Genomic DNA, 72,089 nt, shown 5'->3' on the forward strand with positions numbered 1-72,089 from the left:
AAACGCACAGTGTCGCAGTCAAAAGCTACAGCACAGATTTAATATCATTACATCAAGATGGTTTAGGCAGGCTTGTGGAGAAAATAAAAATTAAAAATGACGAGTAAATTTTTTTATTTTTTTTAGTCACTCACTCTTGAACTTCGCAAGCAAGCAGTGGTGAAGTTATAGACGCATGCGCAGTAATCATCAGCTAACAAGCAGGAATGTGATTGAAACCAGAAAGACACACATTCAAAGGAATGGTGTGGGAGAGGTGTACTGTACTGTAGATAAGATAAGAAGTTGAAATACTGCAGTGCAGTAAATTAGCCTGTGTGTGTGCGGGGGCGAGCGAGGGGAGAGTGCTGTATATGCCGAAATGTGTTACAGTACATGCCTATTCATTTCAACAATGTTCAAATGAGACATACAGTACAGCACTGCACATGCATGTATAAATATGCAAATTTACAATTACTGCGCGCGCACACGCTGACTGTGTACTGACGTACTGTAGGTTGAACTGCTAAAGTATTAGACTTTGAAGACAACAGCTCGCGAACGCCCCCCTGAGTTTTTAGACGGTATTGCAGTATTGCAGACAGCGGTAATAAAATGCTAATATTACGAGCGCTAAAATACCGGAACATATTCCGAAAAAAAAAAATACTGCATCTGCCCGCGGTTATCAGAGTTGCGCCAATACGGCCACATTAGGATAAAGGCAGCTGTAATTGTGTGGCAAAAAAAATGTAAACAATGATTTTCTTCATGGCTAAATTTCTTTTGCGCAAGCCTTTATCTGGTGCAAAAATCTGGCGTTCTTTTACAGAACGATTCACTTATCACTGCTTAGTGAATCACGCTGACTGCAAAAAATGGCGTGTTTGCTGTTTTTTGCCTGATCGGACGTATTTTCTTTCCCTGGCTGAAAAAATGCCTTTTACGTGTGATAATGATAAAGCACTGTTATCACTGCTTAGTGAATCGCGCAGCAGGCAGAATCAGTCTTAAAAGGCATTTATCAAACTTAATAGCAGTAATAACAGTCCGGAACAGGTGTGGCTATACTGTACTTTCAAGCCACTTGGGTAGGCGGGATCTCCATAATAGCTGTGCCCATGCATACTTCGGCAAAAGCTGTTTCTTGGTTTTTAAAGCAACTCCCTTAACTCCTGAAAGCCTTTCTTAGTGGGAACATTGGGCCCACTTAGTTCTGCAAAATTCTCTTGGCAGAATAATTTTTAAAATGCAATTCTCAAATCAGGACTTTACAATTTTAGCACCTAGTGCACATTTTTTTTTTAACGTAATCCTTAATGCATTAATCATGTGAAAAACTGTTCCACTGGCAGGAAACGACAACCCCGCTCTCATTTGAAAAAAATCTCGTAACTTGTTTTAGCAACAAAAATCTTGCACATTAGTCCTTATCCCCAGGACATTGCAAACCCAGCTCCAAAAGGGTAGCATATATCTGACATGTAATGGAAACAAAAGAAACAGCGCAAGACGCAAATGGTGAAGTATATCAAAGTGTTAATACATAAAATTAGGGATAAATATTCTGCGTACATCAAGAGATTAAAACATGAGCATTGATTGTGCAAAGCACACAGGTTATCAGTCAGCAAAGTAGAGTGCTGGATCCAGGAACAGGTCCCTCTGGTAAGTAACTCGTATGGCGTCTTAAAAGTTCCTCCTCTGTTAGTTAGGGCAAGTGCAGCCAGACGTGATGAGCTCGTCTCGGCAGAGAATCTCCCTCGATCAGATGGTCTCCAGAGGATCGAGAGTTCCTGATCTCAGGCATACACAGCACTAGTCCTGGGTGTTGGTAATGAAGGAGACAGCCCGACCCTTCAAGTGTGCTCTGAAACTGGCACAGCAGCAGCCGGGAGCAGTCACTTCTACAGTGGTGTCTCAGCTGGCAATGCAGTCGCTCCTCCACAGGGCATCGCACTGTGACGTCACGGGGGCAATTTGGGCGGCCTGGTGTACAGGACTAAAAGCAGTTCATATAGAGCTGAAAGTAGCAAGGATATTAAAACACCCTATTAAGCATTGGCATAAGATCTATCCTACGCGTTTCGTAGCACTACACTGCTTCATCAGGGATAACACATATTATTTCCCAGAGGCACTAAATACCCCACAAGCTTCCCCCATTGGTTGGCTAATTAGCATCTAACTTCCAATCAGGTAAGCAGGGCGGCAGTCATTCCATCTGGAGAAATAATCATAGAGATGCAATTGAACAAACAATTTATTAATATTAGACATAAAAATAATAAAAAAACTAAAATAGAAGATCTGGAATAAAAGAAACACAAATTACAATACATTCAGATCATAGACCATAACAATATCGTCAACCAGAAAGAGAATTGGGAAAAGAAGGGGAATATTTAGTAAAGAGCCCAAACATCCACATCTTCATTTAACCCTTTCGGTGATAAAGTTTTTAACTTATGAATCCAATAGGTTTCTTGGGCTGAAAGGGTTTTAAACCTATCGCCTCCCCTCCGATTCCATTTCTCCAGTGCTTGGGGGTTATGAGCCACCCCCTCATTAACGGCTGCAGACGCCATCACTAGCAATTGGTCACGGTTTTGTATGACTCTAATTACTTTGTCACACTGTGATAATTTGTTGCTCTAACTATTTCGTTTAAACTCAAGGGTTTGTGCAATATGCACCTTATCACTTGATATCATCACTTGTGATTGTTTAGTTGCGCACTTTAATTCTTTATCACATCTGACATGTAATGCCTGAATGATACTGATATTTTTTACGTGCAATACTTACCGTTTGCAATTTAGCACTTAAATTATGTTTGGTACACTATGAGTCGTGCGCTGTCTTTTTTCTTCCATACTAGAACCTACAGTAGATGCTGAGCCATCATTTCAGACTAGCGGCAGACTCCTTGTGTTTATTGTTGCATTTGTATCCTATCACTTCACTGATGTCAATATAAACACTTTAGTCACTACCTGTTTACGTGTACTGTATCTATATTAACCACTACTGAGTGTTTTTACATTATAGAATGTTATAATCATCTGATTTATTCACTGCAATTTATTTATAATCACAATCTAATGTGTGGTACTATATTTTTCACTTCGTTACTCTGGAAACTTGCAAAATAAATTCTGTCCAGCGACAGAACTTGTGAACACAGTCTCTGATAAATAAAAACTTGAAAAATTTGTCTCTGAAGGTGGGAAAACAGTTTCCTGAGTGAAAAACATATACAAAGCCTGTGAACAATCTTCAGAACACTTTCTTTAAAATATAAGGTTTAAAAAAGCAAGCAAAATCAAAAAAACATTTTCTTCGCTCCAAAAGTTCCAAAATGAGCAAAAACACAAAAACTTATTTTTAAATGCTTAGCCCCATGTTGGGCACCAAATGTAACCCTCCTTACTTGGCTCTAAAGGAGGTCACATCAAATTGGTTATATACAATAACAGTGCTCAGTATCTCATGCCTTTGCAGGATGGGCGTGAATAAACAGATAGGAAAAAGATGGGCACCAGGAACTTAAAAAAAAAAAAAAAAAAGAGAAGTATTTTATTGACCTACAGTGCATCTGGACATAACTCGTGACAAACAATAATATTCTGAACTTCATCCTCTGGTAGTTCTCACTCCTGTTCAGGGGAGGTGCATAACTTGAGGGCCCATTGTTAGGAATCGGTTTATTATATTAAAAAGTATGAAGGAGAACTTATATCAAGACAATTGCATGAGAATATGTTTTGAGGTGTAGAATTCATATGTAAGCCAAAAGAGATGAATTCCAGTTAAGGTTTAAAGCATAACAGATGATGGAGGTTGGCTTACTGTAGATATCACATTTCAAGGCCTAGTCTGAATCCTAACATAAAGAGTTCTTTGTTCAGAACAACGAGGAGAAAGGGGGCAGAGTTAGTGATCAATAAATACAGTGGTACGCTGATCAATTGCCTCTCTCTCTACAAGACCTCTTCCCAAGAATTCACTCTGTATGAAACATCTAAGCTGCAATGTGACACAAAGGTTTTTCTATCATTTCCATCTGAGCATGTTATCATCATTGATTTAATTTCCATCAGTAAGTAACAGTGTAAGAATAAACTCGATCTTGTCTGCTGAACAACAATCTTCTAACGTATTGGAATCGTTATGAACAAGGAATAAGTGAATCTTATTCTAACACCCGTCATATAGTGGGACTGCTTGCATGGAGGCTGTGAGGCGATGAGAACCACTGGATGGGCAGATTCTATATGAATATGGGCTGTAGTGACAGCAACCTGATGAGGACAGTGGTGGTAAGGCTGCGGTATGGGCAAAGCTATGCGACCAGGACAAGTGGCATCCCTCTCCCACAACTTAAGGTACCCGTTCCTTTAACAGGCACTATCTTACCGGGGCATGTTACTAACTGAAAACAACAAAAGATGACAGGACACATCTTAATACACATGACTATACACACAAACCTATTTATAGGACTCATGGTGGGTACTCCAGTCAGAACTCTGATTAACCTGCTTCTAGAACATGTGGGGCAGCAATATATATTCTTACATCTATATCATACACTACATAGTGGGAAGGGGAGTAACGTGAGTGAGCCCATACAGTTAGGCCCTTAAGGCATTTAACCCCTTACTGAACTAGTAGTCCCCAAAGATGGGGTTACATAACAATTACTCACTGACCAAAATAATCATAATAAATAACACACACACACACACACACACACACACACACACACACACACACACACACACACACACACACACACACACACACACACACACACACACACACACACACACACACACACACACACACACACACACACATCTGCCAAAATATGCAACAGTACTTTGTTAATCCTCAAAAAAACTACAGTTGAGGTGATATCAAACAAATTCCATTTGAAATAAAACCCTCACTCTCACTGTTTCACTGCCTCACTGTTCCACCGTTCCAGGTATAGGAGGCCACACCCTAGTTGCCAATTTTGCTAGGGTGCTCCAATCAACTACTGATGGAAAAGGGAGTTTAAAAGGCAGTCCGCAATCTCCCTGACAGAGATCATTTTAAGGAATCTGGTATTACTGATAACGATATGCAGAACTAAAATTGTTGATTTTCAATCTTCCTCTGTTATGTTCTATGCTTCGAATGCTGGAAAGTATATGGGTTTTTAGCAGTATAACAGTAGCCCTAATGTAGTCTTTGCAGATATCTAATAAGGGACATTGTTTGGCAAAATATACAGGAACAAGCAAAAGATTAATATCCAATCATGAAGATTTTAAATAGCTTTGAATACATTAATTGTTTGGCAATTCTTCGCAATCCAAATAGCTATGTTTCTACTTTTCTACACCCCCCCCCTCCCCTCCCCGACCACCACCACACTCCTTGGGATGCTGTCACCCAATCCCACCCCTGCAATGTATAAAGACAACTCAGTGTACCTGTACTAATCATGTATCTGATGGTTTACCATTTGATATAAGATTAGAAAAAAGGACCCAACCACAGCTGTATAGTTAGACCATTGGTTCTGGGACCACCAGCAAAACCAGGTATCAGGAATAACCAGTGCACCTAATGTGCAAATTAACAGCATGTTGGGTGGTTGCCTCAGAAACCAGGTTTGGCTCAAGTACATGAGGAGAGGTTTGTGAACTACCTGTATAAACTAAAATAGAAAAAGGGGTGAAGTACAGAACCACACAAATAATGGACTAAGTTACCTACTCAAAATTAGACATTTAATAATATACTTCATTCAGTAAGTGTAATGTAACAATGTTTTGGGTCCATCATGACATACTGAGCTGCCTACCCAAGGTTAGGTCTCCATTCCAATAACTGGATAAGGTTTCATGTTCTCTTCCATCCAGTGCCAATTAAAGATATCCTGCTTCCCCACTGTCTTTTTATTATGAGGAACATTGCTACCACCTGGTGGTCAAGAAAAACAGACAGGCCATTATTGCCATTTTTTAAGCCCCAGTACAGCTGATGAATAATGTTTTCAATTATCAATTAAACTAGCAATTCTTTGTTTTCTTCTTAGTGTGGGTTTGAATAAAAGCGTAATTGTAATGATATGGCAAGAGAAGGTGAAGGTTGTTAAATATAGACTAGCTGATAAAAAAATATTCAGTATTCCTGAATTGAGTAACATTAAGCTTTAATGGAGACTGCCATTACCACTGACATTGCCTTCAAACCCCATAGTTAACATCAGGAATGGTTAAATTGAGTAATTTTCACTGCGGATAATGTGAAACTACCATGGATATGTAATTGCCTTTTACTATAGTTCAGAAATGCATCTATTTCTTGTAAGAACACCATAGGGTCATATTACTTATTATCCAAAGAGGTAACTTTGGCTGTTTTATCACAAAACAAATCATATGTGAAAAACTGCCGAAGCCCTCTTCCCTTAATTTTATAAGGTGAAGAGAATCCAAGCAGCCCTCTAAAAAATGTTCAATTGAGATCAGCCAAAATGGCACATTCTTTCCATCTCTTCACCCTTTATTCTCTTTTACTTGGGCAAGTTACTAACTGAAAACAACAATAGATGACAGCACACATCTTAATACAAATGACAAAACACACAAACCTATTTATAGGACTCATGTTGGCGAACCCAGTCTTAACTCTGATGAATAAACAAAAATAGGAATATGGAGCACAGCCAAGAGAGTGGGTCACGAAATTGATATAAACAGTATTACTTTATTTGGTCCATATTAAAAAACGGAGGTGTAGCAACCCTCTCTGAACATATCAACATTTCCTTGCACATCATGAATGTAATCCAATAGGCCTCAAGGCAAAGGCTATTGAACATGTGAAATTGGGAGTTAGAGGAGGAGACAGGCTCTGTTGCTGTCCAAAAGAGAGACCTTTTGGATTTTTCAGATGGAAAGGCTTGCGCCCCTTGGTCTCAATGAGGAGATTATATTGTATGTCTTTATTTATATAGCGCCAAAAGTGTATTCAGCACTTCAAAGAATACAGTACAGGGAATTATAATAGTACAATTAGTGCAGCAAAATCAGACAATAGGAAAGGAAATCCCTGCCCCGAAGAGCTTACAATCTAAGAGGTTTGATGGGGAACTTACAGAGACAGTAGGTGAGGGAATAAGTGCTGTAGATGGCAGTGCTTGGTCACAACGGGTGGGACGAGTGACTAAGTGTGGGACAGTACCCATGAGTGCAGGATATTGCGTTGCTTGATTTGTGGGGCAAGTTTTAAGGTTAGTCAAATAACTTAAGGGTTAACACACTTTACAGGGGAAGAGATGGTAGGGAGGCATTGGTGAAATCAGGTGTGTATGTCTGGCTTCCGGCTTAGGGGAGATCCCCAGCATCAGGAAGGAGTAGATAGAAGGTGTGAATAGAGGATTTGTGTTGGTGCTTTTTATTAAGGGTTAAAGAAGTTGTTGGGTGAGAGGTATATAAATAATGGTGCTATGGGGAGTGGGGAAGTTGGCTAGGACAGAGACGTTCACCAAGGAGTGAGGAAACAGTTAACAGAAAAAGCAATAGGGCTGGCATAGTCAGATGCAGGAAGAGAAACTCCAAGTTATTGGAGGATAGGAAGAGTACAAAGAAGATATATCTGATCCCCTTCATCCAGGAGTGATGTACTGTACCACACTGCACTAATATTTAGTTGTATAAAGATCTACAAAAGTAGAAATCAGTATCTTAAAAATAACTAAGATTCTACTGTTTGAGTGGAAATAGAAATTTTCCAATTTTAACAACAATTAATTTCTCAAAAGTTATCGATGAGAAATTATGACATCAAAAATAAACTGTTTATTGAATAGATTCTGAAAGGAAGTAGAACAGTAACTAATTCAATACTCTTCTAGTAACTTTGTTTCTCTGTGTAACAAAGGAAATAAGTGGAAAATCCTTTTAAGATCACAGGACCTCTCCAAACATAGAATATATATTGTATATCATAATGTAAAATCTACTAATATATTTCATGCTACCGGAAGCAACACCAGCAAACAACCAATAGCAGGCAATGGCAGCGAAGCGGGAGCGATGAGATCGTCGCTTGCAGCATTATCCAGTATTTTACTTGTATTACTGCCTAAAAGAATGGAATTCTTATGAGTGTGCAGCCTATAGAATTTTATGTTTTATTCTTGAATTTTACATATTTGCACTATGGTGTGATTTTCCTTTCTCCTGAGATTACACACATCCACCACACAGACAGCAAACTTGCCACTGATTGTGACTTGCCCATTTTAACTTACTAGTTTGTGAGTATAACTTTTGGAGGTTATTGCTAAGTCTCAATATTACTGTACAAGAGCCCTTACAATATCACCCTATGGTGTTTCCTTTTTGGCCTCTGTCATTATAATTTAGTCATAATATTTTTGTAAAAAATACACTTTTTTATTACACATTGCATTTAATATAGAGTTCCTACGCCCATTTTGAGTTTTGTTTAACACTCTATATGCGATTGGGTGGCGGAATACATGTTACATTTGGAGGCGCTGCTGAGAGAAGTCCTGGGGTGCCCTACGCAGTAGTTAACGTAGTATCCTATCAGTCAGCATGTCTGAGCTCACGCCCAAACAAGTGGCCGACTGGGCCGAAAAGCTGGGAGAGCTCCTGCGACACGTAGTCGCTGTAGACGGGGTACCTGCCGATGTATCCATGTTTACTGTCTGCAGCGCAGTAAGGACATTACCTGGTCTGGCGGGCACCCGCCTCATCAGCAAGCACTACAACATTGACCGGCAAGAGAACACTCTATTGCTGGCCACCGAACAAGCTATACCCCCTGATAGAGGCCCACGAGTAGTGTATCTACCAGAGACTCTACCGAAAGGGTGCCCTCTAATTTACCCTGGAACTGTTTCCAGTCACGTAGCTTCCCTTACCAGACATGCAGGTTGGGAGGATAAAGAAATGGCCGCCAGTACTCCTATCAGATCAGACATATCTCTACCCCGAGTGACCTTCTCTTCTGATGCTAGGCAAGGGGCCACCAGCTGGGCCGGTAGCCCGCCAACATCACCGGTCCCTAACCGGTTAGTGAACAGCTTCACCCCAACCCCTAACAGTCAGGGAGCGGGGATCACAAGTTCCTCAGACAGTGGCAGCTCCATGCTAGGAGTAACATTCCCGCAGCTTGTGGAAGCGATAACTACGTCCGCCCAAGCCCAAAATTACAGGAAGTTGAAGGCGTTTTTAGGAATGGTTGCTGTCCCCGCCGGTGAGGAAAGCATTGAGTCTTGGAAGGAACACACCATCAAGGTGATCGATGAATGGCCCTGCTCTGAAACGGTCAGACGTCAGAGAATCCTGGAAAGCCTCCGACCCCCAGCAGCCACCATGGTCAGTACACAGCGCTACCAAGACCCTGATACCTCTGCTCATCAGATGGTAGACTTGTTAGTCCGGATCTATGGCAAAGATGAAGAGGAGAGTGAGCTGTGGTTCAAATATTATGGTCTGCGACAGAAGGAGAAGGAAGATCTGTCAGACTTCCTTCAACGAATCCAGCTGGTCCTGTGGAAATTGCGAACTTGCGGCCTCATCCTAGCTTCAGGGATGGATGAATACCGGCGCAAGCAGTTCCTCCGAGGGGCCATTCCCACTCATCACATAGTGATCATGACCAGGTGCTCACTAATGGAGGGGCCTCCCCCTACCTTTATGGACATTTTGGGGATCGTCAAAGGGCATGAAGCCTATACCAAGCTGCATACAGGCACCAAGGTCAAAGATCCCCCTGTGAGTGACATCCCAGGAGTCTCCGCTCGCCAGATCAAGAAACCTGTGAAAGAGGAAGAGGAGCCACCCAAGTCGCCCTCAACGAAAGGCCGGACTTCGGGGAGATCCTCTTCCACTTACCCAAGACGACGGGATCCTACAGATATTGTCTGCTATGGCTGTGGACAGAAAGGCCATTTCTCCAGAGAGTGCCCTGATGGAGTCACCCAAGAAAAGAAACCGCCCAGTAAAGGAAGCCCGGCTAGGTCCATGATCTGTCGGATACAGACCACAGAAGCCAAGACATCCAAGGCCACCCCTGCGCCACCCGAAGCTCCTACTGACCTAAGCCCAGATGATGGAATTCCGTCCGGAGATGGGTACTGTCAGGTAGGCCCCTCTGCAATCGTGCGTGTGGTAGTAGAAGGAGTCTATGCTTCTGCGTTACTGGACACCGGGTCCCAAGTGACCATAATCTACCGACCATTCTACGATCAACACCTTAAACACTGTCCCCTGCGGTCGGCGGAACATATGAAGGTGAGGGGGTTGAGCAATGAAGATTACCCCATCGATGGGGTTGTGAAAATTCAACTGGAGATACTTCAATTGAATACCGGCAAGAAACATCCCATGCATGTGGAGGCAATGGTATGCCCGAAGCCTCAAGGACAGTGTCAGTACCCGGTCATTTTGGGAACAAATACGGATATAGTGCGAGCCGTAATCAGAGCCTACCTGAAAGAGACCAATGAATTGCCAATGGCCAATCCACTCCTTGACCCTGTACTGAGAGAGGAGTGCAACAGAGTATATGTTTTAGAGCGTCACGGGGACCTCTACAATCGTCAACACGGACTGACGACCATTTTACCAGGGGGAGTGCAACGCATGGCCGTCTGGTGCTGTTATCCGAATCGAGATGAGACCGATCATCTGTTCTCTCTGGAGAGTACCCCTGAGGAAGAAACCCAGAGAAACTTCCGGCACGCCGAGAGCCTCGGAACCGGAAGTGATGTATCGGGAGCCTGGGAGGCTCTCGGCGTGCCGGAAGTGAAGGGATGAAAGTTCCGGTGTGGATCTAAGTGTCTCCAGAGAGAGCGGAGGTGACCGAGTACCCCGAGGAATCGTGAGTCCCAGCGATATCCGTCAACCGCTACCTATGAGTGCCCACATCGACCGTATGAAGTGTAAGCCTTGAATCATGTTTTGATATTACAATTGTTTTACCTCTACACTATATGGTCTCTCTTTTTTCTCCTTTGGAGGTTGTGATTGGTGACTGATGTTTACACACAGGGCGCATCCACCCCTTAAGTTGGATGAACGTCTAATTTGATTACTTAAAATGTGAGTAGTCATTTTGGATGTATTTCACTTTTTTCACTGTTTAAAACATTTTTGCACTGTGAGATTGGGTGGGTCAGGCCAGGTCAGAAAATCCGTTACATACAGTATTGAAGCAGAGCTGAACCCCATTAATTTCAAGTCGGGGACCCCCTACTTCCCAGCAGGAAGTGCCGGTATCTTCTGCCAGTTTAAATCTCCCGAGTCACGGCCCATGTGGTCAGGCCTCAGAGATGCTTTGCTTTTCCCCTTTAAGTAAGTGGTTGACTATGTTAAACACAGACACTACAAATGTGCAAACGGTGTGAATAAAGGCGCTAAACACCCTACAAGTGCTTACTCAATCAAATAAATATCAAGTGACTTAATGTGATTTTATAGTGCATAAATCATGAAATTTACAAGTGCAAAATTAATTCTTGTGTTTTTTCCCCCCATGCTCCTCCTGAATCGTGAGAAACAAGTAAACACAGACACTACAACTGGTTTGAGAAGAAGAGATCCAACAACGTATTTCTGATTAACCCAACTCACACTTCAGTGATACTGTACAGGCGGTCCTCGGTTATCCGACGCAATGCATTACTCAAAATGGCGTCGGATAGCGAAGCGTCGTAAAGCGAAACCCGTTTTCCCATAGGAACACTGTTTAAATCAAACGTTCCGTTCCTGAAGGCATTTTTAATGCTAAAATACACAGAAAATGTTACTCAAGCAATAAGATATGCAGCACACACATAGATTATGATGGAAACATTATATTTATTGATTCCAGAACTGTAAAATAAAACTATAAAAATAAAACTATGCTGTATTCTGTACAGAAATGTACATGAGCAAAAAAAAACACATCAATTATTGGAGGACGATGATTGGGGGGGGGATCTTCAACAGACAACGGACTTTTTGGAGGTGATGTAGGTGGAGTTGAAGGTTTCGGCCTCTTGAAGAATCTCTTCATTGAAGTCTGGACAGATCCTTTCCTTTTCTGCGTGTAGATCTCTCTATAGCAGCTGATTTGGTTAGACACCCCACGACTGACTGTTGAACTCCGTTCAATGTTAGGGTCATTGTCCTCAAATATGGCCAGTGCGCTTTCAATGTGCTTGAATGCCGCAGCCAACATTTTGCTTGACAATGATTTACGTGGCTGTGCCACATCAGCAGATTGGTGGGCCTCCTCTTCAGCAATTTTTTGCTCTTCTTATTGCATGAGGTCTTCATTGCTCAACTCGTTAGAATGTGAGGCGAGCAACTCCTCAATATCCTCGGTTTCCACCTCCAAGTTGAGATCTCTGGCCATTTGCACAACAGTTTCTGTAACTTCTGCAACAGTCTATGTAAGGCCTTGGACATCAGACACAAAATCAGGGCACAAATTACGCCAAACTTCATTTAAATTGGATTGTTTAACCTCATTCCATGCCTCTCCAATGTTTCTCACTGCATGGAGAATGTTGTAACCCTTCCAAAATTCTTTTAAGGTTGGACCACCTTCCACATCGGTTGCTCTGATGGCCTGGGCAAATGTTCGCCTAAGATAGTAGGCCTTGAAGGAAGCGATAACCCCCTGGTCCATCGGCTGTATCAATGAGGTGGTGTTGGGGGGCATGAACACCACCATGACGTTTGGATGATGGTCATCCAGGTACACGGGATGGCCAGGAGCATTGTCCAGGAGCAGCAATGCTTTGAAATCGAGGTTCTGGTTCATACAATATAATTGCACAGCTGGAATAAAATAAAATAAAAAATCCTCAAAAAGGCTCCCTGTTACCCATGCCTTACGGTTGGACTTCCAAATCACTGGAAGTGTGCTCTTTGCATAACCCTTGAATGCCCTAGGGTTTACTGCATGATAAACAAGCAAAGGTTTTAACTTGAAATCACCTGCAGCATTTGATCCAAGCAGAAGAGTCAGCCTGTCCTTTGCAACTTTAAACCCGGGCATAGATTTTTTCTCTTTTGCAATGTAGCTTCTACTGGGCATTTTCTTCCAGTAGAGCCCAGTCTCATCAACATTGAACACTTGACGTGCGCAATAGCCACCGTCCTCTATAATTTTGGCCAATGTAACAGGGAAGGTTTTAGCTGCCTTACTCATCCGCACTAGCAGCTTCCCCAGTCACTTTAATGTTATGCAAGTTTGCCCTCTCTTTAAACCGCATAAACCAGCCCTTACTTGCAGTGAACGTTTCCTATGTGGTCCCTTCTCCATGCTGTTGCTTAATGTCCTCATACAGACTCAAAGCCTTGGCCTGAATTAAGGCTAAACTAATGGGCACATGATGCTGGGATTGATCTTCCAGCCATATGATGAGGAGTTTTTCTACCTCAGCAATATGCCCAACACGTTGCCTTATTGTTGTACCTTGCATAGGTGCTGAGCCCTTGATCTGTTCCAAGATTCTTGCCTTGTCTTTGATTATTGTCACAATAGTTGTGCGAGGTATATCCAAGGCACGTCCAATTTCTGTGTTCGTCTCTCCTTTCTCAGAGCGCTTTATTATGTTTTGCTTGGTCTCCAAAGTTATAGATTTTCTATTCCTTTTTGGAGTAACAGTTCTTTGCTTTTTGCTTTGATCAGCCATGGTTTAGGGCCTAAAATACACCACCAAACCTTCACACAGACTGTTCAGAATGATTTCCCTAGCCTGCAGCCGTCTCGTTGTTCATTTGTAGCAATTTTTTAAAGCGTCGTAAGAGCGTCGGATAAGCCGTTCGGCCGTCGTAAAACGGGCCATAGGGATGCATTGACAAGCGTCAGATAAGCCGTTCGTCGTAAAACGAATCGTCGTAAAACGAGGACCGCCTGTATAATTGTACTGTAGTGCCGACGATTATTCTAAAACAAACCTGGGGCAATCTCCAAAAAGACCCAGGTACATGCTGGGTACATGCTGGGTACATGCTGCAACATTTCACACATTTCTGCAGACAAACTAATGGCCCATCGGATTAACAGCGGGGGTCCCTGGCAGTCCCATTCAAACTGAATGGGACTGCCAGGAACCCCTGCTGTGTTAATCCGATGGGCCATTAGCCTCTGCAGAAATGTCACTGAAATGTACCCAGCATGTACATGGCTAGTTTAAGGCAAGTTTAAGACAGACCATGTAATTACGTAGTGCTATAGACTTCACAACAGTAAGATAAATAAATGAATAAACAGATACTTGTGGGGGGGACCCCTAAACATAAACTTGATAGAAGACAGGTACTGGGTTGCAATCCTGGATGATGAGCTCACTAATTAGTGACGCTGTGGTGAACAATAATACCAGGAAAAATAAGCATAATAACACCCTATGAAGTACCAGATGCCTAAATAAAGTCCTGAATAGGAAAACATGTAGCAAGTCATTAACTCACTCTGAGTGCTGCAACGGCCATGCGATCCACAGGTAAGGGGTCCCCAGGTGTGCTTCCGTCCGAAGGGTAGACTGGTAAAAGGGAAGAAATCTGGAAGAGCACTACTGTAAGTATCAAAAAAGTTGTAGAGAGGAAAGTGCGCATCCCATAAAAAATTATTTATTGGTCATGGAAAAATGGGCAAAGGAGAGCCACAGGTGGGGCTCTCCTTTGCCCTTTTTTCCATGACCAATACATAATTTTTTATGGGATACGCACCTTCCTCTCTACTATTTTTTTGATACTTACAGTAGTGCTCTTCCAGCTTTCTTCCCTTTTATAAGGCAAGTTTAAGGCAAGTTTTAGAATACTCGTTGGCTTGTCTGTATCTGAAAAACTACAAAAACAGGCTTGCATATGGAAAATCAACAATGTCTGGTAGAAGTCCGAGGCAAAGAAGAGTTAGTTCTTTGCTGATACTCACTGCACCAAATGCTTTTACAAAGAAATCAAATCTGTGTATGATCCAAAAACCAGAGGCATATACCCCTTCAGAGCACTGATGGTAGCACTCATTTAACTGGCAAGATACTTGGTAGGAGGGTAACACACGTCTCTTCCTTACTTAATCATTCTTCAGCTATCAAGGATACTGTCATTAATGTGATTGAGTAGAGATCACCCATCATGGTGCTTGATTATTCCCTATAGCTGACAAAGTCAAACGAATAAATTTTTCTGAATGAATACCTGCTGAAGTACTTGTCTGGTGGATAAGTTGGGTGGAGTGCTTGTTACTGCCCTGGCTGCTCTATTCCTCGAAATCTGGGAAAAAAGGGAAGTTCCCATATGACTTAAGGATACCTCCAGTAAAGGGCCGTTAAAGGTGTTTTTGGCCTTAAGCCTTTCAGTAACCCCACCCTCCCCCACCCCTTCCCACCCCTTCCCACTCCCAAATACAATTAAATTTGAGATTTTATTCTATCTAACTGAAATTTTTTATAACTAATAGATTTATTCTAACATTAATACATTAATCTCTCACCCTGTAACGCTCGGTTGCCCGCAAACCAGATTAGACCCTGGTACTGAGGTGGAAGGGGATGATACCACGCACCCACAGCAGCGGAGAGTAGCCCAGAGTGTGGTATCAAGCGTAGCTGGACGGGGGGCAAGAAAAGAGAGTAGTGGTACTTGCCAAATCCTGGGTAGAATGGTCGTGTCCATAAGCCAAGGGTCTGGGAGTGGAGAGAGTTACGTGGTCGTATGTCCGTGCGCCTGGTCCGGGGATAAGGAAGACAGCGTAGTCAAAGTTCGTATAGCCAAGTCCGAGGAGTGGAGAGTGCAGCGTCGTAGAAAGTCCATATGCCAAGTCCGAGGGGGTAGAGAAGTTCGCAACATCGAAATCCAAAGCCAAGGTCAAGATCCGGAGGGGGTACGCAGACAATCCAAGGTCAGGAACTTCAGGGGCTGAAACAAGAAGAGAGGAGCCTAGCAGAAGCAGACAGCACCAAGGGTACAGGAGCTATGCAGAGCACTGAGGGAATGGAGAGTCAGTGCTAAATAGTAGGCAGGCACCTATCAGGAGGAGGGTGGAGCAGGGGCACGACCCGGGGGCTGGTCCTGATAGGAGGCAGGGACCTGGGAGGCTGGTTGGGGTGACCAAGGGGCTGGGGAGCGCACCGTGCGCAGGCATGATAGGTGGGGGTGGAGCTATCTCCTGCGTGCCGGGGGTAAGTAGCGCGGGTCCGCGCACCCCCTATAAGGCAGGCGGGCCGACGCGCATGACCCGGAAGAGGAGGGGGAGCCGTGCTGGAGTAGCCGGTGAGTGCGGGGGACCGCCGGGGATCCGGAGTGACGGCGTCTGGGGGCGCACAAGGTAAGAGGATGCTGCGGGTGGTACTACGTGACCCGCGGCTCCTTACACACCCCCACTCTCCCTGTCATTCTCTCTCCCCATCACTCTCTCTCCCTTCTCTCTCATTCTCTTTTCCACCCTCCCTCATAATCTCCCTCCCCATTCTCCTTCTCTCACCCCCTCTCCCTCATTCTCCCCCACCATCCCTCATTCTTTCTCTCCTTCCTCATTCTCTCTGCGCCCTCCCTCATTCTATCCCCCCCATCATTCTTTCCCCCTCCTTCATTCTCTCATGCTCTCCCTCTCTCTCCTCATTCTCTGTCTCCCTCTCTCATTCTCTCCCACCCTCCCTCATTCTCTCCCCTCTCTCTCCCTGTCATTCTTTCCCCCCTCTCTCTCCCTGTCATTCTCTGTCCCCCTGACACACACATAGGACACCCACAAAAAACACACACACCCTCAAAACAAACCTCATCTCTTTCTGGTCCATGCTGTTTCCTCCTCTGCTTGTCCCTGCCCCCAGGCTCTTTATACTTCCTCCTGATTGGCAGCATTACCAAGCAGCAGCCAAGCAGGATGGAGGAAACTGCCCAAACCCCCAGCAGCTGCCCTCCTCTCTCCCTGCTTGGAAGATATCGGCCGCCTATTTGGCCTAATGATTACACTGGCTCTGCTCCAATGTGCACCAATTTTTCTGCCTTAGTTCAAACAAAGGTCTTTGTTTTTCCTTTTACACTTGAATAGAGAAATTTAATTGCCTTCTGATTTACAGGTGTCCTGCTATCTTTGGTGAACTAACAAATTATAAGATGTCAATTGCTCTTTTTGATCACCCAAGCCTGTGAGATGGGTACCCCTCTGCATTTGTGCAAGTTGTATTGACCATGTAGACTTTGCTGTGCTCTTCAAACACCTTTAACTTCAGTAAAGCTGGAACCCTCAACTACAGAAACATGTTGCCTTCTGTTATTGTCGCGTTGCAATTTGTAACCTCCATTGCACGCCAAGTTACATATTACACCCTGCTTTTTAACTTGTAATGTTTCTTTCAGTTCCATCCCTTTTTTCCTTCACGTTTTCGTTCTTCTATACTTTCCTTTATTATGTTACAATAATTGACATTTACAATATTATTATTATACAGCAGATAGCAGAAGTACAGTAGAAGGACTCTGATGTTAATGGGTTTTAGTAGAAGTAGGTGGTATCAAGGTACAGTAATGCCCAATTACCACTCGATTATTGAAATAATTTTTCAAGTACTATAGTCTGGGAAGGTGAATCTTTGAATAGACAAATATTTGGGCTACATATAGTACATAGGAATCTGTCAAGGTAAATTGGTCTGTAATGTTTGTTTTTTTCAAAGTTAAGAATAGGAGGAAGACGAAGGAGGGAGAGTTATATAGCAATACAAAGAAAGCAATTGTCCATATAAACAATATAAAAACTTCTATACTATTTTGTAGGGGTTGTTTAATAATTTAAGATATATTTAGGCCTGTAGTCCACTTGCATATTTAGGCCTGTAGTCCACTTGCATATTTAGGCCTGTAGTCCACTTGCATATTTAGGCCTGTAGTCCACTTGCATATTTAGGCCTGTAGTCCACTTGCATATTTAGGCCTGTAGTACACTTGAACTTGAAACCTTTGAGGTTTCAACAGCTCATTACACAATATTTTAATCTATGAAGACCTGAAAGGCTAACTACAAAGAGCAGAACAACAAATATAATCAAACATAAAATATGTACTGCTTTACCTAAAGGCTTCTTTTTGGATGCACATACATAACTGAGAAAACAATGAAGAAATTATTTATAACCTACAAAGCAGTTTACCAGTTTTACCAAATTTCAGTGGTGGCCAGAAGTATGTCTTCTAAACTGAAAAAAGATTGTACACATGTGGCAGTGATCTGTCAATCCCCACCGTGATGTGCAATCGCATGTCCCACAATGCAGAGCCACGTGACAGGTTCCGGTGTGACTTCCCTGCATGTTGCTCCACTCCACAGCCTGCATATCTGCCTCTCCTGGGGCCCAGATACAGCCCCCCCCCCACTATCTGCCCCCTCACATTCTCCATTCAGTGCCCCATAATTCTCCCTTCCCCTCATAAAGCTTCCTACCCCCACATGCCACCCTCTGGCCTAAACAAAGATTGTTGCTTCTCTTATCATATTAATCATGGATATATATATTAAATGTGCATTTGAGCATAGGTTTAGCACCTGCATTTTTAGTACCGTATTATCCAAAGAAGATCTTTTCAGATATGAACTGGTCACTATTTTATGGAATTTTGGTAAAAGATTATGTTAAATCTAATATGTAATATTCAAGCCTGTTATATTTGGTTAACTGGTAAAATATTTAAAATAATATAGGGTACAGTTCCACAAGTCATTTTAGTTTTGCAGAAAACCAGCTTTCATACAGTGTGATACAAAAAAAAAAAGTCCACAGATATTATTCTACATGAACCTTCAAGGCCACACATTTTTCTTATTTTAAACTTATACAGTATCCAATACTATATTAGTATAGTTTTTATGGGAGGCACAAACAGTGGGAATAGGCAATTTATGTAATACTGTACTTTAATATTTGATCTCAATACTAATATTTCTCTTAACCACAAATACCCACCTAAAGAAAAATACAAACAATTTACTTATTCCCATTTTATCTTTCAACACTGATGAAAGGGTGAAACCATGCACTGATTTTACACTGGCAATGCTTTTATTCAATATGGTATAATGGAAGGTCTCTATAATGTACATCCACAATGGCTACTGTATTTTGTATAATGCTAGTGATGGAGATGCGCATTAAATATGCATTTGTTCTTAGATACCACATCTGCTTACATTGTATGTCCAAACTAGGCATTTCACATTGTTGTAAAATTGCTTTATAAAGTAATACTATTATGAGTCTGAACTGTTGCACTGAAGACCCTTAAGTTATTCTAGGTAACTTATGAATGATAAAACACACTTCTAGGGAGGTTTTGAACCTTTTACTGGAAATAAAAATGATGCAGTCATGGAAGGAAAAATACGATACATACTTATTACTGAACATGTTCTCACATGACCACAAAGGCCTCTTGGACAAATGTTGATATATGTGTAAGGGGGTCACCCACGGTTCACCTGATCTTCCTTTGCCCCCTGCCTTACCCCTGTGTCAGTGGAGGAAGGGGACGGCGACTTCTCCCGGAGGGCCCCGCCCTCTTGGTTATGGCGCGAGCTTCGCCCATGCGCAAGAAAGATCGCGCACGCAGTCCCCATAGAAAAGAGCTTTGCCAAGGACTACAATTCCCAGCAGCCTCTGGGGACTGCACTTTCACCCTTGTCACAGGCAGCATTGAAGCCAATAGAGCTGGCAGCTTCTCATGCTGCAGAGTTGCAACAATGTTGTGTGCAGACAGGGTTTTTGTCAGTTGGAGCAGGCTAGTCAGTCAGAGACCGGAGCAGGCCAGGGAAGGAGGTAGGGTACAGGAGTCAGGGACTCCCTGTACTAGGCCAGTATCCCCAGGGCCCGAGATAGCTCAGCTCCCCAGTAAAGTGACTGTTGCCAGGGACAGCCCTCAGGTTAGGGACCTTGTCACTTGCATTAGTGGGAGCTGGGGAACAGAAGGGAAGAAAGGCAGCAGCGGACATAGTGTTAAGTTGCAGGGTGTTGCTGCATGCGCTGATAGTTATCAGTTAAGTGAGTTAGAGTCAGGGAGCTGTGAGGGAAGGAAGGGTGCGGGGAGCGAGTGCAGCTCCTGCACCCATATAGTTACCCACACCCCCAGGTAGGCCCCAACTCCCCACTAGGTTAGTGGGTAAGTGCTGAGGGAGGCCCAAGATAGGGACGCTGCCCTTAGTGTAGTGCTGCCTTGTCAGAGTCACGGCTGTCAGTGCTGTGAGGTCTGACAGGCAGGCACCTTGTTGTGCAGCACGTTGGCTGCACACATCCAGTGGGTCACAGCTTGTTGCTGCAGGCGCTGGGATTAGTTTAGTAACAGTCAGGGCTGGGAAGAGTTAGGGGAGTGGGGCAGGTCATTAACCCCCATATGCCCCTAAGAGTTTCCCCCAAAGCCATTACAGGTTGCTGTGCTGTAGGGACGGCCTATAGTATAGCGCATGTCATTTAGTGCTATAGGGACAGGTCCTATGTTAGGGATCCTGTCACGGTAGGGTAGATTAGATAGGGACACAGCGGACGCTGCGGTTCCTGCTAAGAGGTCCGGATCCAAGTTGGGGTCCGCAGAGACTGTTTCCAGGTTCGGATCGCCCCTGGCGGTCCGCGTACAAAGGAGTCCGGTGAAGGATCAGACGGAACCATCACACGACGGATCCTTTGTGAAGCCAGTTGGAGATCCAAGCACGGGAGTGCTCGGCAGGTACTATCTAACACACAAGTGCACCAACGGGCCCTTAGTATAAATAGTGACTGCGCAGTCACCCATTGCCTCTCTCTGCAAGAGTGCGGGACATTGGGTGGGGTTCTTTGGACACTGGGTGGGATCACCTGGTGTTGGGGAAGCGTCCTGCTGGACGTCGCAGTAAGTGTCTCCTCGAGAGAGGGACACCTGTTCTGATATGTTATGGTATTGATGTGATGATGTGTTATATGCTGTTCCCAGTAAATGGTATTAGTTAATATATAAATCACTGTGTATGGTATTATTGATTGTCCTGCGAGGAATCACTCCCCCTCTGGTGGGAGCCATCGCAGGTGGAGGCGCTGCATCGTTGTAAGTGAGTACCCCTAGTATAATTGCCCCAGGTTCCCCGTGGCGGAAGCTCAGCCCTCCTGCGAGCCAACAGGTAATGCACCACACCTATGGTAACCTTGTATGTTCCCTTGCACCCCACACTATATCTGCGATTGGGGGGGGAATACCCGTTACATTTGGAGGCGCTGCTGAGATAGACCTGGGGTGCCCTGTTCCATTTTTTTCCCAAATTGTCCTATTCCTATTTTTGTCACAATGTTTGTAAAGTCCGGACACAAGGTCCTTGCCTGGGCTTTGAGGCAGTATATGGAACCTGGTGAGGTGGTGGCGGTAGGAGGCCTTCCTGCAACTATACCCGCGGTTGGGGTCCAGTCCTATATGCGTAGAATTCCTGGGTGGCCGTATGCATGTGTCTTAGATTTAGAACAGGATTCCACATCCACATGGAAAACTATACTTTTTGTGGCAATCACCACTAAGGATATATGCCTGGCAGAGGCACCGTCCGCACTGTTTATGCCCGGGGGCCCGTCTGAGGGGTACCCCCTAGTCTACGCAGACCCAGCAAAATGGCGTCTCCCGCCAAAACAGGAGAGCGCACGTGCTACTGACTGCCAGTCTGCACAGGAATGTATTGCAACAATCTGTCCGGGTTTGGCGCGAAAATCAGAGTCCCTCCCCTGTGATGTGAGTGACTCCGCTCAGAGCCAGAGCCCCTCCCTTGTAGGACTCGCCCTTCCTTCACATTTCACCAGGGGGAGCAAGCCCTGGGATTTGCAAACATATGTTAAGGCAGTAATAGACTCTTTCTTCTCTGAGGATGAGATGAGGTATGAGGATGAGAGAGACTGTCAGGACATATACCCCAATGTGTATGTGGCCTGGCGAGCGCCAGGAATAGATGGCCTTATGTTAATGTGCCCCTGCCTGCAAGAAGCCTATGACGAGGGCGCCGACATGTCCCAGTTACCGCTAGACTTCAAGACGACTGAGGTAGGCGGAGAACCGGGTGTACAGTGCTTTAGTCCCACCTGTGACTGTCATAGAGGTGCACTGGCGTGGGAGCCCGAATGTGAATGCTGCGGTGTGCGGTTCTTGAAGCCTATTACACCCCAGGCTACGGAGCCAGTTGAGGAAGAAGCGGGGAAGCCTGACCCCTCTGCAAAAGTAAGTGACACTGCTAATCAGTCTGTCCTAATTCCAGAGGCCTCAGTGGACCCATGTGTCCAAAACCATGTTGCAGAACCGGTTCCAGATCCTCTCAAAGGGGATGTCCAAGTGGTAGAGCAGGAACCTCCTGCCCAGCCCGCTAAGGAGCCAAGCGAACCATTGGTGGAGAAGAGCGCGACCGCAGTGGAGGTACCGGAGCACGCCAGCTTCGTACCAACAACCACTGGCTGTATCGCAGAAGACCCCGGTGACTCATTGGCGGAGGATCCTATCGTGATATCCGCAGGTAAAGAGGTTGAAGTCCCATCGGTGGCGATGCGCCTACCGGCGAACCACCCCAGCAGTGATACAGAGGAGACAGAGGAATCACAGGGTAAGGTGTATATACCCCCACCTTCTTTTAGTGAGTCCAGCGACCAATCACTTGTGGTGATGCGCCGGCCAGCGGACCACTCTAGTGAAATCAACAAACCAACTATCTCGGCGGATACAGAGCCTGCTGTGGGCCTATGTGCCCTAGAGGAGGTGTATCCAGATGTTGCGGACCCTGCTGTGGGCCTGTGGGCCCTACAAGGGTCAGTCCGACCTACTACGATGGTACCATCGGTCCTAGGCTTGGGAACCGTACCTAACGAAGACCAGGGTGAGTTGACTGCCCCAGGGGTGTTGGGGGTGAGCCTCCAGGTGATCGCGGAGCATGATAGCTCCTTAAGTCTGGTCACCCGGGCGAATGGCTCCCTTCTGCATCGCGTCCTGGCGGAGGTGTCCTCCTTAGAAGATAGCTGTCCAGTTGTGCGAGTGGGCCAGTACCTATCGCCTATCATCCAAGTGAAGAGAACAGTCAGTCCCATCGTGGTGTCCAGTGAAGCGCAGATGGTACCGGACAGTATTCCAGAGGAAGAGGAATCCATCGCAAGCCAGCGGAGTGGTGAGGAACCTCCTTACTCCCCACAGGCTCCGGTGGAAGTGGTCGTGAAAAATGCTCCAACTAACGTTCATGCTGAGCAGAAGAACATAGCTGGACATCTGTGTGTCATCACAACTGAACTGAGTGCGAGCCCGTGTGCTCCGACACAAGTGGTCCCAGGACTGGGATCCAACGCTCCCGAGGTCCCAGCCAGTAAGTGGACTGCCCCAGAAGTGCCGGGGACAGGTCCTGAGATAGCCGAGGTGGGAACTGACAGCGTCCCCGAGGACCTGTTGGCCACCGGGAATCACTGCAGTGGTAAGGTATCTACCCTTTACCCCTTGCCAGGTGAAATAGAGACTTTGCCGAAAGAGACAGGGCCCAATTCTCGCTTCCCAGTGGAAGCCTCGCCAGTATGTAGGGACAAGGACTGTGTAGAGAAGGATTTAGTGAAAATGTTCTCCTTGGAGCCCAAAAATGAACGCTCCATTCACCATGTAGTGGACCGCGGGACAGGTCCTGGCCTCCTGGTCTACCGCATCCATGCCGAGGATGGCCGGGTAAAGGCCTGGGTAAAGGACACTGTGCTATTCCTTCCACCAGGGGATAGTATGTGAATTGCCATGTACCCTGTTGCGTAAAGTCGAAATGATAAGTTGTATTTTCTATGCACTGCATTTTGACGTCGTTCCCCAAGCGGGGACGTTGGATTTTCACCAGGGGGAGAGTGTAAGGGGGTCACCCCCGGTTCCCCAGATCTTCCTTTGCCCCCTGCCTTACCCCTGTGGCAGTGGAGGAAGGGGACGGCGACTTCTCCCGGCGGGCCCCGCCCTCTTGGTTATGGCGCAAGCTTCGCCCATGCGCAAGAAAGATCGCGCACGCAGTCCCCATAGAAAAGAGCTTTGCCAAGGACTACAATTCCCAGCAGCCTCTGGGGACTGCACTTTCACCCTTGTCACAGGCAGCATTGAAGCCAATAGAGCTGGCAGCTTCTCATGCTGCAGAGTTGCAACAATGTTGTGTGCAGACAGGGTTTTTGTCAGTTGGAGCAGGCTAGTCAGTCAGAGACCGGAGCAGGCCAGGGAAGGAGGTAGGGTACAGGAGTCAGGGACTCCCTGTACTAGGCCAGTATCCCCAGGGCCCGAGATAGCTCAGCTCCCCAGTAAAGTGAGTGTTGCCAGGGACAGCCCTCAGGTTAGGGACCCTGTCACTTGCATTAGTGGGAGCTGGGGAACAGAAGGGAAGAAAGGCAGCAGCGGACATAGTGTTAAGTTGCAGGGTGTTGCTGCATGCGCTGATAGTTATCAGTTAAGTGAGTTGGAGTCAGGGAGCTGTGAGGGAAGGAAGGATGCGGGGAGCGAGTGCAGCTCCTGCACCCATATAGTTACCCACACCCCCAGGTAGGCCCCAACTCCCCACTAGGTTAGTGGGTAAGTGCTGAGGGAGGCCCAAGATAGGGACGCTGCCCTTAGTGTAGTGCTGCCTTGTCAGAGTCACGGCTGTCAGTGCTGTGAGGTCTGACAGGCAGGCACCTTGTTGTGCAGCACATTGGCTGCACACATCCAGTGGGTCACAGCTTGTTGCTGCAGGCGCTGGGATTAGTTTAGTAACAGTCAGGGCTGGGAAGAGTTAGGGGAGTGGGGCAGGTCATTAACCCCCATAAGCCCCTAAGAGTTTCCACCAAAGCCATTACAGGTTGCTGTGCTGTAGGGACGGCCTATAGTATAGCGCATGTCATTTAGTGCTATAGGGACAGGTCCTATGTTAGGGATCCTGTCACGGTAGGGTAGATTAGATAGGGACACAGCGGACGCTGCGGTTCCTGCTAAGAGGTCCGGATCCAAGTTGGGGTCCGCAGAGACTGTTTCCAGGTTCGGATCGCCCCTGGCGGTCCGCGTACAAAGGAGTCCGGTGAAGGATCAGACGGAACCATCACACGACGGATCCTTTGTGAAGCCAGTTGGAGATCCAAGCACGGGAGTGCTCGGCAGGTACTATCTAACACACAAGTGCACCAACGGGCCCTTAGTATAAATAGTGACTGCGCAGTCACCCATTGCCTCTCTCTGCAAGAGTGCGGGACATTGGGTGGGGTTCTTTGGACACTGGGTGGGATCACCTGGTGTTGGGGAAGCGTCCTGCTGGACATCGCAGTAAGTGTCTCCTCGAGAGAGGGACACCTGTTCTGATATGTTATGGTATTGATGTGATGATGTGTTATATGCTGTTCCCAGTAAATGGTATTAGTTAATATATAAATCACTGTGTATGGTATTATTGATTGTCCTGCGAGGAATCACTCCCCCTCTGGTGGGAGCCATCGCAGGTGGAGGCGCTGCATCGTTGTAAGTGAGTACCCCTAGTATAATTGCCCCAGGTTCCCCGTGGCGGAAGCTCAGCCCTCCTGCGAGCCAACAGGTAATGCACCACACCTATGGTAACCTTGTATGTTCCCTTGCACCCCACACTATATCTGCGATTGGGGGGGGGGAATACCCGTTACATATGGATTGCTATTCACATTGTGCTGTAATTATTTTAAATGTTAAGTTTCTACAGTACTTAGAGGAAAAGGTTGTGGAAAAGAGACAAAAATTATGAGAGGCTGAAAACCAGTTAAATGGGAGAAATCAGTAGTAAGATGAAGGAGAGTTGAAAGGAATAGCTGATCATTAATATTCTGCCAATCAATGGGGGTTAGTCATGCAACTGTTATATTTGAAAATCAAAATTAATAAACTCAATCCCAGCAAGCTCAGAACCCCAAAACCCACCATATCATACATATATATTAGTGTCAAAAGGAGTGCTAAATGTGGCCAAATGTATACAAAAAAGACAGAAAAGCCCAATGCTACATCAAATGTGACAAAAATACACAGTGAAATACTTATACATTCTCTTGAATAAGGGTAAGTTAGTTAAACACTTTGGCATAGTGTTATAAGCCTGCAAGCAACATTAAGGCATTACCAGTAAGGTTATTCTCCCTCCAGCAGAGGTAAATGAGAATTTGCATAGGTAGTGTTTGGACCTGCTTACTGGTTGTGCCTTGATATGGTTGCAGGTTTATAACGCTTTGGCCAAAGGGTTTAGCTAAATGACCATTATTAAAGAGAATATATAAGTATTTCACTGTGCATTTTTGTCACATTGGATGTAGCATAGGGTTTTCAGTCTTTAACTGTTATAGTGCTATTTGGGGCACTCTTGCATGGCATCTCTAATTGGAATCAATAGTTGTTTCCGTGCGATAGTTCCACATTTGGTATTCTTTGATGCAACAACTGAACATAATTATCTAATACTGTAGAGTTTATTTATTTATTTTTAAACTAAACGACTCCAAGATGGCTGCTTAGGAGATGGCTGCTACAGTACCTGCTGAGGCTCCAACCGAAGCTCCCTATGATACGTCATTTTAAACGGTTTAAAGTGACTTTTATTCACAGAAAACATGCAATATGTTTGTAACGCTTGCGCGAGCCGACAAGCTAGACCTGACCCCGGCACTGAGGTGGAAAGGACTATGCCATGCACCCACAGCAGCGGGGGCGTGCCCAGATGGTGGATGTAAGCGTTACTGGGTCTGGGTAGGAGAGAAGAGGTTAAACCAATACTTGCCAGAGTCCGGGGTTGGAGAGGTACACGTAGTAGTAGTCCGTAAGCCAAGGGTCTGGGATTGGAGGTGTACTCGTAGTTGAAGTCCGTAAGCCAGGGTTCAAGAGCAGAGAGAATCCACAACAAGCCGGGACGGTACACATAGGGTTAACTGCAAGAGAACTTAGGGCCTCATGCAGTAAGCGTTGATAAGGGTTTTTTCGCCATGTTCCCGCCAAAATTGGGTTTGAGATTCAGTAAGCGCCGATAATTGCTTGATTTCGCCAGTTTTTGTTGCCAATAATTGTGTTATGGCCAGTCGCCTCGCCAAGCCGGATTTCGGCACTTATCGCCACTTTTTTTATTCGGCTGTATTCAAGTAGCAAAATCCGCTTATCGGGCTGATCGGCACTAAGAAATTGAGACTTCATGGCCAATTTGTCCCGCCAACTAAAGTTGGCAAGTTGGAGGGGAGAACGATCGCTAAGGCTGCCGGAACGGCACTTAGAAAAAAAAACTCTTCTGTACATCAATGGAGTCAATGGAGCGGGGACGTATAACATTATAGTACTGTTTACGTTATATTACTCACAATACAAATGTGTTTAGCATTACAGTGTGGGGGGCATTCACTGCATTGTGTCACACCTGACGTTTATTATTTGCATAACATTGTACTTTTATATGTTTTCGTCATTAGCGTGTCACATTACTCATCATGTGATAATGTGTCAAGGGAAAAACCTATACTCAACTCTTAAAGGAGAACATCACATCATATCATACATGTTACTGACCTGTGCGACAATTTATTATATGATGTTACCCATGTCACACATGTAACACATCCACCGTATATTCATGTTGCTTTACATTAGACAATGCTTGTAATGTGTAACGCATCATCAAACGTTCATGTACATCTTTCTTCTCATGTTTACATGTACTTTGTGTCCTCCCTTTTTTGATGACGTCCGCTATTGGACACTCAATCACATTGCATGTTTACATTGTAAACGTTGCATTACAAGCAATTCATGCTAACTTATACACACATCTATAATAGTTACTCATTGTTACACGTTTCAAACTGATTCAATAGCAACTATCCTGATGCCATAAATGTATGCATATGCACACGAGAATTCATTGTTGTGAACATGTGACACTAACATGGCAAATTAGACATGTTGCTGCAAACTTTTTCTACGTCAATCTCATGGTTTTAGCATAATTACATGACTGAGTGTTGCGTTCAGAAGTGCTACATGCATTACACATTACACTAATCATTTACAATGAATGCTTGTACAAAGCTTCACGTTACATCATTGTGAAATATCAGGATTGGCTGCTGAATACACAGAAATAATACTTCTTAGATCAAATGGATACAGCTTGGGAGGCAAGTACTTTAATATGTTAATGTAACACGTTGCATTTTACAAACTCACCTGACATCATCACATAGCTATTTAAAGGACGGCCATTACCTGCTTATTCACAGCTACAGATTTCAAAATGTTGCGCTTGTTTAGGAGACATCGTAACATTCTTTTGCACGAGTGGCTTGCTGATGAAGAGAATGACATAGGGCAAGGGAGGGACAGAGCCAGGGACAGTGACAGGGACAGGTACGCGGACACGACAGGGACAGGGAGAGGGACAGGGAGAGGGACAGGAGATCAGAGGAGAAGACAGAGGAGAGAAGTTGTGGCTCGTCCGCGTGTGTACAGGGAGAGAACCCTGTTAGATGGGATGAGTGAGGAGGAGATAGTAAGTCGCTATCGTTTGAGTTCAGCAGCAATATTATCTCTTTATGAAGAGATAAGGGGAGATTTAGATTTTTTGACAGCCAGAGGTCGTGCAGTCCCTGGGCTTGTTAAAATGCTATGCTCATTACATTATCTTGCTTCCGCGTCATTCCAGACAACTGTGGGCATAGTGGGTGGGGTCTCGCAATCTACATTCTCGCGGGCCTTTACCCAGTTTCTCTATGCACTCAATAGACACGCTAGGAATTATATTTTTTTTCCTAAAGAGCAGACACAGTGGCTGGAAGTCAGGAATGGCTTTTATGCCATAGCCGGGATACCATGTGTGCTGGGTGCAATCGATTGCACCCATGTTGCTTTGATTCCGCCTAGTCAGAGTGAGCATGCTTACCGCAACCGTAAGCACTACCATTCCCTGAATGTGCAGGTGGTATGCGATGCCACGATGAAGATAATGCACGTGGTAGCCAAATTCCCTGGTTCCAGTCACGATTCCTCTATCCTGAGGAACTCATCAGTCTTCCATGTTTTCGAAGAAGGCCATTTTGGACCTGGTTGGCTGCTGGGTGAGTACATATTTGGATGTTGTAACACAAACCCCATTTTTGTTTAGGAATGATTTTATTTTAGAATGTTATCACTAATGTTACCTTATGTGTGCTCCATTGATTATAGGTGACTCAGGATACGGAATTAGGCCATGGCTCTTGACCCCGGTGCTAAACCCTCAAACTGAAGCAGAGGAGAGGTACAATGCTGCCCATATATCTACGCGATCTGTTATAGAGAGGACATTTGGCCTTCTCAAAACAAGATTTAGGTGTCTCGACAGAACTGGTGGGGCTCTTCAATATAAGCCACAAAAAGTGTCTGATATTATCATTGCCTGTTGCATTTTGCACAATGTGGCACTCAGACATAATGTATACGCAGACATAGGTGAGGCTTTGGTAGAGGAGCATCCCACCAATGTACCAGCTGAAAATGAACAAACAGCCAGTGTTGCCGAGACACGCCAGAATGTCATAAATACTTTTTTTTCTTGTAAGTAAATACATATATGTTCCTAGTACTACTTTTATATATTAATTATGTTATATTAACACTGCATTTTTTAACATAACCTTCTGTTAGGACACAGATGAATATGGGTGGCACACCTTTCTCTTCTCTGCTGTGTGGACAAAGGCATGTGGCACCGGTATGTTATTCTTGCACAGGTTATACAATCCTTCTTCGAATGTAAATTAGTTGTGTGTATGTGAATACAACAGGTGTAACAAATGAGTAATTTCGTAACATTGTGTTGTTGATTATGCTAACACAATACACATAATATGGCCATAGTCATTCATTCTTGCAGTATGGTTACATACAATGTTATTGTTACACTATAACATGCGCATCAATATGATGTGTACACCAGGCTGCTTTTCATATTTTATGTGACAAAATATACATGGGGCCTCATGCAGTAAGCGTTGATAAGGGAATTATCGCCATTTTATAGCCAAAATTGGGTTTGAGATTCAGTAAGCGCCGATAAGTGCTTGATATCGCCAGGTTTCGGAGCCGATTATTTTGTTATGGCCAGTCGGCTGCCGATAAGCCTGTTTTCGCCACTGATCGCCACTTTTTTAAATCGGCTGGATTCAACAAAAAAAAACAGCTTATCGGGCCTGATCGGCACTACGAAATTGAGATGTTATGGCCAATTTCTCCCGCCAACTAAAGTTGGCAGTTTGGAGGGGAGAACGATCGCTAAGGCTGCCGCAACGGCACTTAGAAAAAAAAAACTTCTGTACATCAATGGAGTCAATGGAGCGGGGACGTATAACAGTATCGTACTGTTTACGTTTCATTGCTCACAATACAAACGTCATTTGCATTACAGTGTGGGGGCATTCCCTGCATTGTGTCACAGCTGACGTGTATTATTTGCATAACATTATACTTTTACATGTTGTCAGCATTTGCGGGTCACATTACTCATCATGTGATGATGTGCCAAGGGAAAATACTATACTCAACTCTTAAAGGAGAACCTCACATCATATCACACATTTTATTGAACTGAGCGACAATTATTTACATGATGTTACACATGTCACACATGTCACACATACACAGTATATTCATCTTCCTTTACATTACACAATGCTAGTAATGTGTCACGCATCTTTAAACGTTCATGTACATCTGTATTCTCATGTTTACATATACTTTTGGGTCCTCCCTATTTTCATGACGTCACTTATTGGACGCTCAATCACATTGCATGTTTACATTGTAACCGTAGCATTACAAGCACTTCAACCTAACTTATACACTGGCGACACACTTTATTCGAGCTCGGCTAGTCCCACGAATTCGGGTATACCCGGGTGTATTGAGGTTTGTGACTGTTTTCTGCCCGAGTGCATTGAGGTATTTTCCAGGCAGGGATTGAAGGATTTTATTCCCGCTGGCTGCAATACTGCCCAGTATATATATATATACTGCATTACAATTCATGAATTTATGCCATCTGGTAGACACGCGAAGCATTGCAGCCTATTAAATCCTAATCATTATCATTTAACAGATCAGCCGCCCGTCAGCCAGGCATGAACCCAGGCTGGGAAGGCAAACGCAACGGGGCTTGTCAGAGGTGAGGAGCGGCGCATTCCAGGTATCTGCCAGGTACAAACTGGGTATTTGCTCGAATAAAGTGTGTCGGTGCAGTACACACATGTACAGTAATTCAGCATTGGGACACCTTGTAAACTCATTCTATAGCAACTATCCTCATTACACAAATGCATGCATATGCACACGACTATTCATTGTTGTCAACATGTCACAATAACATGCCTAATTACACATGTTACACAAAACTTTTCCCACGTCAATCTCAGCCTTTTTGCCTAATTACATGACTGACTGTTGCGTTCACAAGTGTTACATGCATTGCACATGCAACTATTTATTTGCAAGCAATGTTTCTACAAAGGTTCACGTCACATCATTGCCAAATATCATCATTCCCTGCAGAATACACACAACAAATACTTATAACAAGAACTGCACACAGCTTGCCACAGAAGTACTTTATTATGTTAATGTAACACCTTGCATTTTACTATGTCACCTGACATCATCACATACCTATTTAAAGGACGCCCATTACCTGATCATTCACAGCTACTCATTTCAAAATGTTGAGATTGTTTAGGAGACGGAGGAACATTCTTTTCTATGACATGCTTGATGATGAAGACAATCATATAGGGCAAGGGAGGGACACACCGAGGGACAGTGACAGTGACAGGGACAGTCACGCGGATACGACAGAGACAGGGAGAGGGACAGGAGATCAGAGGAGAAGACAGAGGAGACAAGTTGTGCCTCGTCCGCGTCTGTACAGGGAGAGAACCCTGTTAGATGGGATGAGTGAGGAGGAGATTGTAAGTCGCTATCGTTTGAGTTCAGCAGCAATCTTAGCTCTTTATCAGGAGTTAAGGGGAGATTTAGATTTTTTCACAGCCAGAGGTCGTGCAGTCCCTGGGCTTGTTAAAATGCTGTGCTCATTACATTATCTTGCTTCCGCGTCATACCAGACAACTGTGGGCATAGTGGGCGGGGTCTCGCAATCTACATTCTCGCGGGCCTTGACCCAGTTTCTCTATGCACTCAATAGACGCGCTAGGAATTATATTCATTTTCCTACAGAGGCGACAGAGTGGCTGGAAGTCAGGACTGGCTTTTATAATATAGCAGGGATACCATGTGTGCTGGGTGCAATCGATTGCACACATGTTGCTTTGATTGCACCTAGTCAGAGTGAGCATGTGTACCGCAATCGTAAGCACTACCATTCACTCAATGTACAGGTGGTATGTGATGCCACAATGAGGATAATGCATGTGGTACCCAAATTCCCTGGTTCCAGTCACGATTCCTCCATCCTGAGGAACTCTTCAGTCTTCCATGCGTTCGAAGAGGGACATTTTGAACATGGTTGGCTGCTGGGTGAGTACACATTTACATGTTATAACACAAAACACATTTTTATTTAGGAATGTTGGCATTGTACAATTTGATCACTAATGTCAGCTTATGTGTGCTACATTCATTATAGGTGACTCAGGATACGGAATTAGGCCGTGGCTCTTGACTCCGGTGCTAAACCCTCAAACTGAAGCAGAGGAGAGGTACAATGCAGCCCATATATCTACAAGATCTGTTATAGAGAGGACATTTGGCCTACTCAAGACCAGATTTAGGTGTCTGGACAGAACTGGTGGGGCTCTTCTATACAAGCCTCAAAAAGTGTCTGATATTATCCTTGCCTGTTGCATTTTGCACAATGTTGCACTCAGGCACAATGTACAGTCAGACCTAGCTGAGCCTGTGGTAGACGAGCATCCCACCCATGTAGCTGCTGAAAATGAACAAACAGCCAGTGGTGGCCAGACACGCCAGAATCTCATCAATTCATTTTTTTCTTGTAAGTAAAAACATATATGTTCCAAGTTATACTTTTATACTTACATTATGTTATCTTAACAATAATGTTTTTTTATATACCCTTCTGGTAGGACACAGATGAATATGGGTTGCACACCTTTCTTTTCTCTGCTGTGTGCACAAAGGGATGTGGCACCGGTATGTTATTGTTGCACAGGTTATATAATCCCTCTTCAATTTTACTTTAGTTGTGTGTATGTGAATACAACTGGGGTAACAAAGCACTAATATTTTAGCATTGTGTTGTTCCTTATGCTAACACAATACACATATTATGCCCATACTCATTCATGCTTCTAGTATGCTTACATACAATGTTATTGGTGCAGTGTAACATGTACATCCATATGATGTGTACACCAGGCTGATTTACATTTTGAATGTCATGAAATATACATGGTGTTGCACATTTAACACCAAATACACACTTTGCTGTGTTGTTTACGGTACTGAAGATGGCATGTCAATGTTTGCAATTTATATATTGTTCCTTTGCATTATAGGTATATCTCCAGTATGACTGATCATGGTATGTATATTTGCTGACATCTCTCATAAGATGTGCCTACATCAATCTTCCTATAATTATTTGAAGTCAAAACCCAACATATTGGTTTAAACACAAATGTTACATATATGTACTTTCTGTATCATGTATATGCATTTAGCTACTCTTGAGCTTTCATGTGCATTGTATTAGAAAATGATTACTCCCATTTCATCACATTTTATGTATGTTTCCTTATAAATTCCATTAATGTAATATAGAGGTGTTTGGAGACAAGGGGATAACTGTAGTTATTTCTTTACTTACGGGAGATCATTCATCACGGATGAAATTGACTGATCCTAAAACTCCATGCATGAATGCCTGCAATCACAACAATGCGTACTACATCTTATATTTAGCAATGTTGGTGTTTTGTAATGCTAGGAATTAATAGTCAACATTAATTTACATTTGTGACATGTGTATGTATAAGTCACACGTGTGTGGATGTGTCCTACATGTACCAAGTGTTAAACTGTTAACAGAGAAGACAAATTTGGCACTAATGTTACTGTCATTTAGCATTATAATTTACCAATATGACAATGTTGGTAATATTTTTGCAATATAAATCACGTCACTTCATCATTATCATGATGATAATTATCAAGTATTGTCACAATTGTAACGTCAATCACGTGCACATTAGCATAGACACACTTTGTAAGACAACTGTTTGTGTCTGTATCAATTTGTGTAGGATCCATGTATAACACCGACAAATGATAACACCAGCTTTATTATGGTAGCTTATATCATCATATTGACTATACTATGTATTTTTAGAACGTTTAATAAACACAGTAAACTATAGTTAGTTAGGTTAATGAAATATACACAGAAACGTACTTCATTACATGATGTTGATGTCATAATCAGAACATCATGCATTGTAGGGGACCACAACATCTGGCCAATAACATTATTTGCTACAGTCCCAAACCATTTTATCAACATACCCATGTAACAAGAGATTTTTAACAAGAAATGGCTAGTTGGTTGTAAGTGTCCTTTACATTGGGAGAAGGAGTGGCTCAGTGAGTAAAGACACACACTGGCACTGAGATTTTGAAGCAGGGGAGTCTGGTTCAATTCCCGGTGTCGGCTCCTTGTGACCTTGGGCAAGTCACTTTATCTCCCTGTGCCTCAGGCGGCAAAAAATAAATTGTAAGTTCCACGGGCCAGGGACCTCAGCCTGAAAAATGTGTCTGTAAAGCGCTGTGTACAACTAGCAGCGCTATACATGAACATGCTCATATTATAATTATTATTATTATTATTATTGTTACATAGTTTCGACAGTCATACGTTCCATTACACAATAGAATTCACAAATGTGTTAGCAGAGTGGGAATGGTTGTTATATATAAAACACACCATGCCATAAAATGATAGTAGTCATTAAAGAACACTCAATAAAAATTCATGAGGCACTATTTTGCAACATCATTATGTTAATTAAGTGCTTATGCAATATAGGCATAAGGGTATCACATTTTTTATTGTTTGTTAATAAGCGCTGCAAGCAATATAAAATTAGTTCCATATGTAGTATAGCAGTCGGTGGCTCCTCCTCACAATCATCTCATATAAAGGTAGACTCTTCTGAAATCATACATTGATCCGATTGTATCTTCCCCGACATCTCTGAAATACAGCAAACACATGATGGTCAAATATGGCACCTTACTATATATGTATCCGTGACAACACGTTACACAGCTCTATATGATTGTGTACATACACACGTCACTCACTTATATGTTAGAAGTACAAGTGTACATCAGTATGTAATGTTTCTTTAAATTTGTAGCAGGCATAACTATGTATATGATGTGAACGTTGCCTGTATACTGAAAAATGTGCGCGCACATCTTAGTGTGCGCACGCACTTCACGCTTGGCTGCACTAACTGTTAGCGCATGCGCAAAACAAAGCGTACGTTGTGCGTTCAATACATCTTGAAAATACCATTAAACATAAAATCTTTATTTCAAATACAATGAATACGAAACTACATTCGTTCTAAACGAGTACATCTGTATTCTTTTTAAACAGACGTGTTTGGACAGAAAGGACGGCCGATAACACAATGCGCAAATGCAATACGTGTGACGTCATGTTAAACCAGCGTGAAACGCACGCTAACTCTCCTCCCACTCAATTAACATTCTGCTAACGCCCACTTTACGGCTACAAACACTGAGCCGCACACATGACACACTGCAGTTACCGTTACTATAACAAAACATGACAGCCAATAGGCTTTGAGGCGCGCACGTCGCTTGGGGGCGGGACTTACATCCGTAATCCTTTTTAAGGACGCCTTGGGCCATGACAAGGGTCCCACGTCATACGTGGTGGACCCGCTTTTAAATGTTGCATGATAACAAAACAGGTATGTGTTAGAGTTATGTTAAAATGTTGCTACTATGGTTAAAGGGATAGGAAAGTACGTATATTTATTCCGTCAGCAATGTGTACTACTCTTTCAGGTTATACTATATTGTATTCGGCAACAATTTCTTTGTGATCGCTACATGTTATGCAGTCTGCAATGTTATGCTGTATCCACGCATTGAAAGGGAAAATGGTGGTTAAAAAAAACAAAAAAAAAAACAAACATTTAAACGCACAGTCAACGCATAACGGTTGTTATATTTACCATTCTTCTAGAATTAACTCTTCGTCTGGCTGCAACTGGTCGCTCCAGAAATGCAAGGCATTTTCATCCACGCTTGACCCACCCGCTGAATCCAGTATGACACACATCTCCTCCATGAAGCGCTCATAGGAATCGCCACTGCTTTCTTCAAACAATTGGTCGGGAGGTAGGTTCATTTCTTCTGGTTCCCATTCCAATGCATTTTCAGCTGAAAGGCTTGGTACATAATCATAGTACTTTTGTTGTTGTACAATGTGGGTTTCAGGAATGGAGGGTGCAGATATTGCAGCAGGTATCGATTCACACGGAACAGTAGTAGCGGATCCATTGCTATTGGCATTAGGAATAAATATGCCTTTCACAACAATATATGTGCCCTCTTTCAGGGTAAAATGCTTTTCCTTTGCAATCTTCCAGAAACCATAGGTGTGTTCTAGCTTATCCTGCACACGTTCAAAAAAGTCATTAGTTGATAAAGTGAATCTTATTGAGGAATTAAAATTCCGCGCATGCCTACGGTCTTGGTAATAAGGATATTTAGCTCGAATCAAATCATAGATTTGGCGTGTGCTTGCTTTGTGTCAGCGACTGTTTAAAATTGCTTCTCAAACCATGTACTTATACCCTAAAAGGGGATTCATATTGTTAACGAATTCATCAGCCATGTCAGAGTAGCACAAAAGATGTGTGCAGTTCTGTCTTCTTTGCTCATCAAAATGATTCTGCTCAATGGCTAACAAATTCCTGTGTTTCGTTTTCAAGGTCAACAAAAGTAACTACTTTTACTCCTTATTTCAAACGCCAATTGGATGTGTCCTTTTAATTGGGTTAAGTTTTGTGGTTAGTGATAGGCGAATGTGGGAAAAACATGTATCATTTTTTTATCTCGTTTGTGAAAACATTCCTACACTTATTTCAGTAACATTGAGTTTTCTATAAAAATAACAAAGAGCACTGTGTGAAAATAGTGCTTAGACAGCCATATCAGTAAATACACACACCTGCAAAATGAAATGTTTTTTTCCCACATACTTTTCTGTGTGTATTTGAAAGTCTGGTTAACTACCTGTCTGCATGAGTTTAAATACCTGTGTATCTATATATATATAAATATATCTCTCTCATAAAAATATATATATATATAAAGTGTATATTGTACTATATGTATAGTGTGTGTGTGTGTGTGTGTGTGTGTATATATGTATATGTATATGTATATGTATATATATATATATATATATATATATATATATATATATATATATAATGTATCTTTTTTTTTTTTTTTTTATATTGCAGGAGTACACACAACATATTGATGGCAGTAAGTAGGCCTTGTATGAAACCTATTTAAATGGTGATAAACATGAGTGAATTAAGTCATAAACATTTGTTTGCACCCAATAATGTTAGAGGCTCACACTTAGTATAGTTGTCAAACATTAGGCCTGTATTATTAAAATAGTGTGTTTTCACAAGGAAGCATGAAGTGTATGTTTTTTGTAAATACATCTATACCAGTTTAGATAGTACTATATATATACACACACACACACACACACACACAGTGTGTGTCTGTGTGTGTGTGTGTGTGCATATATCAATACATACTACATATATTTTAGTATAAATTCAGAGATGTTCTTGAAACAAGAACACATAAATGATTAAAGGACAACATTACAATGGCCACCAAAGGTAAGTAATATTTAACACAAAATCCTGCTGTACACGTACAAGAAAGATGTTTGCAGTTAAATAGGTGCTTTTATAATTGCATGAAAATAATATGCACATGCAATGATTACATCAATTAACACACCCAAATGCAATGTTTTGCTGGAAAGTCAATGGCAGCTTCTCTAAACTTAGCAACTGGCTCCTGGTGGAGCATTACTGAACAGACGATTAATACATCAATATTTATAACACTATTCATTAATTAGGAGTGTTAACATTTCCAAAAATTCACGTGTACAAGAACATACTTGAAAGTTTGGAAACAACACAGTCTTCAGCATACATACAATAGTAATTAGATAATCTGAAGTCAACAAAACAAGGCCAAAGACATATTTTGTGAATTTTAAAATTTATTTTTTTTGTTCTTTTTGCGAGCGAGTAACAGGCCTGCTTGTTGTCTCTTGAATTTTCCTTTTTCTTTTGCCACCAACTTTAGGTACAACAGAGCCACTTTGAGTGGCCTCTGGCACTTCACGGGCAGGGCTTGTGGCCAGTGACTCACCTACAGGGCTTTTGGGCAGTGACTCACCTACAGGGCTTTTGGGTAGTGACTGTTCACCTACAGGGCTTGTGGCCAGTGACTCACCTACAGGGCTTGTGGCCAGTGACTCACCTACAGGGCTTTTGGGCAGTGATTCACCTACAGGGCTTTTGGCCAGCGATTCACCTACAGGGCTTTTATGCAGTGACTCACCTACAGGGCTTTTGGGTAGTGACTGTTCACGGACAGGGCTTGTGCCCACTGACACATGTGAGCAAGTTGGTAGACACTGCACAAGTGATGGTTGGTCTGTTTCATGTGTGTCTTTTGTTGTTTTTGACCAAAAACTGGTCAGTAGTAACTGCTTGTGTTTTCTTTTTGTGGCCTCCTTTGTAGGTGTCAGCTGCTGAATTTGTACAGATGGCAGCGGTAGGATGTCGTCAGGAACCTGCACAGCAATTTCTGCTACTTGACTGGTAACATTTGGGCCTGGTGAATGAATATCAGAAGCATGTGGTGAAAACTGACCTGCATGAACAGATCCTGCCTGTGAGCTGTTGAATTGTGGTACATTAGTCATTCTCCAGTAATTAGCTTGTGTTTGCTGAACAACTAATGCTTCGAATGAGGTGTTGATTTTTTGCAACTGTTTAGGCACTTCAATGAAGACTCTGTGGAGATGTGCCAATTGTGAAACTGTTTCTTCCTGCAGTGCAATCATCCTTTCCAGCACTGTCATCAGGTCAGAATGGCGACGATTTTCTGCTTCCACAATTTTTCCCTCAGAAGCTACAATTGCATCATATGTGGTATTTGCTGGACGTTTTGGCGGTAAAACAGTTTCAATTGGAACCTCTTCATGGTCACTTGCTTGTATTTGTGTGTCTATGGCGGCGGCGGCATCATCATCATCATCATCATCAAAATCCTCTTCATCATGTTCTACAAATAAATGTACACATTATTAAATGGCATGTTAATCTCTGCTGTGTTACTATGTAATTGTACTGTGTCATAAGTAACAACTAACATGTTTCCATACATTTTATAACCTCACATTAAAAACTACCTTGACTTAAGAATAATGTTTGGACTCAGTATGAAATATGAGTGAATGAAAACTTGCTGTAAACTCACAACTCCTACATGATAGTTAACATCACTAACACAATACAAGTTGCCTTACACTTCATTTTCACTGACACTAAGTAATCCTATTTAAAGAAGATGTGCAAAACAAATAATGAACATGACAACATAACATATAGAAGAGCACATATTATATGGCCACCAACTGATACACTCACCTTCTAGGTGTGTTGAGCTGGCTGACCCAGGTGAAGACACTTGTTCAGTCTCAGGTGACACATGTCCTTCAGGGGCAACTATATATAACAATAACATAAGTTTTACATTTACATGTGTAAATATTGAACAAACAGTTATTGTATGTTCTGTATTTTTGAGTACCTAACAGCATCATTTCCTTAACCCAAAATGTGTGTGTGAAAGTGAACATAAATAGTTGTAATAACAATGTGCATGCCTGTGTACTTAGAACTTTTGAGTTCCCTAACATAAAACATACTATGTTCCTGCAGTAATGCGTGAGGATAAATAGATAAAATTTGTACATAAAAATCATATGTTGTGTAGTGATATCAGTATCATTATGTACATAACTATCATGAGATGACCATTCACAATGGTTATCATGAAGGTGGTCATATTGCAAAAAGTGTTGTTTTTGGTAGAGGATATGTGTGGTACATTAATATAAGATGTGGCACACCTGAATGTGGCTGTGACTCAACAAGACAACACATGCAGTGTGTGATAATGTGTCGTTGATAGTAGTTCAACTATAGATATGAGTGAACTAATGTGTGACGTACGCTTTGATAAGTAATGAGTTGTTGGGGCATTTAGTAGCTAAAGTGAAGCTTTCAAATGAGTGTGATTAACTTCAGTTGTGCTAGTCAGGTTGTAAGAACGGTATTCCCTTCCCCAAAAAGCCTAATCCGCCACACCTTTCAATTACTTGAAACAGGTGAAAATGGTGTGAACTAAGTTGACCCTAAAATGAGGCTGTAATTAGTGTGTGTGCTGAACCCCACCCCCTCTGTTGAAGTGTATGCTGTGATGAGATATTAATTGCAGCTGCTTTAACACAATGGTAGATGAGCTAAATAGTCGTGTGCAGTTTTTAAGTTATGAAAACAATGACATAAAATATGATACGTGTGCCTCATTATGCTGTCTGTATATGACTTAAAGCAAAAATGGACCTTTTCATAAACAACTATAGATGTGTTAGTGCAAGTGATGTTTGTAGGCCGTTGCATGCAATATATTTGATGCATGCTTAAAATAGGCAGTAATGTCATGTTTGTCGGAGTAAAATAAATAAAATACACAATAATATTATACATATTTATGTTCTGTACCTGTAGCTAGTAATAATTTCTCATTAACATGTGTTACACATGTGTACTACCCTGTTGTTCCCCATCTTCGCCCACCATCAATTGCTTCCACTGCAGCAATGCATTTTGGGAATTCACATGTAAATGAGCACGCAATGGCACGTGCTATATTAGTTACTGCTTTTAGTAGGACTACAACATATATGTCTATTTTGAGATATATATATATACAGAATCAGACATATACATATATAGATGCAGGTATGCTTATATTGTGAAGACAGTATAAAAAGCAGTGTAACTATGCAAAATAACTGTAAGCAACGACACGCCTAGTACAGTAATATTTCTCACCTGGTGGAAATTGTGAGGGGTAAATTCCTATATCACGGTCACCAGGTAAGCCTTCCACGACGACGGGAAGTAATTTTGCCCGAAGCAGCTCCTCCAATGGACTTAATATGAGACGTTGTGGTGTGGGCCCACCTCCAGTGCCAGTAGCATGCACGCGTTGGTGTTGTATTTTCTTTTTCAATTTGGACCTAATATCATCAAATCTCTTGTGACAATTCCGCTTGTCCCTCACATGATTCCCACACGCATTGACACCAATGACTATTGTGTCCCACATTTCTTTTCTGCTTGCTGAACTTGTCCGCCCTTGAAAAACATATAAAATATATGAGGTAAATGAATAATAATAGAAGCACCAGTTTCCTACACTGCTAGCTGTTCCAAGAGATAGCAAACATGCTGTTTTATGTGTAATATGTGAAGCACATGAGCATTCACTACTAAACCTATACATGTAAGCAAGGTTGCATTCATATTGTATGCAGTTATGGCAAATTGACCGCCTGTGTTTAGTTGTCCTTGTAAGGCATGATAAAAAGCTGTGTTTCCAGACTAATTAACATAGAAAGATATTCTGAACCCATATTTGCATATGAACAAAACTCAGATGACCTAGGATCACATGTATTTGAATAATAAATGTAAAGGTACACTTACCTAGTAAATGTCCATATATACTGTCATAGTGCTCCAGAATGCCAGTGACAAGAGCTGTATTTTCCTGGTCATTGAAGCGAGGATTACGTGGCTTCTCCACACGTTTCTTCCGAGCAGGTTTAGGGTCAGAGCTTGGCTGGTGCTGACTGGACTCTCCTTCTTCCAATGGAAGAGCCTCCAAAAGCTGCCCACCAGCAAGCACGCCACCACCAGACACCCCATCAGCAACTGCGCCACCAGCAGCACTCACAGCACCAGCACTCCCACTCCTAGCACCAGCACTCCCACTCCTAGCACCAGCACTCCCACTCCTAGCACCAGCACTCCCACTCCTAGCACCAGCACTCCCACTCCCAGCAACAGCACTCCCACTCCCAGCAACAGCACTCCCACTCACAGCAACAGCACTCCCAGCAACAGCACTCCCACTCCCAGCAACAGCACTCCCACTCCCAGCACCAGCACTCCCACTCCCAGCAACACCACTCGGTGCACCAGCAACATCACTCCCCTGAACAGTACGTTCACTCCGACGCGTACTCGCACGAGTAGCACTCCCACTCCCACCAGCATCACTCTTCCCACGCTTTGCGGGCATACTTCCAGCACTCACAAAAAACAGACAACTAATGTACAGCCAATCACACGAAACACTTCCACATATAAAACAAGACAAAGATGTAAACAAAACAACAATGGACAAAGCTCACCCAATACACAACAAGTCTCTCCGTCAATATGCAAATGTTCAATCAGCCAGCTCTGTGCGTCTCTCTCTCTCTCACTCCCAACAACACAGAGAATGATTAGCAGTACACGTTGCCTTTAAATATGGCGCGCAATCCAATACATGCTTGTTTCGCCTGATTCAGCAAGATTTGTGATTGGGCAACCTATCAGCACCCCGCCACGCACGCCGATACACCTGTGTGTGATCGGCTAATCATCGTGAGAGTGGGCGGATTTGTTTTCGGGTTGATTTTGAATGTATTCGGCACTTACTGCATACGGAGAGGAAAAATCGCCATTAACATGACTATTTGCAGATTTCACTTAATCGACGCTTACTGCATGAGGCCCATGGTGTTTCATATGTAACACCAAATAGACACTTTGGTGTGTTGCTTACGTTAATGAAGATGTCATGTCAATGTTTGCAATTTATATATTGTTCCATTTTTTATAGGTATATGTCCTCTATGACTGATCATGGTATGTACAGTATATGAAATGACATCTGTCATAACATGTGGCTACCTCTATATACTGTACGTATAATTATAGGATGTATAAACCAACATAGTTGTCAACTTCAAATCTTACATACAGTACATCTAGTTTCTGTATCATGTACATGCGTTTAGCTACTATTGAGCTTTCATGTGCATTTTATTTGAAAATGATTAGTGACATGACATTACATTTAATATATGTTCCCTTACAATTCCCATTAATCTAATATAGGGGTGGGTGGAGAGAAGGGGATAAATGCTGCTAGTTTTTTCCATAGGGGTGGTGATTAATGACGGATGCACATGAGTGATCATAACACTCCATGCATAAATGCCTGTAATCACACCAATTCTTTGTACATCTTATATGTTGCAATGTATGTGATTAGTAATGGTATCAATTATTTGTAAAGATTAGTTTTACATTGTCACATGTGTATGTATAAGTCACACATGTGTGTTGATGTGACCTACATGTAAAAAGTATCAAACTGTTAACACAAAGCTAAATATTTCACTAATTTATTAGTAATTTTGCATAATTCATTTCACACAATGACAATGTTGTTAATATAGTTGGAATGTCATTCACGTCAGTTCATCATTATTATGATGATCATTTACAAGTATTCTCAACATATGAACGTCAATCACGTGCACATTTGCATACGCACACTTTTCAAGACAACTGTTTGTGTCTGTATCAATTTGTGTATGATGCATGTATAACACCGTCAAATGATACCATCAGGGTTATTATGATAGCTTATATTATCATATTCACTTTACTATGTATGTGTTGAACGTTTAATAAACACAGTAAAATATAGTTAGTTTGGTAGATTAAATATACACAGAAACTTACATGTTTACATGATCTGTACCTAATATTCATAACATCATGCATTATAGTTGAGCACTACATCTTGGCATTACAATTATTTGCCACACTCAAAAACAATTTTAACAACATCCCCATGTAACATGAGAATTTTTACATGAAATGGCTACTTGGTTTTAAGTCTCCTTTACATAATTTCTACAGTCATACGTTCCATTATACAATATACTACACTAATGTGTTAGCAGAGTGGCAATGGTTGTTATATATTACACAGAGCATGGCATATAATGTTAGTACAAAAGAAAGAATACACATTAAATTTACAAACTGCACTGTTTAGCAACATCATTATGTTAATTAAGTGGTTATGAAATATAGGCATAACCGGATCACATTTTGTATTGTTTGTTAATATGCGCTGCATGCATTATAATAATTGTTGCATATGTAGTATATTAGTCGGTCGCTCCTCCTCACAATCATCTCATATAACGTTGGACTCTTCTGAAATCATACATTGATCCCATTGATTCTTCCCCGACATCTCTGAAATACAGCAAACAGATGATGGTCACAGATGGCACCTTTATATATGTGTAGCCGTGACAACGCGTTACACATCTCTATATGATTGTGTATATCCACGCGTTATTCACTTATATGTCAGACGTGCAAGATTACAAGTACACATCATTATGTATCCTTTTGTTAATTGCGTAGCAGCCATAACTATGGATATGATCTTTCCGTTGGCAGTATACATAATAATGTGCGCGCACATCTTAATTTGCGCACGCACTTCCCGATTGGGTCGACTAAGTGTTAGCGCATGCGCTAAACAATGTGTACGTTGTGCGTTCAATACATGTTGTTACTAGCATTAAGCATATTATATTTCTTTCAAATCCAATGAACGCGAAATTACATTCGTTCTAAACACGTACTTCTATAATCTTTTTAAACGGACGTGTGTGGACGGAAACAACGGTCGATCACCCAATGATCGAATACAATACGTGTGACGTCATGCTAAGGCAGAGTGAAGTGCACGCAAACACTCCTCCCACTGAATTAACATTGGGCTACCGCACTGTTAACGCCCACCAACACAGACGCACGCGCATGACACAGTGCAGTGACCGTAACAATAAGAAACGGACACAGCCAATAGGCTTTGACGCGCGCACGTCGGTTGGGGGCGGGGCTTACACCCGTAATCCTTTTTAAGGACGCCTTGGCACATGACAAGTGTCCCACGTCATATGTGGCCGACCCTCTTTTGTTAGATGTTGCATGAAAAAAAAAATAGGTGTGTGTTAAAGTTATGGTAACATGTTGCAATGATCTTTTTTAAGAGATAGGAAACTAGGTATATTTATTCCGTTACCAATGTGTAGTAATGTTTCTGGTTGTAGTATATTGTAATAGGAAACAATGTGTTTGTGAACGCTACATGTTATGCTGTCTGCAATGTTACGCTGTATCCACGCATTTAGCGTAAACATAGTGAATAGAAAAATTTTTAAACTTTTAACGGTGAGTCAACGCATAACAATTATTATATTTACCATTCTTGTAGAAGTAACACTTCGTTAGGCTGCAACTGGTCGCTCCAGAAAGACAATGCATTTTCATGCATGGTTGACGCAACCGTTGAATCCTGTAGGACACACATCTCCATGAGGCACTCATTGGAATCGCCACTGCCTTCTTCAAACAATACGTCCGGAGGTACGTACAGTTCTTGGTTTTGCCATTCTAATGTGTTTTCACCAAAAAGGTTTGGAAAAACATCATTGTAGTTATGTTCAACTTGCATCTGTGCTTCAGGAATGGAGGGTGCAGATATTGCAGCAGGTATCGATTCAGACGGAACAGTAGTAGCGGATCCATTGCTACTGCACCGACACACTTTATTCGAGCAAATACCCGGTATGTACCTGGCAGATACCTGGAATGCGCCGCTCCTCACCTCTGACAAGCCCCGTTGCATTTGCCTTCCCAGCCTGGGTTCATGCCTGGCTGACGGGCGGCTGATCTGTTAAATGATAATGATTAGGATTTAATAGGCTGCAATGCTTCGCGTGTCTACCAGATGGCATAAATTCATGAATTGTAATGCAGTATATATATATATGTACTGTGCAGTATTGCAGCCAGCGGGAATAAAATGCTTCAATCCCTGCCGGAAAATAACTCAATGCACTCGGGCAGAAAACAGTCACAAACTTCAATACACCCGGGTATACCCGAATTCGTGGGACTAGCCGAGCTCGAATAAAGTGTGTCGCCAGTGTATTGGTATTAGGAATAAATATGCTATTTATCAGAAGATATGTGCCATGTTCCATGGTAATTTTAAATTGTGGTGCAATCTGCCAAAATCCATACCTTTCATGTAGGTTATCCTGGACACGTTCAAAACATTCATTTGTTGATAAAGTGAATCGTACAGATGATTTACAATTTCCAGCGCGGCACGGGTCTTGGTAATATGGATATTTACTTCTGATGAAGTCATTGATCTGCCCCACGTTGGCTTTGTGTTGTTCAGTTGATATGATGGCCTCTGCGATCATTATTTTATAAGATTTATGCGGATGGGTGTTCAATGTTCTATTCTGTGCCATTGCTGCGTCTCTGTGTGTGAATCTTGAGTTGTAGGGTTTTTCTTCTGAATGTGAAAGTATTTAAATGTTATCTTTTGTGGCTTTTTTGTCAAGGTCAGACTTCAAGTTCCATGTTTCACTCCTTTTTTAAACCACCTATTTAAATGTGTAGAAAAAATTGGCACACATTTTTTGGTTAAGATTGCCTTTTCACTGTGAAAGTTACATTTTTTTTTAACGTAATCTACATTCTCAAAAGAAGTTTAGGATTTTAATTAAAAAACAATGTGGATGAGAAATGCTACAGTGTTTTTCTCTGTCTTTTTTTCAACATTTCACTGTGTGTATCTTTATGTCTGGTTAACTCCCTGTCTGTCTCACACAGTTTGCCTATGTGTGTATATCTATCTATATATATATATATATATATATATACAGTGCTTGACAAATCACCCAAAAATCTACTCGCCGAACCAAAAAATCTACTCGCCACCTAATCCCGCCCCTAGTCCCGCCCCCAACCCCGCCCTTAGTCCCGCCCCGCTTTTAAAAAAATACATAAATAAAATAAATTGAGTAAATTCCTAGTAAGAACATTCGTTTTTGACATAAGTTTATTTATTGTATTACATTATACTACAATTAGTCCTTGTTACGTGTGTGTGTGTGTGTGTGTGTGTGTGTGTGTGTGTGTGTGTCGGATCTAGAAAAAAAAGCCAGATGTGAATGACTAGTTTCCTGAACCCCTTAACCAGTGTCTGGACGCCTCGCTTCACAATATCTAAAGCAGCAATCCCGCCTGGGATCTTACCTGATCCGCAGTCCCTCAATGTCCAGATACCTTAATTCCCGCAATGTTATACATTGGAGGGGAGGCGTTCCCTACCTATCTTCTGGGTTAGGGGGCGTTCCGATGTTTCCTGTGTGAAGCTTGAGTCAGATCTGGAAGAAAGCAGTTTGTTATTTCGGTGTAGTATAGGGCTGTTAAGATATATAGGGTAAATAAGAGATCCATGTCCAGAGTGTGAGACAGAGAGAGTGTGGGTGAGAGACAGAGAGTGAGAGAGAGACAGAGAGACAGGTGAGAGACAGGGGAGAGACAGAGAGAGACAGAGGGGAGAGAGAGAGAGAGAGAGAGGGGAGAGAGACATAGAGGGAAGAGAGACAGAGAGGGGAGAGCGACAGAGAGGGGAGAGCGACAGAGAGGGGAGAGCGACAGAGAGGGGAGAGCGACAGAGAGGGGAGAGCGACAGAGAGGGGGGGAGGAGAGACAAAGAGAGGGGGGAGAGACAGAGAGGGGGGGAGAGACAGAGAGAGGGGGAGAGACAGAGAGGGGGGTTAGAGACAGAGAAGGGGGGGAGAGACAGAGAAAGGGGGGAGAGACAGAGAAAGGGGGGAGAGACAGAGAAAGGGGGGAGAGACAGGGAAAGGGGGGAGAGACAGAGAAGGGGGGAGAGAGAGAGAGAGGGGGAGAGACAGAGAGAGAGGGGGAGAGACAGAGAGAGAGGGGGAGAGACAGAGAGAGGGGAGAGCGACAGAGAGGGGGGGAGGAGAGACAAAGAGAGGGGGGAGAGACAGAGAGGGGGGTGAGAGACAGAGAGAGGGGGAGAGACAGAGAGGGGGGAGAGACAGAGAAGGGGGGGAGAGACAGAGAAAGGGGGGAGAGACAGAGAAAGGGGGGAGAGACAGGGAAAGGGGGGAGAGACAGAGAAGGGGGAGAGACAGAGAGAGAGGGGGAGAGACAGAGAGAGAGGGGGAGAGACAGAGAGAGAGGGGGAGAGACAGAGAAGGGGGGGAGAGACAGAGAAGGGGAGAGAGACAGAGAAGGGGGGAGAGACAGAGAGAGGGGAGGAGACAGAGAGAGGGGAGGAGACAGAGAGAGGGGGGAGAGACAGAGAGAGAGAGAGACAGGGGAGAGACAGAGAGAGACAGAGGGGAGAGAGACAGAGAGGGGAGAGCGACAGAGAGGGGAGAGCGACAGAGAGGAGGGGAGGAGAGACAGAGAGGGGGGAGAGACAGAGAGGGGGGGGAGAGACAGAGAGAGAGGGGGAGAGACAGAGAAGGGGGGGAGAGACAGAGAAGGGGGGGAGAGACAGAGAACGGGAGAGAGACAGAGAAGGGGGGAGAGACAGAGAGGGGGGAGAGACAGAGAGGGGGGAGACAGAGAGAGGGGGGGAGACAGAGAGAGGGGGAGAGACAGAGAGAGGGGGAGAGACAGAGAAGGGGGGAGAGACAGAGAAAGGGGGGAGAGACAGAGAAGTGGGGGAGAGACAGAGAGAGAGGGGGAGAGACAGAGAGAGAGGGGGAGAGACAGAGAACGGGAGAGAGACAGAGAAGGGGGGAGAGACAGAGAGAGGGGAGGAGACAGCGAGAGGGGAGGAGAGACAGAGAGAGGGGGGAGAGACAGAGAGAGGGGGGAGAGACAGAGAGGGGGGAGAGACAGAGAGGGGGGGAGAGACAGAGAAGGGGGGGAGATACAGAGAGAGAGGGGGAGAGACAGAGAGGGGGGAGAGACGGGGGGTAACTGATTGACTGGGGGGGTGGGATAACTGATTGACTGGGGGGTGGGATAACTGACTGGGTGGGGGGTGGGATAACTGACATATGACTGACTGGGTGGGGGGTGGGATGACTGACTGGGTGATTGCGTGGGGGGGTGGGATGGGTGACTGGGTGGGGGGGTGGGATGGGTGACTGGGTGGGGTGGGTGACTGGGTGGTTACCTCTGGTGTCCTGCACACACACATTCTCTCTCTCATACACACACACACACACACACACTCAATCTCTCTCCCATATACACACAAACACTCAATCTCTCTCACACACACACACACACACACACACACACACACACACACACACACACACACACACACACACACACACACACACACACACACACACACACACACACACACACACACACACACACACACACACACACACACACACACACACACACACACACACACAATCTCTCTCTCCCATATACACACACACAAACAAACACTCAATCTCTGTCTCGTACACACACAAACACTCAATCTCACTCTCATACCCACCCACACACACACACACGGGAAGGGACGTGCGCGGAGGGGAGAGAGGAGAAACACCCTGCTACTTCCTGCAGACCCGCGCGGGCAGCGGTAGCACCGGAGGGAGGGAGGGGGGGGAGAGAAAAGCCCCGGCTACTGCAACATCTTCAGTCCCGCGCGGGCAGCGGTAGCACCGGAGGGAGGGGGGGGGAGAGAGAAAAGCCCCGGCTACTGCAACATCTTCAGTCCCGCGCGGGCAGCGGTAGCACCGGAGGGAGGGAGGGGGGGGGGAGAGAAAAGCCCCGGCTACTGCAACATCTTCAGTCCCACGCAGGCAGCGGTAGCACCGGAGGGAGGGGGGGGAGAGAAAAGCCCCGGCTACTGCAACATCTTCAGTCCCGCGCGGGCAGCGGTAGCACCGGAGGAGGGGGGGGGAGAGAGAAAAGCCCGGCTACTGCAACATCTTCAGACCCGCGCGGGCAGCGGTAGCACCGGAGGGAGGGGGGGGAGAGAGAAAAGCCCCGGCTACTGCACATCTTCAGACCCGCGGCGGGCAGCGGTAGCACCGGAGGGAGGGGGGGGGAGAGAGAAAAGCCCGGCTACTGCAACATCTTCAGACCCGCGCGGGCAGCGGTAGCACCGGAGGGAGGGGGGGGGAGAGAGAAAAGCCCCGGCTACTGCAACATCTTCAGACCCGCGCGGGCAGCGGTAGCACCGGAGGGAGGGGGGGGGGAGAGAGAAAAGCCCCGGCTACTGCAACATCTTCAGTCCCGCGCGGGCAGCGGTAGCACCAGAGGGAGGGAGGGAGGGGGGGGGGGTTTGAGAGAAAAGCCCCGGCTACGGCAACATCTTCATTCCCGCGCGGGCAGCGGTAGCACCGGAGGGAGGGGGGGGGGGAGAGAAGCACCCCGGCCTATTAGAGTATGTTAGGTCCCGTGCGGGCAGCGGGAGCGCCGGAGAGAGGGGGAAAGATGTACCAGTGTATATATAAATATTTAAAGTTTATTAAATTCCCCCCACCTCAAGCATCTGTACAAACTCCTCCATGGCCGGATCAGTGCAGGTCTTTTAAGGAGATGACACAATTATACAAGAGGATACTATGGAGGAGGAGGAGACACGCACGAGGAGACACGCACGCACGCACTCCCCCCCCCCCCCATTACTTACCCATGCAGAAAGGGCGGTTTGAAGTCCTGGCAACTCCATCCCGCGTCACAGCCAATCAGCTCTGATTTTTTTTTTTTCCGATTTTTTTTTTTTTCTTCGAGCAGGGGATTTTTTTTTAGAGAGCAGGGGAAAGGTTACTGGCCACGAGCCAATATCCGATCGCAGCTGGCGAGTTGGCGACCGGGTTTGTCGAGCACTGTATATATATATATATATATATACAGTGCTCGACAAACCCGGTCGCCAACTCGCCAGCTGCGATCGGATATTGGCTCGTGGCCAGTAACCTTTCCCCTGCTCTCTAAAAAAAAATCCCCTGCTCGAAGAAAAAAAAAAAAATCGGAAAAAATATATATTGTAAAATATACATATGTATATGTCTCAAAAACCAACAATGAAATATATATGTGTGTGTGTGTGTGTGTGTGTGTGTGTGTGTGTGTGTGTGTGTGTGTGTGTGTGTGTGTGTGTGTGTGTGTGTGTGTGTGTGTGTGTGTGTGTGTGTGTGTGTGTGTGTGTGTGTGTGTGTGTGTGTATGTTAAGGTATTTAAGGCCTTATATGTAAACAGGGATTGTTATATTGGTCAGACTTATTTAAAGGTTTAAACATTACAGGGTAAGTATGTTTGAGGGCATATTAGAGTCAGCTGTGTCCAATTTGGAGTTAACATCAAACAAGGCCTTTTGGGAGTTTACAAGGCCTGTAGTGTTACAACCTATAATATATCTATTTAATCCAGTTCTACACTGAACATATTGATGGCAGTAAGTAGGCCTTGTATCAAACCTATTTAAATGCTGATCAAGGTGAGTTAATTAAGTGCTTCATAATAATAGGCCCATATTGTTAAAGGGTCAGATCATGTATATTTCATTAACATAAGGCCTGTTTTATTTCAATACTGTGTTTTCACAAGGAAGCATCATATATATGTTTTGATAAAAAACCTCTAGACAAATTTACATGTTTAAAACATTAATATATATATATATATATATATATATATATATATATATATATATATATATATATATATATATATTTATTTATATTTTAGTTATACACTGTGTATGTACATATATCCATAGATACTACATATATATTACTACACATTCACAGATATTTTATTGAAACCAGTACTCATACATGATGAAAGGCCAACATTAAGAAGCTTCAAGGAAGGTGAAGGTAAGTAATATTTGACAGTTCATCCTGCACAAAATTGAAATGTAGAATGTTAGCAGTTAAATATATATTTATTTTAACTTGCATGTGAATACTATTAACATGCAATGATTACCTAAATTACCTACCAAACACACCCAAATACAATCTTTTGCAGCTAAGTAAATGTCAGCTTCTCAAAACATTGCAAGTGTGTAATGTTGGACCCTTACTGAACAGATGATTAATACATAAATATTAATTACATTATGCAATCATTCTGACTGTGAACATTTCCAAACCTTCACGTGTACCAGGACATACTTGAATGTTTGGAAACAACAGGTCTTGATCATACATACAATATTCATTAGATAATCTCAAGTCAACAAAACAAGGCCAAATACAGATTTAATTAATTATAACATTTTTTTTTTTCCTTTTGAGACCGAGTCACAGGCCTGCTTGTTGTCTGACGGTTTTTTTTTTCCGTTTGGCTACAACTTTAAGCAAAACAGAGCCAGTTTGACTGGCCTGTGGCACTTCACGGGCAGGACTTGTGGCCTGTGACACTTCACGGGCAGGACTTGTGGCCTGTGACACTTGTGAACAAGTTGATACACAGTGCAGAACTGATGCTTGCTCCGTTTCATGTTTGTGTTTTTTAGTTTGTTTCCAAAAACTGGTCAGTAGTAACTGCTTGTGCATTTTTCTTTTTGGTGCCTCCTTTGTACTGTAGGTGTCAGCTCCAGACTTTCTACAGATGGCAGCGGTTGGATGTTGAGAGGAACATGCACAGAACTTTCAGCTACTGTACCGGTAACATCCCGACCTGGGGAATGAAGATCAGATGCATGGGGTGAAAAAGTAGCAGCATCTAAAGATCCTTCCTCTGATGGGTTAAAGTTGAAATGATGTGCTGTTGTAGTCATTCTCAAGTGATTAGCTTGGGTTAGCTGAACAACTACTGCTTCTAATGTCGTGTTTAATTTTTGTATCTATTTAGGAAATTCAATGAAGACTCTGTGGAGATGTGACAATTGTGATATTGTTTCTTCCTGCAGTGATATCATCCTTTCATGCACTGACATCAGATCTGAATGGCGATGATTTTCTGCTTCAACAATTTTTTCTTCAGAAGCTGCTATTGCTGCGTATGTGTTACTTGCTGGAGGAATGGCCTGTGTTACTCTTTGAATAGGAACCTCTTCATGGTCACTTGATAGCATTTCTGTGTCTTTGGCATCATCATGTTCTAAAAATAAATGAACACATGATGAAATGGCATGCTAATGTCTGCTGTTTTACTATGTAATTATACACTGTGATAACAAGTAACACCTAACATGTTTCCATACGTTTTATGACGTCACATTAAAATGTACCTTGACTTAAGAATTATGTTTCGACTCAGTGTGAAATAAGAATGAATGAAAGGTTGTCCAAACCTCACAACTCCTACATGATACTTTACATCACAAACACAATACATGTTCTCTTAAAACACTTAATTTTCAATGACACTAACTGATCCAATTTAAATAACATGTCAAAAACAATTAATTAACATGACAACATAACATATATAAATGAACATATTATATCCTGCACCTCATACACTCATCTTCCAGGTGCGATGAGCTGCATGACCCCGGTGAAGACACTTGTTCAGTCTCAGGTGACACATGTCCTCCAGGAGCAACTATATACAACAATAACATCAGTTGTTAATGGACATGTGTACATAATGAACATTGAGTTAGTGTATCTTGAGTATTTATGGCTAACTAACAGCATCACGTCATGATTTGAAAATGTGTGTGGTAAACTGAACATTATTCGTTCTAATAACAATGTACATGCCAGTGTACTTTGGACTTTTTAGTTCACTAACATACAACATACAATGTTTATGCAGTAATGCGTTAGCAAATTATTATGAATATTGGACATACCCTGCATATGTTGTACAGTAATATCACAATAATAATGTACATCACTATCATGAGATCAATGTTGACAATGCTTATCATTAAGTAGGTAATATTGGAAAAGTTATTGTTTTTGTTATAGGATATGTGTGCTACATTAATAGAAGCTGTTGCAGGCGTGAATGTGGCTGCCACTCAACAACAGAAGACATGCAGTGTGTCGCTCACAGATGCTACTGGTGTCATAATGTGGTGTTGATATAAGTTGAACAATAGATCTGAGTGAACGAATGTGTAACGTATGGTTTGATACATAATGGTTTGGTGGGTGAATTTGTACATTGTTACCATTTCAAATGAGTGTGATTAACTTCTGTTTAGCTTGTCAGGTTTGAAGAACTAGTCCCTCCCCCAAAAACTAAAATCACCCTGACCTTTCAATTAATTCAAGCAGCAGAAAATGGTGTCAACAAAGTTGACCGTAACATGACCCTGTTATTTGGCTGTGTGCACAGCCCCACCCCCTGAGTTCACGTGTATGCTGTGATGACATATTAATTGCAGCTGCTTGAACACAATGGTAGATCAGCTAAATAGTAGTCTGAAGTGTGCTACCTATGAACACAATAACATAACATATGCAACGTGTGCCTCATTATGCTCTCTGTATATGACATGAAGCAAAAAAGGACCTTTTTCTAAACAAAAGCAAATGTGTTAGTGCAAGAGATGTTTGTTGGCCGTTGCATGCAATATCTTCGATGCATGATTTGAAGAGGCAGTAATGTCGTGTTTGTAGGTGTTAAATAAATTAAATATAAATTACTATTTTATATATGTATGTACTGCAACAGTACATATTAATGTTTGCTCATTTGCATGTCTTAGACATGTGTGCAACTCTGTTCCCCATATTCTGCCAGCATAAATTGCTTCCACTGCAGCAAAGAATTGTGGGAGATGACATGCAAATGAGCACGCAGTGCCACGTTATATATTATTTAGTGATTGTAGTAGGACAACGAAATACAAATATATATTGATAGATAGATATATATAGAGATAGAGACATATATACATATATAGATGTAGGTATGGTTCTATTAGGAAGAAAGTATAAATAGCAGCGGAAATATAGAAAATAACTGTAACCTACGACACGCCTAGTACAGTAACACTTCTCACCTGGTGGAAATTCTGAAGAATAAATTCCAATATCTCTGTCACCGGCCAAACCCTCAACGACGACAGGAAGTAATTTTTCTCGAAGCTGCTCCTCCAATGGAGTTAAGATGAGACGTTGTGCTAGCGGGCCACCTCCAGTGCCAGAAGCATGCAAGCGTTGTTGTTGTATTTTTTTTTTTTTTTAATTTTGCCCTAATATCGTCAAATCTCTTGCGACAATTATTCCGGTCCCTGACACGATTCCCACATGCATTCACACCAAGTAGTATTTGTCTCCACTTTTCTGTTTTGGATGCTGAACTTGTCCGCGCTTGAAATATATAAAAAATATATGACGTTAATTCTTACTAATACAACTAACCATTTCCTACAATGCTAGCTGTTCCAAGAGATACCAAACATGCTTGTTTAGGTGTAATATGTGTAGCCCATGAGCATTCACTTGTAAACATAGACATGTAATGAAGCTTGCATTAATATTGTATGAAGTTTGCACAAATTGAACAATTGAGTGTTCTTGTCGTTGTAAAGCATGATTAAAATATGTGTTTACAACAAAAGTTAAATTGCTAGACATTATGGACCCATATTTGCATATTATGACACCTCACATGACCTACGATAACATGTATTTGAATAATGAATGCAAAGGTAGACTTACATACTAAATGGCCAAACAGACTGTCGTAGTGCTCCAGAATCTCAGTGACAAGAGCTGCGTTTTCGTTGTCATTGAAGCGAGGATTACGTGGCTGCTCCACACGTTTCTTCCCAGCACGTTTAGGCTCAGAGCTTGGCTGGTGCTGACTGGACTCTCCTTCTTCCAATGGAAGAGACTCCAAAAGCAGGCCACCAGCAAGCACGCTACCACCAGACACCCCATCAGCAACTGAGCCACCAGCAGCACTCACACTCACATCAACAGCACTCGCACTCCCAGCAACAGCACTCGCACTCCCAGCAACAGCACTCGCACTCCCAGCAACAGCACTCGCACTCCCAGTAACAGCACTCGCACTCCCAGCAACAGCACTTGCACTCCCAGCAACATCACTCCCATGAACAGTACGTTCACTCCGACGCGTACTAGCACGTCTAGCAGTACCACTCACACCAGCATCACTCTTCCCACGTTTTGCGGCCATACCTTTTGCACTCACAAATAACAGAAAAGAAATGTAAAGCCAATCACACTGAACACTTCCACATATAAAACAAGACAAAGATGTAAACAAAACAACAATGGACAAAGCTCTCACAATACACAACTCTCTCAGTCAATATGCAAATATTAAATCGCCCAGCTCTGTGCGTCTCTCTCTCTCTCACTCCCAACAACACAGAGAATGATTAACAGTACACGTTTCCTTTAAATATGCCGCGCAATCCAATACATGAGTGCTTCGCCTGATTCAGCAAGAAGTTTGATTGGCGAACCTAACAGCACCCCGCCACGCACGCCGATACACCTGTGTGTGATCAGCAAATCATCGTGAGAGTGGGCGGAAATGTTTTCGACTTGATTTTTAAGGGATTCTGCACTTACTGCATACGGAGAGGGAAAATCGCCAACATCATGGCAAATCGGTAAGCTTGGACATTGCACTTTTTCGCCGCTTACTGCATACAGCCCTTAGACAAGACAGGGCTAGACACAGCAGGCACACGCAAAGGCTACATTTGATTATGCTCAGCAATGAGACTGAGCACTGACTAGGTCTTTATACAGGAAGTGACTAACGACTTGGGAGGCAGAGCAGAGGCGTGGCCTCAGCGGAAGCTGGGATAGGTCCCTGCAGACAAAGGGCTCGTTAGTAGCTTGACACGCAGCTGGGGGTCATTGCACGACGTCACGCGGAGGAGGCGCGGCATGACCGAGGGGGCGGAACTACGCTCCGTGACACTCTGGACGAGGAGCGGGTGCGCGCATGCTCTGTAAGCAGAGCGAGGTTGCGCGCACCAGCGGGGGGAAGAGCAGAGGTCGCAGCAGCTGCAGATCTGGAAGTAAGAGAGGAGGGAACACACCGCAAGGGACATGTTCCCCGATTCCTCACAATATTGAATTTGGAGATGGAAATCCTATAATCCATAAAGAAAAAATCATTTTGACATTTTATAATCTGATTGGGGAATGTTAGACTTACACAGAGGCAGTTGTAAGGGACAGAAAATGACAGTTGACAAGTGAAGGTACACTGGCGACACACTTTATTCGAGCTCGGCTAGTCCCACGAATTCGGGTATACCCGGGTGTATTGAGGTTTGTGACTGTTTTCTGCCCGAGTGCATTGAGGTATTTTCCAGGCAGGGATTGAAGCATTTTATTCCCGCTGGCTGCAATACTGCACAGTATATATATATATACTGCATTACAATTCATGAATTTATGCCATCTGGTAGACACGCAAAGCATTGCAGCCTATTATATCCTAATCATTATCATTTAACAGATCAGCCGCCCGTCAGCCAGGCATGAACCCAGGCTGGGAAGGCAAACGCAACGGGGCTTGTCAGAGGTGAGGAGCGGCGCATTCCAGGTATCTGCCAGGTACATACTGGGTATTTGCTCGAATAAAGTGTGTCGGTGCAGTACAGTAGCTTTAAATTCTTCAGCTCTGTGAAGACCCTGTCTAGGCACACAGCGACCTCCCTGCAGTTGTGACAGACTCACAAATGACATACACATTCTATGTGAGGGACTAGGAGCTCGCACAGCCATTTTAATCAGTGGCAACTGTCTCTCTCTGTCAAACTGCTGTATTTTTAACTGCTGCAGCAGCTTCTGTGCTGGTATCCATAGAAACGCCCTTATGATTTGTGGCAGTGTTTACAAATAAAGAAACATCTTTAAGTGTGGATTTAAGTGCCTCAAATGGTGAAAGAGTTACAGATATATGCTGAATCAGATGAATAAAACCATCTGTGCTTGTTATACAATAACTACATGTCGCCCCTTTACCCCCACCCTAAGTAAGAGTAGGGGCCTCATACTATAAACAACGATAAGCCCCTTATCGCCAGCTTATCGCCAAAAAAGCCTACTGCTATTCAGTAAGCCCCGATAAACTGGTGATAAGAGCAAAAATTGCCGCTTTTTTTGCAGAGAAGCCACTTATTGCCAGCTTCTCAAACTCACTAAATTCTAGTAGCCCCGATCAGCTTATCGAGGCTAATCGCCACTCTAGAATGGAGATTTCCTCTCCCAATCGTCCCGCCACATAAAGTTAGCAAAAAGGTGGGGAGAAGCGGCGAGACGGCACTTAGAAAGAATAATGCATTTTTCCTGCATCGGGAGACTCCGGAGCTGATATCCATTAATATCACCACCGGAGACCTCCGGCATGAATTCCATGCATGAAAAATGCATTTACAGGCAACTTCATTACCTTAGCGTCTAACCGCTAAGGCAATGAAGGTTTAACCAACAGTGCCATGCTTATTGTGGGTAGTGGGGGTGGTTGAAGGTGATATTTGGCCCTTGGTGGGGGTTTAGACATTGTGGGGGGGTTACAGGTGGACTTAACCCATTCATTACCTTAGCAGTTATTACCGCTAAGGTAATGAATGGGGTTAACCCCTCCCGCTACCCACCCGGTAGGCCTAAACTTACATTTTTGGGGCTTCTACCCCCTTCACCCACCACCACTACCCACAATAAACCAAAATACACACAACAGCCCTACTACCCACCTCCTAGGCCCACAATGACCATAACAATATTTAATAAACACCAATAAACAACCCATCCCCTGTGCCCTCACATGACACTATTATTTATTTGTTTAGATACAGGATTAATACCACACGCCTGCAGTGGTCCCCAGGTGGTCCCCACGGGTTTCAGCAGGCCCCACAGTACATCCAGGGGGGTTCCCATGGGTGTCTGGGGGCCCTCGGGTGGTCTCCGTTGTCATCTGGGGGTCCACGGGTGGTCCCTGTCGGTCCCAGCTGTCCTGCAGTACCATTCCTGTATTTAAAAAAAATAAACATGGCCTACATTTCAATAAATACACCCCCCCCCACCAAACACATACATTATAATAATGTGCAAAATAACTATTGCCCATTATTAAACACAACATTTGCCAGCCAGCACATATAAAGTAAATACAACTGTTCTACTTACCACTGCCAACATGAAGACTGTCCTCGTCAGCATACTGCAGGTCCATGTCTTCCGTTGCCAGAAAGCATACATAATAAATACAATCTAATGGCCCCTAGCCCCTTAATCACCTTAGCGGTTAGAAACCGCTATAGTAATTAAGGGGTTAACCCACCCTCCCCCGCTACCCACCCGGGAGGCCTAACCACCCACCCCGGACCCAATATATATATATAATCATCCAATCAGATTGTGAGAACTATATCCCCAATCTGATTGGTTGTAGTAGACCATGTGACCCCTTTGGATGACATCACATCTTTTCCCATGAATTACTCGGTCACATGGTCTACTACAACCAATCAGATTGGGGATATAGTTCTCACAATCTGATTGGATGAACTACCATGTGACGCCAGCCATTTTGAATTTAGTGACGTCTTGTTAAAGGGAAAGGAAGCACAGCCATTCTGATTGGCTGGCTTCACTTCCTTTACATGACGTCACTTCCACAAAAAAAAAAAAAAAAAACATGATTCTCACAGCCAATCAGAGGCGGGAGAAGCATTTTCCAATCAAATGTCATATTTAAGGCCGTGACACCTCATTTGAGCTCAAGAAGCCGTTGTCTCAACATCGTGGATTTAACATGGGGTTATTGGATTGACAGATGAAGAAAGAAGATAAAGAAAAGAAAGAAATAGTCACAGATGAAGAAAGAAGAAGGTTATACAAGATCAAAGAAAGAAAATGTTGGTTACCTGGTCCTGATCTTCATCGTGGATGGCGTTGGATTGAGTTTCGTGACATCACCAGACAAGAGCTTGCTGATTCCCCGGGATTCGGAGGGCCTACGCTTCTAAAGGTAAGACAAATATTGAATGTATGTATGTACTTTGATTTTTACATGTTTATTTATTGTATTTTTCTTTTTTTAATGTATTTCATTACCCATTGACTACTAATGTATTAATCTGTACCTGTTTAGGGTACAGATGAATACAATAATACCCAATGCATTTTTTGGCAAATGCATTTATTCTTTTGACTGTTATATTTTCTATTTATTTGTATTGTTTAGAATAAATTCTTTTGATTTGAGATGGCTTTAAAAAAAATTCAGATTGTTTTGTGTTTTTATTTACTTATGTATTTTGTTGGCTAATGGTTTAAATTGGTGTTGTCTAATGGTTGTATTAATTAATTGATGTTTTGCTTACTGCTTTTATGTATTAAATGTATTGTTTGGATAGTGGTGTGATTTATTTAATCACCCGCTGGGACCATCAGTGGACCCCAGTGGGGCCCACGGACACCCGTGTGGACCACCTGGAGGCCCACGGAGCCTAGCGGGGGCCACATGCACGTGGTCCATGGGAGCCCCTTGGGGTGCACTGTGGGGCCTGTGGACACCTGTGGGGACCACCCAGGGATCCCCGCCAGCCTGTGGTATTAATCCTGTGTATAAAAAAATAAAATAATGGTTTTATCAGGGGGCACTGGGGGTGGGTTGTATATTGTTGTTTATTAGATATTGTAATTTTTGGGGGGGCCTAGGAGGTGAGTAGTCGGGCTGTTGTGTGTGTTTGTGTTTATTGTTGGTAGCGGGGGTGGGTGAAGGGGGTATTAGCCCCAAGGTTGGGTGTTTAGGCCTACCGGGTTGGTAGCAGGAGGGGATAACCCCTTCATTACGTTAGCAGTATTAACCGCTATGGTAATGAAGGCGTTAAGTCCACCAACAAGCCCCCCAGAAGGCCTAAACACACAGCAAGTGCAAAATACCACCTTCACCCACCCCCGCTTCCCACAATATACGTGGCACTGGAGTTTATCCCCTTCATTGCCTTAGCTGATTACCGCTAAGGTAATAAAGCTGCTTTAATGTGATTTTTATTAATAGTGTGCGGGAGCAGGGTGTCTCCTGAGTTGAACCGCTTTGATTTCAGCCTCGGGGACCCCGTGCTTCCCGAGTTACAAGCCCTGGTATGGGGCATCGGGTGCCGGTACCGCCGCGATTTTTTAAAGCGTCTGTCACGGGAGACCAATGCTTTTAACACCTTAGTAACCCGGATCCTTTGATTGAGCAAAGCAAGAGATTAAATAAATTGTAATTTATTTAAAGAATGAACATACACAGCTTGAAATACAATTACAACGAAAAATACACTTACTAGTTACGATGTTAAGTCTTGTTACATGATGGAACTTTCACTGCATGATAAATCTTAGGTGAATCAGTTACCGCTTAATGACTCTCATCCCTGATGGGCTGCACGGATTATTGTAGGGTTAAAACTCCCTATACCTAACCTGGCCAGCCAATCTCTGCATGGGAATAAATTACCCCACCTATCCTGGAGTTTGCAGTCCTGTGTAGCCTGGCACAGGGAGCTTCGGGGTTGTGCGACAAACGCCATCTTTGCCCATTTGTCATGCTAGACCCCATGCCGGCTCAGCGCCGGAAAGTCTGGACAGAGCAGCCATTTGGCAGGATGGCTTATTGAAGTTTATTCCTTCACCCCTCCTTGCTATCAAAGGATTTAACACCTTCATATCCTGGAAGGCCTTTGAAGCTTAGGGGCGGAGTAGCCACTCTGGCTCTCATGCAAACGGACCTATATCCACAGTGAATGACTTCCTCTGAACATTACTTTCATAAACATATAAACCTTGGGGACTGTAGGAGGACATGTGCAGAGGTACACAATGGTTTTATTGTGCCTGTCGCTTTAAACACAGCAAAAATATATGAAAATAAGCCAAACAAAAAACCTATCTCTGCTTTGGAGACTATCTACACATGTTGCTCAGCCCTCTCTGTCTGGGTTGGTTAGCTAAGCTATTTACCAGCCCAAAATATAAACATATATACAGATATATTACAGTTCCAAAAGAAAGTCTTATCTGTTTTCCTGAAGCTGTAGGGGAAGTCCTCTCTGCTCTCCTGGGTAACCACCTTTGTGTGCTACAGCAATGTCTGTCCAGGTTTTGAGGTCTGGTCCCAATGTCTTGGGATCAGCATACAGTCCAGTCCTTCTGCAGCTCAAGACAGCAGTTCCTCTGGTCAGTCTCCCCAATTGTGCGACTCAGGAATCTCTGCTCTGTCTCCTAGTTCAGCTCAGGTGTGAGCTAAGGAGTCTCACTTCCTGTCTCAAAGGCAGGCTTTTTCTAACACCTCTAATCAGCCAGGTGCTGGTCAATTAACCAGCACACTGCTGGTTAATGAGGCAAGTTTTCTGAACAGGGCAAGTCCCCTGTTACAGGGACGTTTATTCATCAATTTTTATAAAACTTTATAAACATTGCGTGATTACCTTTTTAATGATTTTACCTGCCCAGCACTTACAGCAAATCTCAAGGACCTTCCTAGCAGAAGTCAGCTCAAAGCCGTGCGCTGTGTGGAGACTGCTGGGATTTAAACCCATTTTTCCTTTGCGCGGTTTACAGGGAAACACTGTTACAATAACTCATACATTTGAAACATGACATTATTCTCACCACCTTATCCCTGGTGGGAGACACACAGACAGATTTAATACAATTACAGTATTATTCTCTTTACTGGGTCGCAGAACTGACACTCTACACTTTAACTTTAACACCTACAACTCTCTTCACCTTGTACTTGGTGAGAGATGTACTGAACCCCACACTGGGTTCTGGGGTGTGGGCATATACTGGAACATGTAATGTAATTCAGTTCCCTGCCCGTTCTTACTGGCCTGGTCTGTGCTGAAGCAGGGAGATTTGGTGGTGAGCTGCAAGCTGCTTTCTATGGAGGATTTTATCCGGTGGTCTGTGTTCCTCATATCCTCAGGAATCTGGGGCGATTCCTGAGTACATGTTTTGGGATAACCCGCAACACTGGCCCCCTTCTTCTCAAACACACACTGACAACATTTTACCGTAAAATCACCCCTGAAACTCACGCCCTGCACATCTCCGCTAGTTGGCACTCCTGGAACAGTAAAAATACACATACATCTCTATGGATCGCCAGAGAAAGAACAGCATACGACTTTATCGGAAGAAATTGAGAAAAAGTGGCCTGAAAAGATTTTAGAACAATTGCTTCCTAAGCTCCTCAAAACAACATTTGATCCTCCTCTTGACATTCAAATGGCACATCGCATCAGATCTAGAAATGAAAATGTGAACAAGGGTCCAAGGCCGATGATTACATATTGTTTAAGTTATCAACAAGTTAAGGAAATTCTTCTTATAGCAACAAAGATGAAAACCTTTCAATATAATGGACATCGAATTTCATTCTCGGCAGACATTTCTAGAGAAACTGCTAATCTCAGGAAACAATTCCTTGCTCTTCGGCCAGCGTTACATAAATTACAAGCCAGGTTTGATCTTGTGGAATCCACAAAAATGTTGGTGACATACAAATCTAAGTTTTCATGATCCTTCAGAGTTAGCGGCATATATTTCCTCACAATGTGTTACATCAATGGATATGATGGAACCTCCATCAGATCAACAGAATGCTGGTCTTCCACATCGAAAACCACATCTGAAAAATAATAACAGAGAGACTAGACAACTTCCTTTTAAACGTGATTCTCAATCCTCATCTTGGAAAAGAAACTCAAGAGAAAAATTGGAACGTAGAGCTCGCAGCATTTCCAGATCTCCTATTAAAGAAAAGAGAAAAATGATTTTTTCAAGGGGATACACTGGGGCTCAAGGGATGGGATACAGTCTGTGTTGGTACCTGGATACATAATAGTAACAGTTATTCACTGGTAAGTATAGTCTTTAGAAGGAGCCTAACCCTTAAGCAAGCATATAAGATATAAACTCTGCACATGTATAGAGTATCAGCTTTGCTCATATAATAGAGGATGTTACTAGGCTGGACCCTAGCTCTCCTAGAGTATGCAATGAGTCAACCATATGCCAGTAACTGAAAAAACCTCCTTGCAATAAAAGAATCTCTATTGTGAATGAGATATTATTCACTGTGAGATGTCTTGTTGCGTCCACAGTTGCAAACTTGCAGGGCATCGGTCTCCAAAGGTGTGCGTTGCATGAAGTAACCACAGAAAAAAGCTTGGCACGAAGCCAAAGATTGAGCCACACTATGAACAAAAACAGGTGAAGAGGGTGTAATAAAAACGATTTATTCACGCCTGCTTGGTGATGGTTCTTCCTATGCTGGGCTTCGATCAGACCCCACCCTTTCCTTCCTCAAAGACCTCTGAGATCTTTTGGATGAGGGTAAAATGTGGGGTGTCTTGAACGATGAGGAACAAGCTTTCCTTTATAATATACAGTACAGCCCATAATTCCTATCTTTCACCATCTCCCAAAGATCCATAAGACACTAGTCTCCCCTCCTGGAGAACCGATAGTGTCGAGTATTGGATCTTTGGGAGATGGTGCATCTCGTTATGTTGATTTTTTCCTTCAACCGCTAGTACGCAAACTACCATCATTTATTTTAGATAGCGGTGATTTGATTTTTATTTTAAAAACTCCAGAAAATCCATTGGAAGAGTACCTACCTTTGGGTAACATTGGACGGTATGTCCTTATTATTCTGAGGCCAGAGTCACGTGTGGTATGAATAGCCCAGATAGCTTCAACTCATTCCTGTTACAAGCACAACAAGTTCTTTGTCTTTTCTTACTTTATTGAGGAAAGCGTGGATACACAAAGGCACTTGTGGAAGATGGTGTTGTGAGAGAATGTCTCTATAGTAAGTGTGCTTGATAGTAGGGAAAGGTGAAAAGGATGAGGCCTTGCCAGTAGAGAGTTAACAGAAACGTACTCACTCAGCCAATATTAGAAGTAAAAGGAAGTGTGAGGGAATCTGGGTAGCAGGAATAGTCTGGGGACAGACTATCTGTCAGCAAGGCAGAGAAGAGGGCAGACTAGCCCATTCTAAGAGAAATCTCAGAGGTTGCTATTGCAACTCACTGGCTACCTGCTCACAGGCAGAAAGGGCAACATATTGATACTTCACACAGGCACGGTGTGTGTATGTGGAACAAGTGCATGCAGCTGAACTTAAGGATCTGACAAGCAGAAGGGGGGTCAGGCATAAATGTGATTCTTGTTCCATGATACTCCCCGTCTGGTATCTGGAGATACCACTATATACCTGGAATATGTGGAACATATGTGCAATGCATAACAAAGATAACATCACATTCTCAAACAATGCAAGAGTCCATGTCCACATAGCGATGTGACACCGGCCGGTATCACTTGTTTCAAAGTCCCTTGGCCAAGGTTCTTTGGCAAAGGATGCAGGGTGGATGCACAGCTCGAGGTTAGCTGGTTGCACCACAATGTCTTTGTGTAAAAGTCTCTGGCACTGTTTTCTTTTAGCTTTGTGTGAGAACAGTCCTTTTGTCTCTGTAGTTTTACCTACAGAGTGCATCCCCTTGTAGGTATGCCAGTCGTGGTAGCCTGTCACTCTATCACCTGGCGTTTGGCAGAAGGAGATGGCTTTTGGCTCCTTGCGGAAGCGGAACAACACTCCCGGAAGATTGGTTGTCGAGTCTAGTCCAGTAAAGAGGGCGTTGTTCAGGGAGACTCCCTGGAGCTGAGCGCTGGGGCTGAACACTACCCGGATTTGATCGGGTTCCTGAGGGTGGTAGGCCCCAGATGATTGGAGGTAGCAGCATTCTTCACCTTTCTTTATTAGAGGTGCTTGCTTTGCGTGGCTGGTTAGGAATATCTTCTGGATGAAGGCCACATAGTTGTTTTTGGTCTCCGGTTTCCTTTGTAGGTCGCAGTGGTGCGAAGTGAACCTAGAGATGGCATGTTCTCCATTGTTGGGGAGGTTGAACGGAATGGTAGCGGGTTCACCCAACTGCCCGGTCCGTCTTTGACGAGCTCCTTGACCGTTATCCTCCGGAATCCTCTATCTTCCATCAATGGTTTTTGCTTCTCGTCGTCCCTTGTGGTCTGGAACACTGTGCATCCTAGGTCATTGGTGCATTCCTCTTGCACGAGAACGTCTCCACGTATTTTGGTGATACGCCTTTGTGTCTCTTTGTTGACTGCGCTTAGGAGGTTGTTTTCTCCCTGGACATGACGAAGAACAGTCTCTTTTGTCCTTGTAAATCCTTTTGTGAAATGTCTCTGCAACTGTCTCCTTTTACGTATGTGAAAGAACAGTCATTTTGTCCCTGTGGTTTCACCTGCAGGGTACAATCCTTTGCGGCTATTCCAGCCGTGGCAGCTGGCTGATTTGTCGCTTGACATTCTGTGGAGAGGAATGGCTGTGCGTCTCAGCTGTGTCATTGCTCTCAGGAGGACTGTCTGATTGTTTCTTTTCTTTTGTCGGTCACCTTCAGGAGGTTACTTTCTTCCTTTCGTGGAGTCGACTCGTCATCCTTGGTTGTCTGAACCACTAAGCATCCTAGGCCATTGTCGCATCCCCCTGATGTGAGGATGTTTTTGTTTATCTCAGGGGTATGACCTTGTCTCTTCTCTTCACTTGGTCCTCCTGTCACTTGGAGATGGCCAAGACATGGTTCAGAGAGGGATGTGTGTCCACATTCTGTTATCACCGTTCTGCGGGCATCAACATAGTCTGATCCATGCCCTTTGTCAGTGCACACGTTGCCCACTATCACCCATCCTACTGTAGGTCAAGTCTTTGGGCATATGGTGCATTGTGGGGTCCGTTACGCTGTTTACTGACTTTGTGCACCCTCAAGATGTCCCTACCGAGCAGCAAGAAACAGAAAAAAGGGGGAGCAAGGGGTTAAAACACTCGAGCTTTTAGAAACTGATTTTGGGGCAAATCCCAAAGAAGACAATGCCTCTATGTGGGGGGAGGAAGGGGGGGAATAAGGTAAGATAATATAATACTCACCCGGCCCAGTGTAAGTACAGACGTTTAAATGGTAACTTTGGGGTTTCCCAAACCAATCCAAACCGATAGCAAGTGATATATGCTGGTGTGCAGTCACAAGCAAGGAGCCCCTCTGCGGTGCCCGTAGTCAATCCGGTTCCTCCCCAATAAGGCGATAAGAGTGGGTAAAACAAGATGTCAGCATAAACAGCACAATCATATAATGGGAGTAGGAATGCTCATATATATAGCTTCCAGAGGGCAGGGAGGGGGAATCTGAGTTAGTGATTTAATAACCAAATAAAGATGAATACTTACACGGCCCAGTGTAAGTATAAATAGTGAAAAGGTATCTGTGGGGTATATGTACGCATCCACAATGGCGTCAGGTGGTTCCTTGAAATATCAACTCACGACCAGAGTATCAGCAGGGGAATCCCCTTATCACTGTCCGTGATCCACCCAATTTCTCCTCAATGTAGCAGTGTGGAGTGAGTGAGGCCAAGTGTCAGCAGTTGAAAACATTTATTAAGTTAAAAAACTCACACAGCACTCACATACAACAAAGTCCCAGGTACAGTAATGCAGGAAGGTGGGATATCCTGTCGCAGTAGACTCTCTCCGCGTCCGGAGTGCAGGGAGATGGAACCTCTCAGGTCAAACTGCGATCGTGACTGCTTCACACCAAACTATGGGAGCCCCCGTGGGACAAAAACAAGAGCAACGCATTTCGCCGATGTACGGCTTCCTCAGGCTCATATAGTACAGCTAGGTGGATCACAACGAGTTATATACACTCTAAACAGGTCATTACTACTAATTAAAAGAAGCTGTTTGTACAACAGTTATTGTTGTCCTGCTTCACATATCCCTATTTCATTGCATTGCTATTAGTCACACTCAAAATGATATTACTCTACATTTCCTCCACTTCTATTGGCTATTGATTTTGCAACTGTCAATTCAGTTACCTCAAACAAATATTAAAAATAAATAATACTTCATCATGATGATAATTATAAATCATAATTTATAAAACATAATTTATAAAAATGCATAATTTATAAAAATGCCCTTTTATTTAAATAACAAGGTCTTTTTGCCATTCTCAATTCCATATAAAAAGATTTTATTAAAAAAATTTACAAAATTTTATAGAAAGCTTTTATAGAGAACTTGCAGCTAAATCAAAAAGAGTCCCTTTAAAAAGATTAACAAAACAGACATACACTTGAATGCCCTCAAAAGTTTATACAAACTGGATAAACAATAACACAGCAACGCCAATGCATTTTAGTGCTGTTATAATTCAAAAGACTGATATTAAAAACAAATCTAGCTATAAAAAACATTGTTTACATTTTAGATTCTCACTTAGATTATATAATTCAAAATTGCTACTGCTGCGGCACATCTGAGTCTAACACATCGCCGGTTTTTCCCTGGCTTTTTCCTGGAATGCGACGCACTTCACCTGGTGCATGCCGCATTCATTTTGCGTTCCCAGCCGCAGGTCATGCGCGGGTCATGTGCGGTTGACGCGCGGTTGATGCGTTTATTGAGAATGGTTCGGATTTAATAGGTTGCAATTCTTCGCGTGTCCGCCAGATGGCAGATATTCATGAATTGTAATGCGCATGCGCTTCAGTAATGTGTCGACTTGCAGGTGTTTCGTTTAAAAAAGATACCACATTGTGCTATTGTAACTTGGCCTTGAGACTGAAGGATACAAAAATGTATCAATTTAGGCTTTTCATATTAAAGAAAGACAAAGACCAGTTTCGGTTACAGTATTCTCCAGAGACCCGCCGCCCGCCATGAGTGTTCAAGTGCAGCCCGTTTTCCAAAAACCTGACAGAAGTTACGCGTATTTGATATGGGCCGCGATTAATGCAACAGATGATAAGATGGCAACAGTTGTTCAAATTTATCAGTATTTTATCGAAAAGTATGACTTTTACAAATTTTCGCCAGCTCCTCATACGTGGAAGCGTGCAATAAGGAAAAGGTTATGTAGCGATCCCTGTTTTTATCGTATTGAGCCACAATTTGTTGGAGGGTATTGGTGTGTATCACCGGCTTTTTCCAGTATCTATGATCATGCAGACGGCAAAAGGCGAAGGGTCGTGTTAAAACCAACTAAGAAACGACAGTCGCTGCCAAGCAATGCACCAGCACCGGCTTCCAATGACGGTCCCGCCGTCAGTGATAACCCTGAGCCTGAGCCGGATTTTACGCGCAGTTTCGATCAAGCTTGCATGTACCTAAGCAATTTCCAGCCTCATCAGCTGACTACAGGTGGACTAGTCCCACTGCAAACTAACGACGTGGATGATCAAGAACGCTGGACTGGCAGTGGACCGGCGCTGGCGCCAGCTGAATGGGAAATTCTAAGGTGAGTATTGTTGCCGTATTATTTTCTGTGTTTTTTTTATTTTGACAATACAGTATCAATAGCGGTGCGATTCAAAAGTCAAGCGATTCTCCTGTAAGCAATATTATTGGCTGAGCGGCTTCTACAGTACTGTACTGCAGATACTGAACTATTGGTGGAACGCTAGGCGCATGCGCATTGGAACCTTCCTGAAACGCATACAGTATACGTGTCATTACATCGACGGTAGGCGCATGCGCATGTGAACAGGAGACGCCTCCCGAGAAAATTATTAATGGGACTGGCTGGGAACTTCTTTAGACCATTACAGTAAAACTTTTCTTTTTGTTTTTCCTCAGAAAAGAAAACGGTTAATGGAGGGATTTCGATGGATAATATCGCTTTGTGTAACAATGCCTGCACATTACTGAATCGGATTTAAAAACCCACGGAGCGGAGTCTACAGTTTAGTGGCTGATGTACACTATGCTGATGTTTTGCGGCCGTACAGTATACAATACTTTTTTTATAAACAGTATACTGTGTAATAAACCCGAAAAAATAAAAACTATGCATTTATTCTACATGTATTACAGTACTGTACATACATTATGTGTCTTCTATACAGTGCCAGTACGTACAGTACTGTACTGTATGTGTCTTCTATTTTTTTTAATACTCTTGTACTGAGCATGCCTACAGTATACAGTACAGTGTGCCTGGACAGTAGTGTAAATTCTAGAAACACTGTATTTTGTTACAGTAGCAAAGGAGACAATGGAACAATGTAAAACAAATCAACATGTTCTTTTATTGGTGGAGTAAGTACAAAAACATTTATTTACAAATACTGTACAATGTAGAAACATTTTAAGTGCACAGCAATTCAAAACATCAACAGGTGTATGGTTTACTGCTACAGTTGTGAACATTTATGTATAGAAAGTAAAAACATTTACAGTCAGTCAGTATGGTTTACAGTCACATGTTATAAAAACAAATTCTTTATTCATAAAATATACAAACCGCAACATCTCCTTTATCAAAGAACGGCAAGTCAAAACATATACAGTGGGATGGTGTGCAAAACAGTCTGCACCAGTACAGTGCTCGAGGGCAGCAAACAGGCCCGGTTTTCAGGACAACCTTGAAAACTGTGCCTGTTTGCGGCCCTCAGGGACTGGAATTGTGCAGGTCCTATGTGTGTACAGCAAGTTAAAACATTTCTGTCTAAATACAAGTTAAAAAACACACAACAACTTCTTCTTTATTTATGTACAGCAGGTCAAAACATGTACAATACAGTTCAGCACAACAGTATGGTCTTACCTGTGATTAAAAAAATTCTTTATTCATAAAATACAGTATACAAAACGCAACATCTACTTTATTAAAGAAACATACAGTATACAGTACAGTGGGATGGTGTGCAAAACAGTCGGTCAGGCCTGCACCACTACAGCCCTCGAGAGCAGCAGACAGGCCCGGTTTTCAGGACAACATTGAAAACCGTGCCTGTTTGTGGCCCTCAGGGACTGGAATTGTGCAGGTCCTGTGTGTGTGTACAGCAAGTTAAAACATTTCTGTATAAATACAAGTTAAAAAACACACAACCACATCTTCTTTATTTATGTACAGCAGGTCAAAACATGTACAGTACAGCTCAGTTCAGCACAACAGTATTGTCTTACAGTTCCCGTGATTAATCCAGAAAGTCCACCACATTGTCCGTCCATCGCCGATAACTTGCATTGTGCAAAACGCCATTAATGCAGTCTCGAATGCCTTTCATTACAGGATCTGTAATTGGATAAAAGCGCCGCATTTCATCCAGAATGTTCTTTCTGAAATTGGCAGGAAGCGCCTTTTTTACGCGATTTCCGTCGTAGATCACTTTGAAGGCCCAGTCGCAGTACAACGAGTAGGGAACATGGTGCTTAAAAAGTAACAAGGCATACTTGTGGGGTGCACCCGCACTCATCACCCTATACTTCTCCCTAAGCGCCGGTGTCAGATCGCGCAGGGTGATGTCGGGCACCGTATCGATGCGAGCGAATGTAGGTCTTCTGCGAGCGGGTGTACTTGAGGCAACGGGCGATGGTAGGTTGTCTGGGAGGAAGCTTTCCTCCGGTCTTGGTCGCCGTGTTGTCTCCTGTCGTAGTCTTGACGGGGTTGTCATGTCCTCCTCAACGGCATACATGTACACTACATCTTCTGGTGGAGGGGGTGCGCTTGGTGATGGAAGGGGGTCGATGCTCCGATTCATCACATCCATGTCACCCCCCTGCTCCGGCGTCGGGGAAACAGGGGCATTAACACAGAGCAAACGATGTATACCCGCTATGTCAGCCTCTATCTTCTCCATCTGTCGATCCATCCGTTGATCCATATCTAGCATCCGTTGATCCATATGTATCATCCGTTGATCCATATGTAGCATCTGTTGCTCCACATTTAACATGGTCTCCAGAAGCAGATCTATCTTTGCTAGCACAATAGAGTTCCCAGGGAGATCCACACTTATCCCATTCAGCATCCGGTCTAACGAGCTGCTTCTTGTGCATGGCGTGTGGACATCTGGGTGGATGGGTGCAACCGAGGATGAGATGGGGGTTCCATGGAGAGAAGCGGCAGTGACATCGAAGAAGGGTGGAGGAGGTGACCTGTGGATATCCGGTAGAGGAGAAGCGGCAGCGTCGTCGAAGA

At 43.4% G+C, this 72,089-nt stretch overlaps 1 protein-coding gene across 1 annotated transcript; it reads right to left on the bottom strand.

Moving 5' to 3' along the window:
• Positions 1–15,282: 15,282 nt before the first annotated feature.
• Positions 15,283–46,611, bottom strand: LOC142495116 (uncharacterized). The gene is made up of 6 exons (XM_075600183.1): positions 46,488–46,611; positions 41,249–41,554; positions 39,776–39,853; positions 38,628–39,410; positions 15,666–15,941; positions 15,283–15,296 (listed from the first exon to the last, which is right to left on the bottom strand). The coding sequence occupies exons 1-6, from the start codon at positions 46,609–46,611 to the stop codon at positions 15,283–15,285; spliced, it is 1,581 nt and encodes a 526-aa protein (XP_075456298.1).
• Positions 46,612–72,089: the final 25,478 nt, after the last annotated feature.

Source organism: Ascaphus truei, chromosome 1 (assembly GCF_040206685.1).
Source record: "Ascaphus truei isolate aAscTru1 chromosome 1, aAscTru1.hap1, whole genome shotgun sequence".
Classification (NCBI taxonomy): domain Eukaryota; kingdom Metazoa; phylum Chordata; class Amphibia; order Anura; family Ascaphidae; genus Ascaphus; species Ascaphus truei.

Coding starts and splice junctions, on each gene's coding strand:
- LOC142495116 (XM_075600183.1), bottom strand. CDS start 46,611: ATGGCACAGAATAGAACATTGAACACCCATCCGCATAAATCTTATAAA. Junction 41,555..46,487: donor GATCAATGACTTCATCAGAA/GTAAATATCCAT, acceptor ATGTTTTTCAAG/GGCGGACAAGTTCAGCAAGC. Junction 39,411..39,775: donor CAGCTCAACACACCTAGAAG/GTGAGTGTATCA, acceptor ATTTATTTGTAG/AACATGATGAAGAGGATTTT.